Source organism: Primulina huaijiensis, chromosome 17, assembly GCF_012295235.1.
Source record: "Primulina huaijiensis isolate GDHJ02 chromosome 17, ASM1229523v2, whole genome shotgun sequence".
Classification (NCBI taxonomy): domain Eukaryota; kingdom Viridiplantae; phylum Streptophyta; class Magnoliopsida; order Lamiales; family Gesneriaceae; genus Primulina; species Primulina huaijiensis.
In genome coordinates this window covers 13405352-13477440 of record NC_133322.1, presented here as the reverse complement: position 1 = coordinate 13477440, position 72089 = coordinate 13405352, and positions in this window count along the sequence as shown.

The window sequence follows — 72089 nt, the reverse complement described above, 5'->3', positions numbered from 1 at the left end:
CCCCTAGAAACCCAAAATGACCGTTTTACCCCTGGATCTCTAAATTTCGACTTGAAGCTCATCAAACTCCTTAAAATAATCCAAAAAATATTTAAATGTATTTTTTAGACATAAAATCGAGCCCGTTTTAAATCTTATTCGATTCGTTTTAAAACTTGGACCAGGGTCCCGGTTTTAACCCGAACCGAAACTTAACCAAATTTCACTCAAATTTTTACCACACCTTAAAAACACATTTACAGCCTTAAAACCCTCAAGACCAGACCCCTAAACCCCTCGGCCATAACCCGTATGTTGCTGGAAAAATCCTGCGTATCACAACTTGAAACCCTAGCCGCCCCCTTTCACAAACCATCGATCCTAGCCATTAGCCAATGGGACCAGCCACTAACCAACCTCGCCTAGACCACCCTAGGATCCCTCTGGACCTGCTGAACCCACGGCCACATCCACATGCAAGCCGTGACTCGCCTACATTCGCTAGTCACCAAGGAAAGCACACTCGTGGCCAACCTCCCTACTCCACGATTGATCGGCTTCAGGGGTGGCTCCAGCAGCATTTGAGCCATCCTAAGCCATGTCTCAGACCCACCAGGATCTGGTCCAAGCCTTGGATCGGCCCTTGCACCGCCATCTTGAACCCCTACACGCGATCTCCCCAAAACCGAACCAAACTTGGCCCTACGACTCACAGCCTCTAGCGTACAGCACCAGATCTTGACTCTAGCCTAGTGACAGCATACTCCTCGACATAATCAGCCCCTAAATACCCTTGCTCGGCAGCCCCTTGCACCATGGTAAACAAGAAATGTGAGTTGCTAAAGATTTATGCGTGAATCATGGAAAAACTGAAACCACAAACAATTGTTCATGCAAAAACCGATCAATACATATACATATCACACATGAAAGCTTAATATCGACGTGAATGATGCGTAAAAGAAAATACATGGCATGCCTTGATAATTTAAGATAAAAAAACTTGTAGAATTTCACGTCGGGGAGGCACAGGAGAGGCGGGAAATGATCTTTTCTTGAAAGAAAAAGTGGAGGAGATGTTTTGCTGCTGAAAACCAAAGGTAGAGGCTGCTGATGGAGAGGGGTGGGCGGCCAAGGGGAATATTTAGGTTTAGGGTTTGATTAGGTTAGGTTTTAAGTAAATAAGACATGCACTAATGGGCTCTAAACAAAATTAAATGGTTTAAAAGGGTTTTTTGAGCCCATTGATCTCTAAAACAAACCCATCAAGCCCAAAACATTCCTGAAAAATATTCCGTTAAGGTACGTTTTTGAAAATATTGCCCGAACCCTCAAAAAGTTCCCTGATTCGATAAAATTTGAGTACCGATTAAAAATATGCTCTGGCGGGTAAAAATATCCAACAAAGCCCATTACTAAAAAAATACAATTTAAAACACCTTATATTAATTGATAAAAATTAATCATGTACTAAAAATAATTTTCCTGATAATTCTCCGTTCCTCGATCGAGCGGAAATGTATCTAGAAACTCTAATGCGTGAACCTTTAAAATAATCGTGAAATGAATCCTGTCATGCAATAATTATTCATAAAATGCATAAAGATAAATAAACACACAATTTAAATAATACCCTAGATTGCATACATTCAGGTTACGAAAATTAAATTTCCTGGACCTTACAACTATCCCCCCCTTTAATATAAAATTTCGTCCTCGAAATTTCGAACATACCATATAAATCCAGGTAGTGAATCTTCATCTCGGCCTCAGTCTCCCAAGTAGATTCCTCCTCGGAATGCTTCAGCCACTTGACTTTGACCATGTGGATTACCTTGTTCCGGAGCCTCTTCTCCTGTCTGTCCAGTATCTGTGTGGGTTTCTCCTTGAATGACAGGTGCGGTGTCAGCTGAAGTGGCGCATAGTTCAGAACATGCAAAGGATTCAACATGTACTTCCGCAGCATAGAGACGTGAAACACATTATGAACTCCCTCCAGATTCGGCATTAAAGCAACTCTGTATGCCAGGGTCCCAACTCTCTCTAAGATCTCGATTGGTCCGATGAATCTAGGGCTAAGCTTGCCCATCTTCCCGAACCTCATTACACCCTTCATCGGCGCGACCTTCACAAAAACATGATCCCCTACTGCGAACTCGAGATCTCTACGCCTTTGATCTGCATAACATTTCTGACGGCTTTGAGCGGTCCTCATCCTGTCTCGAATCCTGACCACTAACTCTGATGTCTTCCTGACGATATCCGAACCCAAATCTTCTCTCTCTCCTACCTCATCCCAATCCACGGGGACCTACACTTCCTCCAGTACAGTGCCTCGTATGGAGCCATACCGATCGATGCCTGATAACTGTTGTTGTATTTTAACTCCACAAGAGGTAACTTCGGCTCCCAGCTGCCCTGGAAGTCGATCATGCAAGCTCGGAGTAGGTCCTCTAGAATCTGGATCACCCTTACCGACCGTCTGTTTGTCTGAGGATGGAAAGCAGTACTGAACTGTAACTTAGTACCCAACGCCTGATGCAGACTCTTCCAGAATGCAGACGTGAACCTCGGATCCTTGTCTGACACAATGGACACTGGAATCCTGTGAAGTCTGACTATCTCTCTGATGTACAGCTCTGCGTACTGAGTTATGGTGAAAGTCTTTGTAACGTACCATACTTTTAACTATTTTAAAATTTGCGGAAAATAAAAAAATTTCTTAAATACAAAACAAACTTCAAATTTGCATTAAAATAACTTGCTCATCTAGAAACATTTGCAATAAAAACAACCACAACCAAGTTTGCCAAAAATAATAATCGTTTAAACATCATAAACCACTTCATGAAAATCAGAGTATTTGAAACAACATGCATAAAAGTATTCATAAAACATGGGCGGTCCTCGGGTTTAGTCTCATGCACAGTCCAAGCCATCTCATTGGTCCCCACCCCTCGTCTTCTCAAAGTGATCCTCACCTGCATCGATCAAGTCTAGTGAGTCTAAAGACTCAACATTTATAAACTGGAAATAACAAGTAATACGTAATAAAACCACATGCATATTTAAAATAGAGCGTACATACTTGAAACTTGAACGTAATAGCATAAACTTACTTGAAACTTGAACGTAGTAGCATAAACGTAGATGTGCCATCATCTTAAAACTTTCCTTAAACATCCTTCCATCATACATACTTCAGCATACATAACATCATTTTACGTAGAGATATGTTTCAAAGCATGTGACCCATACATAAATGTGTCTGATCAGACTAAACCACAGTACTGGACTGGCAGGTAAAATCCACTACCACATACATGAGATCTCCGGTCATGCTTTACCAGGTGGATTGGTCCTTTGTCATGCTTTACCGCTTTCCAATCCTGATCTAAACCCGGTCATGGTTTACCGGGGTGGAGAGGTCCTCGGTCACGTTTACTGACTTCCAAACCCGTTCATAATTTGGTCACAAGACATTTAGCATACCTCAAAAACATAAACATATTTTCTTTTGCACGTCGAACATACTTACTTGGCGTTGAGGGATTCGTTGGATCTCACTTGGGGCCACTGCTGCACATACTATCTTGAGTTCAAATACTTATCTTTCATAGCTTAGATGTATAGTCATGCTCACACCCAAAAATGACAAATTTACTTATGACGTTCTAAATCTATCGGGACTCGACCTCGTTTAATTATCGTACTAAATCATGACATCAAACCCCAAAACAATCACTAAAATTTAATTTAATTTTTTTTAAAAGGAGTACACGGACCCCGTGTAAGGGTCCGGGTAGGGGCCCAGGTAGCTGCTGAAAATTCACATTTCAAAGGGAAAAGGGCACGGACCCCGTGTAAGGGTCCGGCTTCGGGTCCGTGTAGGTGCTGGAATTGTGAACAAGCGGAATTCCCTATACTTGTGACTTAATCCTACTCACTCAATCATAAGGACCGTGAACCAACACCTCAAGACCCATCCTAGGATGCTAAGACACTGATTCAACTCAAACAAACACCCTGAAACAACCACGCATCACAAACAACGCAACCCAATCCGTGAACTCGACATTTGACACCAAAACGCATCCTATGACTTTTAATGCAGACAAGTGCCTATCGATGCGAACCGACACACCAAAAAGCATCCCAACATCATACTCAACATACTTAAACGCAGCAGCGAACACCCGTCGATCCCCAACGAAGCCTGCAACAATAAAACTTCAAGAACACATCAAGAATGCATTTTTCAGGAAAACATAGTTTGAGCAGTCCCACGAAAACGATCATAACTCACTCATTTCTTATCCAAATATTTTGAATTTACTGTCAAATTGAAGGTGTCAAAAAATTCTACGTTTTATATGTCGAAAGTTTTTCCAAAAAATTGATCAAAAAGTCGCAGTAATTAAAATGACAGCAAATTTTGAGTTTTAGATCCAAAAACGTTTCAAAAATCGATCCAACAAATTTCTGCTCTAACTTTGTTCATCATACATGGATTTTTATGCAAAATAAACATCACAACACTTAATATGACATGATCGATGTAGAAATAATAGAATATACATGCCTTTTGATATTTAAAATTACCGAACCGACGATACCAAAGCGGGAAAGATGCGAGGTTGATCCGGAACGATTTGTTGCTCGATTTCTTGAAGAAAACTCACAAAAAAAATTGCTGGAAAATATGAAGGGGAGTGGCTGCGGATGTTTTCTCTATGAACCCTAAGTTTTCTTTTAAGAGATTAAAATGAAATGGGAAGGAAATGAAGTGTGTGTGTATAGGCGTGAGTGAGTGTGTGAGATAGTGTGTGTGCGTGAGTTGTGTAGTTAATTTAGGGAAAATTATTGCTTAATTACACAATTTAGAATGCTAATTAAAATAATAATTGAAATATTAATCCACCTTTAACTTTACTAACAAACCCCAAATTAAAGTTTAAAATACAAACTTGATAAACTTTAAAGGTTTTAAATTCCTAAAATCACCAAATGAATAAGTTTGGATTTAAAATGCTAAAAAACAAAATAAATCCTTTAAAATGTCCTTTCTAACTTAAAATAAAATACCGCATTTTAAAATTGCCAAAATCGTCGTCGGTCTCTATTCCTCGATCCCGCATCGATTAATCGCCTGAAACATGAAGCTCGAGAAACATTTTAACGTGCATCATATAAATATAAATAATTTAAAATAATGAAATTCCATAAATCATGCGTCGCTAAACTCATTTTAAAATTAAATAAATGATTTAACAATTTAATTAAATGCATAGGTTTTACGTGTACTGAATTTGGGCTCTACAGTCTTCCTGATCGGTAGGAAATGAGCTGATTTAGTGAGCCGATCAACAATCACCCAGATGACATTAAACCTCCAATAGTCCTCGGAAGTCCTGTCACAAAATCCATGGTGATGTTCTCCTATTTCCACTCGGGAATAGGGAGGGGTCTCAGCTTCCCTGCAGGTCTCTGATGCTCGGCCTTGACCTGCTGACATGTCAAACACTCGGATACGAAACGCAAGATATATTGCTTCATGCCCGGCCACCAATAAAGAATCTGAACGTCTTTATACATTTTAGTACTCCCTGGATGGATGGGGTACGGGGTGCTGTGGGCCTCGCTCAAGATATCCGCTCTCAGGGAATCACTGTCAGGAACCCATAGACAGTCCCTATATCTGACAATGTCGTCCACAACTGTATACAGTCTCTGGCCCTTAGCCGTGTCCCTTTGTCTCCACTTCTAGAACGACTCGTCTGAATTCTGCCCTGCCCGAATTCTATCCCTCAATGTCGGCCGTACTGTCAGAGTAGTAAGATTTGGGGCATCGCCCCTGGCATAAAATGCAAGCTCAAATCTCTAAATCTCCGCCTGTAGCAATCTCTGTACAGACAAATGAGCAATCACTACGTGCTTCCTGCTCAGAGCATCTGCAACCACATTAGTCTTACCCGAATGGTAGCTAATGTCACAGTCATAATCTTTCACTAGCTCTAGCCATCTCCTCTGCCTCATGTTCAGTTCTTTCTGTGTGAAGAAGTACTTCAGGCTTTTGTGATCAGTGAAAATCCTGCACTTCTCCCATACAGATAGTGTCTCCAAATCTTCAGGGCAAATACCACGGCTGCTAACTCGAGGTCATGAGTCGGATAATTCTTCTCATGAACCTTCAGCTGTCTGGGCGCGTAGACTATAACTCTGTCATGCTGTATGAAAACCGCTCCCAAACCGAGCTTCGAAGCATCTGTATAAACCACAAACTCTCCCTACCATGATGGCATAGCTAGAACTGGTGCTGTGGTCAATGCTAGCTTCAGTCTATAAAAACTCTCCTGGCACTTAGATCCCCAGATAAATTTGGCATTTTTGTTCGGCAAGGCGGTCATAGGCACTGCGATAGAAAAGAAGCTCTGAATGAATTTTCCGTAGTACCCAGTCAATCCCAAGAAGCTACGGATTTCTGTCACTCTCTTAGGCACTGGCCAATCTCTGACTGCTTAGACTTTACAGAGGTCAACGTCAATACCATCCCGAGATACAATGTGGCCCAAGAATGCCACTCTGTCAAGCCAAAACTCGCACTTACTGAACTTGGCATACAACCATCTATCCTGTAGAGTCTGCAGTACAGTCCTCAGATGCCGACTGTGCTCCTCCCTGCTATTCGAATAGATCAGGATATCGCAATGAAAACTATGATGAACTGATCCAAGTATGGCTGAAACACGTGATTCATGAGATCCATGAAGATCGCTGGCGCGTTCGTCAAACCGAAGGGCATCACCAAAAACTCATATTGCCCATAACGCGTCTGGAAGGATGTCTTATGCACATCAGACTCTCTCACCTTCAGCTGATGGTATCCAGATCGGAGGTCTATCTTCGAGAACACTGATGCTCCCTGAAGTTGATCAAACAAATCCTCGATCCTCGACAACGGATACTTGTTCTTAACTGTGACCCTGTTTAGCTCTCGGTAGTCAATGCAAACCGCATGTTGCCATCTTTCTTCTTGACAAACAGTACCAGTGTGCCCCATAAAGAAAATCTAGGACGAATGAAACCCTTATCTAGCAAATCATGTATTTGGTCTCTCGGTTCTTTCATCTCTGCAGGTACTAGACGGTAGCGTGCCTTAGAGATCGCAACTGTACCTGGCATGAGCTCAATAGAGAAGTCCGTCTCTTTGTCTGGTGGGATGCCTGAAACATCGTCAGGGAAAACACTGGAGAACTCACTGAGCACATCCATGTCCTCGAGCCTCTGACTGAATGGCTCTGACACTGATACAATGCTGGCCAAAAATTCCTGCAGCCTCTCTTCATAAGCTTCCTCGCACACATACAGGAAATGACGTGCGGCAACTGCTGGTGTCTGGCTGCCTCAAAAATAAACGGCTTACCACTAGGCTGTCGAACAGACACTGACCTCTGTCAAAAGTCTAGGACAACTCCATTCAATGAAAGTCAATCCATACCCAGAATAATGTCGAACTCTGGCAACGGTAGCACTATCAAATCTACATGCACCATATATTTCTATAACCGAAGCTCCAATCTCTTCACTATCTAAGAAGTGCATCTGATCTCCGGATGGGATCGATACTCTGAACCCTGAATCCATCGCCACTGGTATGATTCTTAGTCGCTGGACGAAAGATTAGGATATAAACGAATGTGTATTCCTTAAATCTGGCAATGCATGCATGGCTACACCTGAAATATATATCCTTCCTGCGATAAAATATACTATCAAATCTAATTATGTTGAAGCTTAAGAAATTTCTTATTGGAAATTATCCCAAAATTCTCGAAAAATTAATGAATTAACACAAAAATTGCTCCAAAAATTTCAAAATTAACCCTTAGAAAATCAAAAATTGCCAATTAGCCCCCTAAAGTTTCAAAAATTACACTTTGGTCCTTCAAACATTTCGAAATTTTCAACATGGCTGCATAAAAATTTTGGATCATGACCTCATAAATTTCAAAATTCACGAAAACCTAATATTGAATCCCCCAAATTTCAAAAAATTCGAAAATCTCCCCTTAAATTATTGAGTTTTTCAATATGGTACTCAAAATAATGGTTACTACAATTAGGTCCCTAAAATTCTCATATTAGGCAATTAAACCCTTAATCTCAACTAGGTAGAGCACGCAGCCTAATTTGTTCTAAGTTATCAATCCCATAAATTAATTCTTATCACAAGCATAAAAATCCATGCAATCAAGCGATAAATCAAAATCTTAAACATAAGGCTTACCAGTAATCAATGTCGAATCTGGCTCTGCCTCGGCCTTCTCGGCATGCATCACATAAGCTCGGCCAGTAGCGGGGCCCGTGTTCTTAAGGCAGTCCGCTACTTTATGACCCTCCTACCCGCAAACGAAGCATCGGAAGTCCCCCATAAACACTTGCCGAGATGGAACTTGTTGCACTACGTGCATGGCTGTCTGTCCTCTGGCTTAGGCACCCCTGGCGCATTAGGAGGTCTATGCTTCTGGGCCTCCTAACCTGTCTCTGGTGCTTCTGCTGCCCTTTGTGACTCGGTGGCCCTGTATAATGTTTCTTCTGTGGTTGGGAGCTGGACTGAGTCTGATGCCGCTTCCTCCGCATCTCAAAGTCTATATCCCGCAGAGCCTGCTCCGCCTGAAAAGCGCAGGCGGTGGCCTCATCATAACATGCCGGCCTCATCAGCATAACGTCCCGACGAAGGGTGGGTCTCAATCCGTCCATGAAATGCCTCAGCTTCTGAGTGGCATCTCTAGCAATCATGGGCACAAAATGACAGCCCCTGTCGAACCTACGGATAAACTCCGCCACAGATGAGTCCCGCTGGAAGAGACTCATAAACTCCATCATCCGGCGGCCCCTGACGTCAGTTGGAAAATACTTTCCGTAGAACATCTCCTTGAATCTGTCCCAAGTGAGGGTAGCCAAGTCCACTGCATGAGCGGCTCCCTCCCACCATAGGGATGCATCGTCCCTCAGCATATAAACGGTGCACCTGACCCGGTCGCCATCTCTCATCTGTAGATACTCATAGTGAAGCTCCAGCGATCGAATCCATCCCTCTGCCAAGAATGGATCTGTGGTACCCCCGAACTCTTTCGGGTTGACCCGTCTAAACTACTCATAAATATCGGTCTGCGGACGGGGAGCCTGCTGAACTTGCTCCATGAGCCTAGCCATACCCTCCAGTACACGAGTAGCTGCATCCGTAGGCGGTGGTGGTGGAGGGCCTCTGCCTCCTCCAGGAATCTCATCCTGACGATCTGCACTAGGAGCTCGTATAAGAGGCATGATATCTGAATACAGTCCAATTTATAAACGTAACCCATCATGTAATTTAATCTAGTTTTTTCAAAATAGAAAGTCCTTAAATCATAAAAGCAGTTAAACATGCATTGTAATACGCATATCATACAATCATGCAGGAGATAGCAGTAAATCATTTAAAACATAAAAGCTTACAAACTTGAGGCTTGAAGATTGAGCTGCAGAAACTGGCGATAACACGACCCTATACAGGACCCTTGCTCTGATACCAACTGTAACATCTACTAATTTAAAATGCGGAAATATAATATATTTTTTAAAAAAGCTCACATTTTCAAAAATAAACATCTAAATGTTTTACATGCATGCAACCCTATTGAAAATATCCCACTTAAGAATAATTGTAAATAATTAACAACTTAAAATTGTGCAGTTTAAAATGGCCAAACTTGACCAACAGAAAGTGCGTAAACAAAACGAGTAAAAATCATAGTAATCATCATCGTATCAAAAACAATGTATAAAAATGTTCATGTCCCCTCAAATCTTGAGAATCATAATGTGCGGAAGAAATGTGGTCCTTGGGTCATGCGCGCACATCCAGACCTGCCTACTCAGAGTTCGGCACCTCCAGTCCCTTCATAAACATGCTCACCTGCATCACACAAGCCTAGTGAGTCTAAAGACTCAACACACATGTACTGGAATAACAAGTATATTTATACAGCACAGAGCAGTGAAAAATATACTGTAATCAACATACCTTTCACGAACTTAAAAAGAGTAAATTTAAACGAGCTATATGATATCATAACATGTCAAAACAGCTCATCATATCATCATATATTTATACCTTTACTTTAATTGAATTCATTTCATTAGTTGTGACCTTTGTATCATCTTTCATCATTATTCTATGGATCCATCTACATAAAACAGTGGTACCCGGCGGCTGTCGGACATCAGCGACAGTATTACACATCCACTGTACCTAGACCTCATTATCAGCATTTACATATACATCATAAGAATTTACACATACATCTTTAGTCACAACTAATTTTCATCCTTCAAAACATCATCATTTTCATCACTTATCAAAATCATTCACGTACGTAAATTTTTCTTAAAATCAAGCATGCAACGTATTTTTCATAATTTCATAAAAATTATGTACTAAATGCATAAACATTTAAAAACATGAAAAATATGCGCTCAAGTCGCTGCCAGGACTAAAATCTCACCTCGAGTGAAAAATGACCATTTTGCCTCTAGAAACCCAAAATGACCGTTTTACCCCTGGACCTCTAAATTTTGACCCGAAACTTATCAAACTCCTTAAAATAACCCAAAACATATTTAAATGTTTTTCTTAGACGTAACTCGAGTCCGTTTCAAAACTTATTCGATTCGTTTTAAAACTTATTCGATTCGTTTTAAAACTTGGACCGGGGTCCCGGTTTTAACCCGAACCGAACCGAAACTTAACCAAATTTCTCCCAAATTTTTATCACACCTTAAAAACACATTTACAGCATTAAAACCCTCAAGACAAGACCCCTAAACCCCTCGGCCATAACCCGTATGTTGTTGGAAAAATCCTGCGTATCATAACTCGAAACCCTAGCCGCCCCCTTTCACAAACCATCGATCCTATCCTTCAGCCAATGGGACAAGCCACTAACCAACCTCGCCTAGACCACCCTAGGATCCCTCTGGACCTGTTGAACCCACGGACACATCCCCATGCAAGACGTAACTCTCCTACATTCGCTAGTCACCAAGGAAAGCACACCCGTGGCCAACCTCCCTACTCCACGATCGATCGGCTTCAGGGGTGGCTCCAACAGCATTTGAACTATCCTAAGCCATGTATCAGACCCACCAGGGTCTGGTACAAGCCTTGGATCGGCCTTTTCACCGCCAGCCCGAACCCCTTTCACGCGATCTCCCCAAAATCGAACCAAACTTGGCCCTACAACTCACGGCCTCTAGTGTACAACACCAGATCATGACTCCAGCCTAGTGACAGCATACTCCTCGACATAATAGGCCCCTAAAGACCCTTGCTCGGTGGCCTCTTGCACCATGGTAAACAAGAAACGTGAGTTGCTAAAAGATTTATGCGTGAATAATGGAAAAACCGAAACCACAAACAAACCGATCAATACATATACATTTAACACATAACAACTTAATATCAATGTGAATGATGCATAAAAGAAAATACATGGCGTGCCTTGATGATTTAAGATCAAAAACTCGAAGAATTTCACATCGGGGAGGGACCGGAGAGGCGGGAAATGATCTTTTCTTGAAAGAAAAAGTGGAGGAGGTGTTTTGCTGCTGAAAACCGAATGTGGAGGCTGCTGATGGAGAGGGGTGGGCGGCCAAAGGGAATATTTAGGTTAGGGTTTGATTAGGTTAGGTTTTAAGTAAATAAGACATGAACTAATGGGCCCTAAACATAATTAAATGGTTTAAAAGAGTTTTTCAGCCCATTAATTTCTAAAACAAACCCATCAAGCCCAAAAATATTTCGTTTAGGTATGTTTTTGAAAATATTGCTCGAACCCTCAAAAAGTCTCCTGATTCGATAAAATTTAGATACCGATTAAAAATATGCTCTGGCGGGAAAAAATACCCAACCAAGACCATTTCTAGAAAAATACACTTAAAGCACCTTATATTAATTGATAAAAATTAATCATTTACTAAAAATAATTTTTCTGATAATTCTCCGGTCTCCGTTCTTCGATCGAGCGCGAAATGTATCTAGAAAGCCTAGTGCGTGAACTTTTAAAATAATCGCGAAATGAATCCTGTCATGCAATAATTATGTATTAAATGTAGAAAAATAAATAAACACATAATTTAAATAATACACTAGATTGCATGCATTCATGTTACGTAAATTAAATTTCCTGGACCTTATAGGTGACGTAGAAGCAGTTGAAGTCTACGAACATCCATAAACATATCTTGTATGTTTAACTGTTTAACTATCGTTTTCAAACTGATTTGATCAGTTAGAGCTGTTATCAATTCAGTTCTCACCATAACTGAATTGATATATGCTAGAACATGATCCCCCTTATTTCAGTTGTTCAGTTTACACAAGTTAAAAGGCTTTCAAATTAAACACCTTTCTTAACGAAGGATTACTTCGATTATTTTCTACTTGGTTTAAAACCAAACTCGATTTAATTCAGCGATGTTTACATTCTTAGAACACGAGCTATTGTAGTTCATGGAAAATATTGTGTTTGAAGTACCTTCGCAGGTGTGAGAACAGATCCATCATGCCGTAATCGAACTTTGATGGACATGATTCGATCTATTATTGGACTCACTGAATTGCCTACATCGTTTTGGGGCTTTGCGCTTGAAACTGCGACAATGTTGTTGAATAATTTCCATACGAAAGCAGTGGATAAAACACCATATGAGATATGGATGGGAAAAACTCCCAAATATTCTTACTTAAGAATATGGGATGTCTTGCTTACGTGAAGCAGGCAGTGGGAGACAAATTGGATAGTCGAACCATTTTGTGCTAATTTAGTAATTTGTAGGATATCAAAATAATTCTGTTGGATATTATTTCTATCATGCCAATGAAGCAAAAATGTTTGTTTCAAGAAATGCCACCTTCTTAAAGAAAGAGTTTCTATTAGATAGAAAATGTGTGATGATAGAACTTAAAGAAATTCAAGATACTCCCTCAACTGTAGAAGTTGAACCTAATCCACAACAGCCAGTAGTTGAAGTACACGCACCTAGAAGGTCTGATAGGATTGTTAGACCACCTGCTAGATATATGCTTCTTCATGAACAAGACCATGATGAGCCTTGTGTTGGATGTGATCCAATGAACTTTAAAGAAACAATATCCAATACTGATTCATCCAAATGGCTTGAAGCCATGCAGTATGAGATGGACTCTATTTATTCAAACCAAGTCTGGATATTAGTGGATCCACCTTAGGGAATCGTTACCATGTGCAAATGCATCTACAAAAGAAGGCTTGGGGCGGATAGGAAGGTATTGACCTTCAAAGCAAGACTTGTAGCAAAGAGTTATACTCAAAGTCAAGGAATTGACTATGAGAAAAATTTTTCACTAGTAGCTATGTTTAAGTCCATTAGAATACTACTAGCCATAACAATATGGTATGACTATGAGATATGGATGTAAAGACGACATTCCTCAATGGAGACATTAAAGAAGATATTTATATGTCTCAACCTGAGGGATACACATCAGTAGGAAGTGAAGATAAGGTATGCAAACTTCCGAGATCAATATATGGTCTCAAACAGGCGTCCAGAAGTTGGAACCTCATATTCGACAATACTATCAAGGAATTTGGTTTTGCCAAGAATCATGAGGAACCATGTGTGAACAAGAAAGTTAGTGGGATTGCAGTGATATTCCTAATACTTTATATTGATGATATCCTGCTCATTGGGAATGATGTAGGATTACTGCAATCAAATAAAGTATGGTTAGCAAGTAAATTTTCCATGAAAGACATGGGTGAATTATCCTATGTATTGGGAATACAAATCTATAGAAATAGATCAAAGAAGATGTTGGGGCTCACCCAAGAGACTTATATTGATACCATTCTGAAGATATTCTCTATGGAAGAGTCTAAAAGAGGATACTTACCAATGTGTCATGGTGTTACTCTATCTAAAGCAATGTGCCCCAAAATTGATAGAGAGATAGAGATGATGACACGTATTTCATATGCATCAGTCATTGGTAGTTTCATGTATGGTATGATATTAACATGCCCTGATGTTGCTTACGCTCTTAGTGTTACAAGCATATATCAGGCGAACCCTGGTCCAATGCATTGGAAAGCCGTGAAAGATATTTTTAAGTACCTAAGGAAGACTAAGATTTTTTCATGGTCAATGGGGGTGGAGAATTAAAATTGGAAGGCTACACTAATTCTAGCTTCCAAAGTGACGTAGATGATTCGAAATCGACCTCTGGTTTTGTAATCATGCTCAATGGTACGGCTCAAGAGTTCCAAGAAAGACACAATTGCGGATTCCACCACTTAAGCTGAAAGTATTGTTGCATCTACTGTAGCCAAAGAAGCAGTTTGGATGAGGAATTTCGTCCAAGAATTTGGTGTTATTCCTAATGGAATTGATCCAGTCCCGGTATACTGCGACAACATTGATGCCATTGGACAAGCAAAGAACCAAGGTCTCATCAGTGATCCAAACATATACTGAAAAATTCGACATCATCCGAGAGATTGTGGGAAGAGGAGATATATCAGTCGAAAGAGTCGTCTTTGCAGATAAATTTTTATGGTTTCATTTTAATTTATTTGTATACACATGCAATCAGCATAGATAAAGTCCTTTATTATACTTTAATACAAATAAATCGTAATTCGATTTTGAAATTAATTTGTAAACACTGTATATTCTAAATTTGTTCCTAATCGATTCAGCCGCCTAAAATAAGGATAAAGGCCGCTTGAGCTTGAGACTATCATATGTGATGTTGTGTACCGTGTTTCATGGTAAGGACATAGATATGTCCAATCATGCAAATGGGTAATCATACAATGATTGTACCGAACAGCCCTCTCTCAGACTTTCCAAGTGGTTATCATTTATCGAGAGAAAAATTCTTTGATTGTGATTGTACATGATCAGTTCTTACGACCCGGGATAACACTGAGGCTTTTCATACTAGGATTGTGCTTTGACTCGTTTACCGAATCCGAGAGGGTCACAAGATGGTGAGGTTGGGTGCAATTGCAAAATGTGTAGGAGCTAGTGCATTGTAGTCGAGGATTCACCGCTCACCTAGGGTGTGGATGTCTTATGTGATCTAACGAAATAAGAGTGCATGAAATCTCTGGTCAGAGTGTGAGATTTATATTAGGGAAAGAGTTCTCTAGTTGTACATACGATGAAACTATGAATATTTCATGATTGTATCACATAACTATCGAATTTAATATGCAACCTTCGATGAACAAATGGTTGTAGATTCGATCGGGATATATGAGTTGAAGGGACCGTACTATACGTTAATCATAACCGACTTGTACTTGCAGGCACTATTAGTGATACTTAGGGTATCATGGGACGAAGCTACTAGACGCTCTTACCATGATTCGATGGGTTTAATCCGAAAATGATTTCTGATATTCTCATGATCAAATGTTGGTGCAAGGAATGAGGCAAATTAGGATAATCCCGAATAAAGGAAAATTATCATGAATCACAATGAGTTGTGAACCCACAGCTAGCTGTATCTTTGAACCATTGTGGATCATACAAGCACTGGATCATTTGTTCTCGTTGTGAGAATAAATTCAAGGAGTTAAATTTATATAAAATAATGATATAGCAAATTCAAGGAGTTGAAATTATGAGATTGTAAATTCGAGAAATTGAATTTATGATATTTAAAATTTGGAGAGAATAAATTCAAGGAGTTGAATTAATAAAATTTGGGGATTTAAATTATTAAGCTTAAAAGTTGGGTTTATTAAATATTAAATTAAATATAGTGGGAAGTATGTTTAATGAGCTTGTAGGAGTACAAGTCCAACATACTAAATAATTAAAGTTCTTAATAGAATTTAATAAAATTAATTAAACTAGTTGGACTAGTCTAATTAATTAACAAAGTTCATTTAGTTTAGTTAAGAAAACTAAATCCAAAATTATAGAAACAAGGTTAAGGGTTTTGTATTAAGGTAATAAGATCATAACCCTAGCCTCCAAGCCACAAGAATTTTCGAAAATCACCTCTCCTCCTCTCTCAAATTTTCGGCCACCTTGAATAATTTCAAGGTTTTGAACCACTTCTCAATTTTTGCTCTCCAAATAGAGGCCAACGATAGACAATAACCCCCCCGGAACACAGCTTACAACTTTCATTGTAATGTGCTCCCCAAAGAACAACTCTTCTTAAAATCTCACTCAAAAGGTGCTGACTTGGAATCCCATTCTAACTAAGGAAAATATCTTCTATATTTTTTAGTGCAAGTTAGAAGAGGAACAAGTAATTCAGTCTTGGACCGGATTAGGAGATTGAAGAAAGAAGATTTTGAAAAAAGTTCGTATGGAATTTAACAAGAGTTACATTCGCTAATACCAGAGTAGTTGATGCCAGGTGATTTAGTCACTAAAGGTAAATTATAAACTCCCTGTGTATGTTCTTTTAATTTAAACCATACGAGTGTCCAAGATAATATTTTGAATGTCAAAATAAAATTTTTATATTTTCACTGCGTTTTGGACACGAGAAAAACGATTATCCAACATCTTAAATATAAACTTCTTTTAATTATTTTTATCTCCAAATACAAGTTACATTTGTTTTCTTATTTTTACTAATATACTTATGTTAAATAAGTTTTAGAATAAACTAAATAAAAATATACTTTTATTAATTAAATTTTGAAAAACGTAAAATTATTTTTTAATTAAATAAATAAAAGTAAAATGAAAATTTTTTTAATAACCTTTTTTTCTTCAATGATGATGAAAAATAAACAAATCTATATATTTGGGACTAAAAAAGTATGTTATACTTCATTAATGAAGTTTGTTGAATGAAACCCTAGTTATGTTCGAAAATGTTTTGAGAGAGATGAATAAAGATTTTAAAATATTCAGACAGGTTTTTCAAACTTAATTCGTATGCAACTCAAGTGTATTTTCCAATCAAACTGAGTATATAGAACAACGAACACAGTGCAAAAAAAAATTCAATATACAAAGCGAATATAAGACATACACATTTACGGCCAGATCATATGAATAAGTGACTGAAAATAAGTATATATGAGAATTTGTTTATGAAAGTTCAAACAATAAGTTTCTATGTCTCATCCTCTTCCGTTTCCATAAAGATTTCACTATAAGATTTGATTGGTATAATTTTTTTATAAACTTACTTAAGCTCAGTTCATCAATCTTGTTGAGCTGAAACTCTTATTAACTATTCAAACCGTTTAGTCTTTTATAAGTATAAATATAATGATTCTCACACTACATTAAAGTTTGCATAATCAGAAGATAAATGAAAACAGAAGTGCACGAAATAATGATGCTTAAATGCAAATTAACTTGAGATAAGATTTGAGTGATGGTAGCTGTTAGAACAAATATAATCATATCCATCGGTGAATGAATAATAATATTTGAAACACATATTATGATATTTATTGCTCTGATTTCCTTGTCTGTTTTCTTATTTTTTTAAATAACATAAATAAATTAAATAAAAGTAACAAATCCGATCGAGAGTTGCAGCCTTTCAGTACTTTTTTCGTACGGCCTACTTATTTTTATAAGACTTAACTTCATTGTATTTAATTTCCATTGACTACACCTTTTTATTTTCCACAGAAAATTAAACTCGATAAAATATTTTTATATCAACCTAGTAATTTTTTCCCCTCAAAAATTAATTTTTACGCTTTTCCATATTAAAATAAAACCCATAAAAAGGCATTATTTTTCCCCAAATTTCCCTTTGTCAACTTCATTTAAAATGAATTAAGATTTGAAATATTAATTAATTAACAAGTATATGTTTCGAATGTTTAGATGTATAAGTGATCTTCATAAAATTGTTGTACATAAATTACACTAATTTCATATGTTAAAGTGAAAATAATGAATCTAAAAATTTAATGTTAGTTATTCTATTAAAAATTAAACAAAATAAAGTTAATGTACGTAAGACCGATTGCCGTTTTACCTAAAGCTATAGTTGATAGTAATTATATAACTCAAATTTTTTAAATTGTACAAAAGCTTAAACACCACATTTTGATTATTATACTCATAGGGACAATTACTGCACCCTATAATTTTCCCCCCAATGATGACATTTTTTGCGATCAACGAGAATCGAACTCATGGCAGTGACTCTGATATAAATTTTAGGCTCGAGCACTTGTCATTTTACCAAAGTTATAGCTGTTGATAATTGTACAACTCAAATCTTTTACATCGTACAGAAATTCAAACTCCATGTTTCGATTGCTCAATCTGACTAAGAGAATTATCGAACGCAACAATTAAAATACGTTAACACAACAAACCCTGGTAATTATGCCAGGTGGGTTTTGATTAATTTTTTTTTTTTAAGATTGTTCTCATATTCAAAAATAATTATTTATAATATCGGATTTTGTTGAAGAAGCTATTATATTTTTATGATAATTTCAGTTTTCTGAATTTTGTAGTATCACATTTTATATGACTTCAATAAATATTAAAATATATATCTATATTCTTACAAATTTACAGTAAATACTGTGCAATACAATAAAAATAGGAACCCTACTAATTACTTGTTAATGTTCGTTGGGGTAGGCTAAAAAACGAGCATTACATTCAAAATAAGAATGTTTAAGTAAATATTAAAAACTACATAAATTTGACGCTATGTAAGGCGAAAAAAATTATTATAAATAATATCATTTGAAGAAATTGTCCAATTATATATATGGCAGAAATTGAAATCTATTAAAATTTTCTTGTATAAAATTATTGGTCGATCATCTCACTTAAAAACAAATTTTTTTTTAAATATGTTTTTATTTTATAATAAAATAATCAATCAATCATCTTATAAAAACACATAGAAAATAAAACTCTCAATGAAACATTCAAATATCACCCATTAACAAATCATATCGAGTTGCAGTCTTTTCCGTGCTTTGCATGGAAATAGTATACATCCGCAGTGCCTTAAATTTAAAGCATATGGTGAGATTCCTTGTTTTTTTTTTCTTTATTTTTTAAGAATAATAATAATATGTCACTCTTAAATATACAAACTTTTTTTTCGTTATCTCCAAATACAAGTTTCATTTGTTTTCTTATTTTTACTAATATAGTTGTGTTAATTAGTTTTAGAAAAACTATATTTAAAATAAACTAAATAAAAATATATTCTTATTAATTAAATCTTAAAAAAATATAAAACTATTTTTGAATAAACTAAATAAAAGTAAAATGAGAAGTTTGTTTATAAACTTTTTTTCTCAAATGATTGTGAGAAAAAAAAAAACAAGTCTATATATTTGTGACTAAGAAAGTATGTTCTAGTTCAATGATGATGTTTGTAGAATGAAACCTTAGTTAAGATCGAAAATGTGAGGGGTGGATAAACACTTCAAAATATTCAGAAAGTTTTTTCAAACTTAAGTCGTGTGAAAAGCTCAATTGAATTTTTCCAATCAAACTGACTATGTAGAACAACTCATAGATAATTACGAAAAAAACTTAATATACAAAGTGAATAAGATATATGCATATATAGTTAGATAGATAAGTAAGTGACTGAAGGTAACTACATATGGGAATTTGTTTATAGAAGTTTAAACATTAAGCTTCTACGTCTCTCCTTCTTTTATTTCTAAAAGAATTTCACTAGAAGATTCAATTGATCCAACATTAGTACAATCTGATTTTGGCTCGGTTCACCAACTCTATTGAACGGAAACTCTTAGTAACTTTTCAATTAGCTTAATCTGTTGAGAAATATTTTTCTAATGATTACAATGATTTTCACAATACAATAAATCTCGTGTAATCAAAAGACAAATGAGAACAAAAGTTCATGAAGTGATCATTAAATGATATGATAGAACTTTTCAGCACATGCAATTTTGAGCTTCAGATAACATTTTGATTGATGCTCATTATTAATAATACGATGGATTCAGAGTAGTAGTTGTTGATAATGCTTCTAATTCATTCCATCTTTACATGTGTTGATCCAACATTAATAAATATGGTAGGTACTCACAGTCGTACTTGATGCATAAAAATCATGAAATGACACAAGTCCTTATCGTTTTACCAAATATAGCACTAGACTATTTAAATTTCATTGGACACTAGCTGAATGTGGCAACCAACAAATGCTTTATTCTGTTTTCAGTCGTTGTTGATAAAATGAGAAAAAGATAAAAGCCAACTGGTTGTTGCACTCAGAGAATGTCTTCAGCTCAGTAGATGATCAGCTTAGAGTACGTCGGCTCTATTCAGATTACTATTATTCTGTTGTATAATCATCATATCAGTTCTTGATACTAATCAGCGAAGTTCAGTTGTAAGCTTCCAGATCGAACAAATTCCTTGAGTGATATCCATTATCAATTCAATTGAGTCTGATCAGTCTAGTTTATAATCACCAAAGCTTTAAGTTCAAAGTATATTTTTTGGTGATGTCAAAACTGAGTATACATGCAATTATTTAAAGAAAACTGAACTTTTATAGATGAAATAAAATATCAATATACACATAAGTGCTAACTACAGTTCAATGTTAAAATAAATTTTATCTCCTGAACGATTGATTAGATGAAGAACTTGATCTGTATCCGCTGCTTGAATTGCTATGACCACCATTTAAGAAGAGGAAGGAATATCAAATTACTTTGGTTTTTTTGGGTCTTTGGGCTTTTTCCCTCTTCTGGCATCACAATGAACATGCTGAAGAAAATTAACCATGGGTTCCAACAACTTCAACTTGGGTGTACAGGGCAGCTTGAGCTTGGTCAATTACACATGTAAGTTCAGAAGCATAACACATCTGAGTCATCTTAAGATCTGCCACATGTCTGAAATGTTCATTAAAAACTCTAAGAACTCCATTGATCTGTGAGTTGATTTTTGTTTTAAACATCTCAAGATCCACAATTGAGGCCATCTGATCTATACTCAGACCAGCTATATCATTTTGAAGATTTGACAGAGTTTGAGACACTTAGTTCTGATTGTCAATTAAAGTAGCACCATGTCTTGAATCCTCGATATGTGGTGGTGAAGGAATTGGAGAATTTGGTAGGAGTTTAATTTCTTATAAATTTTGTTTGTACTGTGACCGACGATTTCGGTTGAGAATAAATCTAGCAAGCGGATTAGGTCAAATTATAGTAAATGGATGATGAGTCCAAGTATCGATCCCACATAGACTAATATTTAATTACTAAAATTTATATCACTTAACTTAAGCTAGACAACATAAATAAAAAGATGATATGTGGGTTATTAATCTAAAATATTAAATAAAATATTTGCAATTAAAAACGAGGGAGTCAAATGTCAATGATGGATTCAAATTCAAATAAATAACTAAGACACACATCGGTACCAAACTCTACTATGTTGACACGTGTTAAAATTCAATTAATTATTTAATTCTTGACAATTACGATGAAATCCCCAAAATTATTTATTAAACGATTCTTCGAGATAATAAACCTATTTAAATCTAACAGTCCAATTATTTCTAATTGAATTTGATTAGATCTAAATGCATTAAATCTTCGTGGAATTTCAGTTTTCACCTAAAATCGCACACTGAAGCCGAATACTATTTCTAGTCAGTTTAACCATGTGTTGATGACGTCTTTGTTGCTATATTTAACCAATTATCTTCCGATTCGTGATTAAACAACAAACATGTAAATATTTGATCAAGCTATTAACAAGAAATATTAAACTAACATCAATCAATAATTAAAATCAAGAAAATAATATATTGAAAATAAAACAAATATCAACTAAAGTATTGTTTGGTCTTATTATGGTCTTAGCCTAAAGAAAATTATTCCATGAATTCAAAACAGAAGTGAAAGCACATATTTAAGTTCATAGAAGAAAACAAAATTAAGAATAAGTGAAAGGAATTCTCAGTGATTTGTGGCGTGTGATGAGGAATTCCTCCAGTTTTTGCCTCTGTCTTCCTCTCTATTTCTTTTATCTTCTTCCTCCCTGGTGTTGTCTTCCGTGTAGTCTTCTGTTCTGCATTTCCCTCTTCTCTCCTCTGCCTCTCTCCTCTGCTGTTACGGATTTCCTCCCTTCTGTTCACTTCCGTTCTCTTTCCTTTCTTCTCTCTCCTCTACCTCTCTCTTCTTTTCTCTCACTGTTCACGTCTCTGTACACTTCTGCCTCTATCTTCCGCGATGATTTTTTCTCTTTTTGCGCCTTTTCTTTCACGTCTCTGCCTCTTTTCCTTTTATCCCTACTCCATAGGCTTAATCCTCCAATTCCTTGAAGCCCATGTCAAGTTCAAAAATTGTAGATATTATTGTAGAGATTTTATTTTTCAAGATCTGCAAAGATTTTCTTCCAAAACTTCAATATTATCAAGGAATAAAATATAAAATATTTTATTTTCTTTTTTTTGGTATTTTGTTTCTTGGAAATTTTGTAAAATCATCTTATCTCCCAATTTAGGCATTTTTTCCTCTTCTATTCAAATCTACAATCATTATGAAAATAATTAAGATAAGTACAAAATTAGGGATAATAATTCTAGATAAGCACAAATATTATAAAATAAAATCCCTAAAATCTCTATAAGATTTGGGCTTATCAATCCCCCCACACTTAGTTTTTGTTCGTCCTTGAACAAATAAAAGAATAAAAATATAACCGAGGAATATTCAATGATTCACCACAAAATTGACACAATCAACACTTTTCAACCTACTAAATTCCGTCATTAGGTCACGGCTCACGGCTACAATAAAAGTTGGGAGATTCAAAATGAGAGAAAATAAACAATTATTCCTTCATCGCATTCCTTCATCTCTTATCTTCCTCCCTTATGATTTTTATCATCCTCCATCTAATTTTTTCATCTTCCTTGTACTTTCATTTATATTCATCCATATTTTTTTCTTCTTCCAGCTTTTTCAATCTTCAACATTTTTTTTCTCAATCAACATATCATACAACATTCATTCCTCATTTCTTCTTTCATAATATATATATTTATATATTCATCAATCGGCTTCTCTTTCTTCATGTTTTTTTTTTCAAACTCCTCCATCATTCTTATCAAGTATCAACACATGGGAGTTATTGAAAATTTTAAAGCACTAAAGGGGTTTATTTCTCTCAAATTAAAGTAGAAGAATAGTGTATGAGCTAAAATTGGGTTGTTGATGTGGGATTTTGAAGGAATACGAATGGGGGCTAACTGTATGTCTTTGACACACTCCATTCGATTTTTTATAGGCTCAAAAGATATACTAGGGGTATGAATGATGCATTGGGTAGGCTCGAAAGGCTCAAACGGTCCAAAGATCGCCTAAGTCATTCTCCTCCGTATTTTCGCCTCGAAGGATAATCAGACAAGTTCTAGATTGTTTATTCTCTTCTTTTTTTTTTCTTTTCATGAGCACACCTCTTGCCAATTCACAATTAATTCATATAAGTATGACCTAAAGTGCATAGATTATGTCTCAAAATATGATACAAAACTAGTTTGTGCTCAAATCCTTCGGCTACAACTACAGTTCATTTCAATCAGTTCTAAGTGTGATTCAATCTCTCGAGTGATAAAAAATCTAGAAAATCAATTAGTGTGTCATGTAATCATAAGTGCAGTTTCTCAAAGAATAACCAGAGAAAAATTTTCATGTTCAAGGATTAAACATTGAAGAACATGCTAAGTGTGGTGACGTGAAACAAAACACAAATCCCCCCACACTTTAGATTTACATTGTCCTCAGTGTCATGTCATTTAAAAAGAATATAAAATTTGGATATAGAACAGTAAGAGAATACTTCCCTGACAGTGTTGCTTTAAGTTCCATGGACTGGTACATGGGGATGGTAGAATTCCTCACTGATGGAAATCTTTTATTTCAACAGTTTAGCTTTTCCAGAATCTAAATCATCTTACTTCATTCCAATATTCCTTACACACAAAAAAATCACAGAGGATTAGACTAACAAAATGAAAAAGTAAAAATAAAAAATTAAAACAAAATAAAATAAATCACTGGTTTGCCTCCCAGCAAGCACTAAATTCATTGTCTATAGCTTGACTATGGAGAAGCAGCCTTCAAATAGCGGCTTCCGCCCATAGTAAGTATCATACGATATTACATATGGGTCTTGATTATGTGTGCCCTCAATTTGGCATGATATTGACATTGTAAGCTCGTCGCTCCAGCAACACTCGGCAAAAACTGATTATTAGGGGAAGAACAATCTAATCCATGATGAAGCTCGTAGAAAATGTAATATTCTTTAGTTTGCGTTGATGGAAATAAAGGATCCCCTGGTAGAATATAGGTTAAGACAATATATGAGTTCAAATCCTTCACCTTCTGTTCCTCAACATCCTCCAACTTCTCTTCTGCCTCATCTTTGCATAGGGATTGCTCATAGAATTCTTCTTCCTTCAGCTCAAATACTTGTGGAAGATCAGATTCAGATGAATTTTCTGCATGATTTGAATCACTCTCCAAACTTTTATTGTTTGAGTTGTCATCATTCACCCATACCTGATTGGTCATTAATTGATCGACAAAAATCGCTTCGTCCTCTTGGTGGATTTCGGACACTAGTTGCATTAGAAGCTCAATTTGTTCATCGATGAAACACAAAAAGTTGACCATCTTCTCCCATTGGGCCATGATTTCATCTAAATGTGCACTACGCTCTTCTTGTTGGTCAAATGGTTGGTTTACAAAATTGGGGAAAAATTGTGGAGGATATTGGTGACTCCAACCCCGCAGTGAAAGATCACAATGCTAGTGGTAGTCGAAATCACAAGTGCATCGCACTGTTGTAATCTCTATTAAACAAGTGACTACCAGTTGCCAAAGCTCCATGATTTACCCAACTTCTTGTTGCCTCATCCAAACCAATATAGAAAATTCGAGTAAGAGTGTAGTTTGACAAATCATGATACCGAAATTTGTTTGCCAAATCATTGAATCTCCCCCAAGCAACATAGAATGGTTCCGAGTATTGTTGGGCAAAATTCGTGAACACTCCCCAATGATCTATCTTGAAGTACCTCGAAAAAAAAATTAGCAAAAAAAAACAGATGATTTTTTATCTTTTTTTTTGGGAAAAAATGTCGAGTCTCAATAAAGCAATTTATTCCAATATTAAATAAATTAGTCCCCGGTAACGGCGCCAAAAACTTGACCGACGATTTCGGTTGAGAATAAATCTAGCAAGCGGACTAGGTCAAGTTATAGTAAATGGATGATGAGTCCAAGTATCGATCTCGAAGAGACTAATATGTAATTACTAGAATTTATATCACTTAACTTAAGCTAAACAACATAAATAAAAAGTTGATATGTGGATTGTTAATCTAAAATATTAAATAAAATATTTACAATTAAAAACGATGGATTCAAATGTCAATGATGGATTCATCTTGTGCAGCTTTTAGTCGCTCTTTGATCATAGCAACTTTACCCACTGTTTCTTCGATCAGTTCAAGTCCAACGATGGCTTTTTCCCCTACTTCATCTCAATATAGTGGTGATCGACACTTTCGTCCATGCAGAGCTTCGTATGGTGCCATCCCAATACTGCTGTGGTAACTATTATTGTATGTGAACTCGATTAAAGGTAGGTGATCACTCCAATTACCACTGAAGTCTAGATCACATGCTCTCAGCATATCTTCTAGAGTTTGAATTGTCCTCTCTGTTTAGCCATCGGTCTGAGGATGATAGGCTGTACTGAGAGCGACCATAGTTTTCATAGCTTGTTGAAAACTCTTCCAGAAACGAGATGTAAACCTCGGATCTCTGTCTGACATTATGCTAGCTGAAACTCCATGTAATCGTACGATGTCATTCATGTACAATGTTGCTAGCTTGTCCAAATTATAGTTCATGCGGACAGGTAAGAAATGCGCAGATTTTGTGAGTCTATCTACGATTACCCAGTTGCCATCATGACTTTGTCTAGATTTTGGTAACCCGATAACAAAGTCCATAGAGATGTGTTCCCATTTTCATTCTGGAATCTCTAGAGGTTGAAGAAGTCCTCCAAATCTTTGGTGTTCTGCCTTGACTTGCTGACACACGTAACCCTTAGAAACAAACATTGCCACATCTTTCTTCATTCCACTCCACCAGAAATTTTTCTTCAAATCTCTGTACATCTTGGTACTGCAAGGATGGACTGAGAATCTTGATTTATGTGCCTCGGACATTACTTCTTGTCGAAGGTTATCGATGTCTGGGACGCATAATCGTCCTTTCATCCACAAGATTCCTTTGTTATCTGTCTCGAAATCTGGTGATTTCCCTTCTTTGGTTTGCTCTTTCAGTTTCACCAAAGTGGAATCTGTGTCTTGAATTATCTTGATTGTCTCTCGAAGACATGGTTATGCTGGAAGTGAGGCCAGGATCACCTTACTCGTATTCTTTCGACTTAAAGCATCTGCTACCTTGTTGGCTTTGCCTGGGTGGTAGCTTATCATCATGTAGTAATCTTTCATGAGTTCAATTCACCGTCTTTGTCTTAGATTTAGTTCCTTTTGAGTGAACAAATATTTGAGACTTTGGTGATCAGTGAAAATCTCGCACTTGGCTCCATAAAGATAATGTCTCCAAATTTTTAGTGCGAACACCACTGCAGCTAGTTCGAGGTCGTGCGTTGGGTAATCCTGTTCATACGGCTTCAACTGCCTTGACGCGTATGCAATCACCATTCCCTCTTGCATGAGTACACATCCTAGACCTCCTTTAGATGCATCACTGTAGACGGTAAAATCTTTGACTTCCATAGGTAATACCAGGACTGGTATGGATGTAAGCTTCTTCTTCAAAGTGTCAAAGCTTTGCTCACATTCTTCACAACATTGAAACTTAGAGTTTTTCTGTGTGAGTTTGGTGAGGGGTATGGCTATTGAAGAGAATCCTTAAACAAATTTTCGATAATATCTTGCTAGTCCCAAGAAGCTTCGAATTTCTGTCACATTCTTTGGTCTAGGGCAATCTGAGATTGCCTCTACTTTCTTAGGGTCCACAGATACTCATGCTGCTGATATTATGTGTCCCAAGAATGTGACGCTCTCTTGCCAAAATTCGCATTTCTTGAACTTGGCGTACAATTCCTTTTCTCTCAGCGTATGGAGGGTGAGACGAAGATGTTCTTTGTGGTCTTCTTCACTTGACGAATATACCAGAATGTCATCGATGAATACCACAACAAACTTGTCAATAACGGCTTGAACACTCTGTTCATGAGATCCATGAATACTGCCGGAGCATTTGTTAATCCGAACGGCATCACCATGAACTCATAGTGTCCATACCTTGTTCGGAAGACTGTCTTCGGAATATCGTCTGTCTTGACCTTGAGTTGGTGGTAGCCTGACCTTAAGTCGAGCTTGGAAAAGACTGTAGCTCCCTTGAGTTGGTCAAATAGGTCATCTATCCTTGGAAGTGGGTACTTATTCTTGATTGTGATCTTATTCAGTTCTCTGTAATCGATACACAATCTCATGCTTCCGTCTTTCTTCTTTACGAACAGGACAGGAGCTCCCCACGGTGATGCGCTTGGTCGAATCTGCTTCTTATCCAACAATTCTTGAAGTTGCTCTTTGAGTTCTTTCAACTCTGCTGGAGCCATTCGGTACGGAGCTTTTGAGATTGGTGTAGCATTCTAAATTAATCTCAAATTCCACTTCGCGATCGGGAAGTTTGCAAGGGAGTTCTTCATGAAAGACATCTGAAAACTCTTGTACTACAGGAATCTCTTCTAGTGTGTGGTTCCTTCCTTTACCTCGCTTAACATGGCTAGGTAAACTTCTTCTCCACTTTTCATGGCTTTCCAAGTTTGAGTTTATTAGAACTTATATTCAAAAGTCTATCAGAACTTATTAGTTCTAGTTCTTCCTCCCCAGATTATGAAGCCTGGTTTCGCTCTGATACCACTTCAATGTCATGCCCCCGGGACGGGGTTGGTTGACACCGGCGTTGCTCTCAAATTTACATTCGAAAACAACAAGCCTTAGAAGTACAAAATTTAGAAACCAGTCTTTTTATTCATAATTACTAAATATTTCAATGTCTGATACAAACTCAATGACAAATGTTTTACAGCGGAAATGTAAAACCAGACATAACACTGTCTTAACAGATGCAGCGGAATATAAATACATAAATCAGAAATGAGAAAAATAACAATCTTCTTCAGCAGCCCCAGAACTGATGTTGTTGTTCTTCTTCTAATAATTCTTCCTCGTTCTTATCTGAGGTGGATTTGTTGGGTGAGTGATATGGTTGTCACTCAGTAAGCGGGGGCGGGAATAACTTCCAGTTTTCCAAGCCATTTTTAACAGAAACAGTAATACAAATAATATACAGAAATTCTTATTTTCAGAACAGAAATCAGTATTCAGTAATCAGAAATCAGTAATCAGAAATTTAGCAAGTAAGCACTAAGCACGTTCGTGAATTTCATGGCTAAACTAATATCAGTCCCCTATATGTTCTCTCCTCTAAAGGGTGAGGTCAGTAATCAGTAATCAGTAGTCAGTAATGTTCAGAATATATATTCCTACCATTAGTTTACTAGGTTTCAGTGCTTCAAAAATCAGAGATCAGAAATCAGAAATACATATACTTCGCTTCAAAACGGGATTTATCAAATTGATTTAGAGATATTTATACATAATCCCACTTACAGTAATTTGCTAGAGATTTTCGGTTGAAGTCTGAAATCTTCTTGTTCTTGCTACTGGTTTCTACTGCTCGAAAATAAGCATTATCTTAGCTCGGAAATTCAAGTGATAACTTAAGATTAGTGTAACACCATTTCAGAGATATGAGGGTGCTATATATAGGCAAAATTCTAACTGTTAACCTCCCCATTAATGGACATAATCTGCCATGATGTGCCTTTAACAGCCTTTATTCCATGTTAAATACTTCAGTTACAAGTCTAAGCTGAATCAGGAGTTCTCGCTACTGAACTCTTCTGCTGCTGAACTCTGTCTGCTGGATTCTATCTGCTGGAAAATACTATCTGCTGAAATATTAGCTTCTGCTGGAAATTTTGGCATGGCTGCTGAATATTTCTAGCTGCCGCAAAATACTAACTACTGCTGGAAATTCGGGTGCTCACACCGAGGGCTGAAAAAGAGAAATTTTTTTATTAAATAATTGTTTTTAATTATTTAAAATATGGTTCATGCTATATGATATTTTTGAAAATGAGGTGTTTTGAGGTGATTTTATATGTCGAGTCGTAATTTTAACGTTATTCGATTTTTCAATAAAAATATAAACTTTTTGAGAACTCGGCTAATATTTTCACAACCTTTTCTAAACAAATTGTTTTAAATATTTATTAATGGGCTTAAGGGGCCTAATATATCATGTTAATGGTCCTAAGCTTGTATTAGGTGTTTTAATTAAATTAAAAGGCTAGCAAACCCTCACCAAAACCCTTATACCACACGCCCCATACTTCATAATCACACAAGGACTTTCTCTCCCCCTCACCAGACACATACACAAGATTTTGAAGAAGGCAAGCCACGGTTTTTTAAGGGAATTCAGCCTAGGGTTTCTACGTTGTCTTTCTTCGCATCGCCAACTTTTTTTCGTGTGTAATATACGCAAAAGCATGCCTTAATCTCTTTTTTCTCATCTATCACACCATAATATTGATTTGAAGCGTGTTTGCATGAAAAATTATGTTCACCATGTATTTAATTCGTTTTTTGACATGCCATGATCAAGAACTTGTGTTTGTGTGATTTAAAACTCATGTATATGTTGCATAAAGGGCCTGTCATCCTAGGACAATAATAAGGGACAAGTTTAAGAGGGTTTGAGGGCCTAGAAAAGCTAATGCAAGGGCTGGAGACGAAGGAGGAAGGGTTGATCGAAAAATTCACATGTTTATTTACTAAGGGTTCGGCTAGGAAGAAGCAGCACGTGCGGCTCAACCAAGGCTTCACCAGGGCTCGGGCTGGACGTGGTTGAGTGTGAGGAAGAGTCCTAGCATGGCTAGGACTCACATACAATGGCTAAGGAAGAGTCCTTGCGAGTTAGGACTCTTCCCATGCGATCCAATGACAACAGCAGTGCGAAGCGTCACGGCTTGGCCAGGGGTGTCCAGGCTAGGTCTGACAGGGTCCAGTGAGGATCAGGAGGGTGAGGGCTTGGTGGTGGCTCAGGTAGAAGGGTCCTCGTCGAGTTGGAGTGGTATTATTGCATTATCAGTCGCGGCTCACGTGCAGATCTGTGGCGTGGGCTATGGGCTAGTTCAAGGGGTCAGGGATGGTCAATAGGGTCCCTAGGGGGTCTGGTCAGGGGTTGGCTCGAGGTGGCTTGGGGTGGCTCGAAGAAAATACGAAATGGCTTGAAGGGATATAAGCTAGGGTTCGGTTTTTGTTAGTTAAATGTTTCAGGGGTCGAACCATGGTCCACGGGGGTCGATTCATGGTTCACGAGGGCAATTTAGGTATGAAAAGTTCATGATAAAAGTTTGGGATTAAAATATTTTAATTTGAATTAATTCGAGAATTAAACGCTTTACGAATTAAGAAATATGAAATTAAATCGAAAGACTCGAATTTAAGCTAAATAAAAATATTAGAAATTTAATATAAGCTTAAATAATTATTTGGGATGGTCTAGAGCAAAAGAAAGTACGAAAAAGTCAAAATCGAGAAATTATATGTCCAAGGGTAAAACAATCATTTTACACGTGAAAGATAATAGACGTCCTGACACTGCTTTGAATGCTGTAAAATATGTTAATATGTTTATTTTAAATATTTATAAAATTTAATGATGAAATGTTGATGCTAAAAGATATGTTGCATGCTTGGTTTAAAAGAAAAATGATTTATATGTGCATGGTTTTTTATAAGTGATGGAAGTATGAAAAATTGAAGGAGGTGAATTGATTTTGACTGATACGATGTTATGTAAGGCCAAGGTTCAGTTGACGGGTGAGAGTGTCGCTGATTTCCCCGTCGCTCAGTATTGTGGTAATATGTAGATGGATCCATCGACCTTCAGTTAATACGAAAGTCACAATTGAGGATCTAAATTCAATAAAAGGAAAACATATACGTATATGATAAAGGGAATTATGATATGATATGAAAATGTTTAAGTTTATGCATGTTCATGAAAAGTTATATTAAGTAAAAGTATTTTCACTTTTGCTTTTGAATGTATATTTATTACTTGTTATCATGATTAAGGTTTGCTTAGTCAATAGACTCACTAGGTGTGATCGATGTAGGTGAGCATGAGATTGATGTTAATGGAGGTCTTGATGGTTGATCTTGCTGGACTGAAGGTGCACACAACCCGAGGACCAGTGCTAGTTTTCCGCATTTAAATTAAGTTTATGATTTAAGTTTACGTTAAAGATTTTATGAATTTTATGGCGCTTTTGAGAGGTTTTGAGAGGATGTTAGAGTTAGATTTATTTTGAAATATTGCTGAGTTTATGTTTGGTAAACGATTGATGATTTATGTTTGAATTATTTTCCTCTGGATTTTCAAATATAGTTGGTTGTTTTATTTTTAAAATGGTGTAAAGTTATTTTTAAATACATGTCTTCATGTATGTGTGTATTCAACTGAAGCTTTTAAAAGAAAAAAAAATTCTAGTACTTTTTAAGAAAAACGAGTAGGGGACATTTCAGTTGGTATCAGAGCAATGTTCCTGCAAAGGATTGTGCCACCGTTAGTTCCGAAAGCTCAGTCATCAAGCCTCAAATATGTAAGTTTAAATGCTTTACATGATTTTTATGATGATACATGCATGATTACATGGTTTATACGTTTACATTACATGTTTAATAGCTTTTTGAGGTTAAATGTTATATATGCTTAAAGTTACTCAAAAAGGGATTAGTATATACTGCATGATTAGAAAATTAGATTTAAAATGCATGTTGGTTACGTTTATGTAACGCTCCAAAAATTTGAAGGTCCACGCGAACCACATGCATTTGAGTTATTAAATTCCTTGTGTATTTCAATTAATTGTTTTAATTGCATTAATTAATTATGTTGTGCATATTGACATGTTTAAAATATATATTTCTACATGGTTACATTAAAATGTATTTTTAAAAGTTATTCGAGTTACGATCGAGGAACGGAGACTGATGGCTAAAAATAGAAAATGTTTTTATTAAATAATCAATTTTAATTATTTAAAATATGAGTGATGTTTTTTCATATTTTTGGAAATAAGAGATTTTGAGGTGATTTTATACGCCGAGACATAAATTTTATCGGTGTTGGATTTTCAACAAACATACGAACGTATTGGCAACCCTGCTAATAAATTCACAAACTTATTTAAGCAAAATTATTTTTAAATCTTTTAAATATTTTAATTATGCATTAATGGGCCTAATTAATCTCTTAATGGGCAAAGGCTTGATTAGTTTTTAATTAAACTATATAATATACAATTTACACCCCAAACCAAATCACAAAACCTTTCCCCACACCTTCAATTGTCACGCCACTTTCCCCATCGTTTTCAAACTCTCCCAATCAGCAAGTTTATACATGACACACACAATATTTTGAAGTGAAACTTTCGAAAGTTCAAGGGAAAAAACAAGCTTTCGTCTCGTCGTCGCCGTTCTTCAATCTCCAACATTTTCGTGCGTTTAAAACGCAAAGGCACGCCATATTATTTCCTTCAAACATCTATCACACTATAGTATTTATTTAATTGTGTTTTGCAGGAAAAACAAGTTGCATCATGTTATATTTTCGGATTTGCATCTTAGGTGATTATTAAAGCTTGTATTTTCCTTCAAAAATCATGTTTAATTTGTGTTAAGGGGCTGCCATGAATTAAGATATGAAAAAGCATGTATTTCCACAAGTTTAAAGGCCTAGGACAATCGTAGCAGGCAAAAAACTTACAAGCTGGAAAAAACTTTCTGTCATGTGATCAAAGTGGGGGCTCTGCTCATGGTTTCGCTCCTGGGCTTGGCTTTGGTTGGGACCAGGACTTGTCTAGGGTCCATGAGGGGTCAAGGGGAAGAGTCCTAGCCACGCTAGGACTCGAGACCAAGGGCTGGGGAGGAGTACTAGCAAGCTAGGACTCCACTCGAGAGAGGTATCAAGGAAGGGCGCATGTTGCAGTAGGTTGTGCAGGGTGTGATGGCTCGGACAGGGGCTTTGGGCTGGGCTAGGTTAGGTCCTTAGGGTTCTAGAAGGGTGATAGAGGGGATGGTTAGGGTATGGTTGGGTTGGCTAGGTCTTAGCAATAGAAAACAAGAGTCTTAGCATGAGTGAAGTTCTCGGCCATGACAGGTGCTACTGGTGTAGCTTCGGTTTCAGGGGCTGGGGGGTCGAGTCTTAAGGGTTCTAAGGGTGTAGGATTTGTCCCTAGAGGGGCTTGTCTTGAGTGGGTGCAGGGTGGCTCGACGTGGCTCGAGCCAAACATAGAAAACGTGATAGAGGCACTTGGGAGGCAGCATGTGTGCAGGTTATGCTTCTGAATTCAGGTGGCTTTGCTGTTGGGTTCTAGGGGTTGGGCTGGTCTAGGCTAGGTCTAGGCGTTGTCCAAGGTTGGTTAGGGTCAGTTTTGGTCGATGGTTAACTAGCTGGAAGGGTCTTAGTTGGCTTAGGAGTCCTAAAAGTGCATGGAGGCTCACACACAAACATACAGAACTTGGGACAAGTTTCAGCAGGGTTTGAGCGAGTTAGGGTCATGTTCTATGGGTCAGGGTTGGTCAAGAGGGTGCCTAGGTGGGTTGGCTCGAGTTTGGCTTGGGCGTGGCTCGAGTATTTTGGAGGTTGGCTCAGGTGGTTTGATTATGTGTCAAAAACGAGATTTTAATAACAAAAAATGATTCCATGGGTCCACGGGTGTGGATCATGACTTGGAAGGGTAGAATAAATAATAAAAATGCTATGTTTAAAATTTGGGATAAAAATATGGAGTTTCGGATTTATCCGATATTTGATCGTCGCACGAAACATTAATTAAAGAATTAATTAAAAGCCTAGTTTTAAACTTTATAAAATTATGAAAAATTATATTTAAGCTCAAATAATTATTAAATGTCTAAGTTTTTAATTTGAGAATTTTATATTAAGGTTTGGTTTAATTCAAGATTAAAACACATTAATACGTTATATTTAAAGAATAATTGAAATGTCATCTATTTAAGCCAAATAAAAATATGAGAAAATTAATGTAAGCTTAAATAATTATTTGGGATATGTTAGAGTCAATGAAATGAAGGCAAAGTCAAAAACGTGAAATTTTACGTCTAGGGGTAAAACGGTCTTTTTACATCTAAAAATAGTAAACGTCATGGCAATGCTCTGAATGCTGTTTTATATGTTATTATGATTGTTTCAAATGTTTATGAATTTTTACACGTTGAATTATGATTTTTAAATGTCTATGGATTTTGATGATTTAAGAATGACATTTAAAAGATATATTGCATGCTTGGTTTCAAAAACAAAAACGATATGTTATGCATGATTTTTATAAAGTGATGAAAATGTAAAACGTTGAAGGAAGTGAAGTAATTGTGATTATTGATGATATGAGGATAAGAATGGGGATATCGTGAGAGAAAAGGCCCCAGAGGGAGCCCATTTATGGGAGAAGGCACTAGAGGGAGCCAGATGATCGTATTTTCATTCGATGAGGATAGGCCAAGGCCCAGTTGACCGGTGAGAGTGTTGCTGGTGACCCCGCCGCCCAGTACTGTGGTTTCATGTAAATGGATCCATCGACCTTTTTAGGATTGAGGAAAATCACAATTAACGATCTGAATTCAATAAAAAAAGAAAAAAAATATTTATGATCATTATGAAAAGATACATGTTATGAAATGAGGAAAAGGAAAATGTTGATGTTTATGTTATGCATGTTCATATGAATATGTTGATGATGATATAAAAAGGTTTACGAAAATGTTTATGAAAAGTTTATTAATATGTTTATGTTTAAAGTTGATGCATCATTATGAAAATGTTTTTGTTTAAAATTTATGCATCATGAAAATGTTTATGAAAATTGTTATGTTTAAAGTTTATGCATGTTCATGAAAACAATATTTTAAGTACAAGTATTTTTCACAGTTGTATGTGATCTGTATATGTATTACTTGTTATCAATATTATGGTGTGTCGAGTCTTTAGACTCACTAGGTGTGATGGATGCAGGTTATTATGATAATGGAGGTCTTGATGGTTGACTTTGCTGGACTGAATGTGCACATAACCCGAGGACTGACGCTAGTTTTCCGCACTAGTTATGATTTATGATTTTAAGTGATGTTAAAGATATTTTTACTATGATTTATTTATGAGAGATTTTTGAGAGGTTATAGTATGAGCTATACTTTTCAAATAAGGTTTTTATGTTTGGTAAAATGTTAGAAGATTTTATGATTCAAACTATTTTCCTTTGATTTTAAATGGTAGTTGGGTATTTTATTTTAAAAATGGTGTCAAAGTATTTTAAAGTATATATATGTATATTTGGAATTATGGAGATTAAGGAGAAAAAAATTCCTAGCACGTTTTAAGCAATAAGAATGACAGACGTTTCAGTTTAGAATTTGGAAAACGTTCAAATATAATGCCTCCTAGAAGTACACCTAGTACTGATATCCAAGTTGAGAATACTGAGGGTCGTCAAGGGAATGCACCCCCACATCCTAATGGGGATACTGCTATATGTGCACTTGAGGGCATGGCACGCTTCTTTTAGTAGCAGTTTCATCAGGCTCCAAGGCCATAGCACGATGTTTATGATCAGTTCTAGAGGCTAGGTCCGAAGGAATTTTCTGGCACCACTGACACGTTTGCTGCTGAAGGTTGGATTCGAGCACTTGAGGTGCACTTTCGTTATCTTAATATGGGAGACGCTGACCGAGTTAGGTGTGCTACTTATATGCTTCGAGATGATGCTTCTCTTTGGTGGGAAGTTGCTGAACATGGTGTCAATCTTGCCACACTCACTTGGGTGCAATTTAAGAACATTTTCTATGAGAAGTATTTTATTGCTGATGTCCGATGACGCTTGAGGAGGGAATTTATGACTCTCCGTCATGGTGACACTGTGGCTGAGTTTGTTATGAGATTTGATAGGCGTTGTCACTTTGTACCCCTTATTTCTAGAGATCCTTCTGAGAAACTTAGGCACTTTCTGGATGAATTACGACCTACTATATGCTGTGACGTGATGTTGATGCGACCGACGGATTATGTAGTTGCCACTGCCTGTGCATTTCAAGCTGAGTAAGCCTTGAGGGATATTGATTTAGAGATGCAGCGCAAGAGGCAACAACACCAGCAGAGTTCTCAGCCGAATAAGAGGCCATTTGTAGGACCTCTGAAAGCTTAAGGGCAACAAAATCCCCAAGGACAATGGAAGAAGAGGAACAACAAAAGCCAGCAACACCTGGAGCACAAAAACCTGAAGAGAGGCCGTTATGCAAAGAATGCAATCGTTTACATTATGGCAAGTGCATGTGAGGATCTTATAGGTGCTTCATATGCAAGGAAGAGGGACATAAAGCTGCTGTTTGCCCGAAGAAAATAGGACTCACTGTGGGTAGAGCTTATGTGATGTATGCTGAAGAAGTTGAGAAGGAGCCAGACACAACTCTAATCACTGGTAACCTAGTTATTTAACGTTTTTATACTGCTTTTATTGCATGAAATGTTAAATTGGTTATGAAAAATTGATTTGGAATGATAAAGAACCTAGAAGCAAATAGGTTGCATGCTCTACTATAGTTGGACTTAAAAGGTGACAATAGAAATATATAAATCGATCATGAATTATGAGCCTTAATAATGCAAATGAGGTAATTAAATCCAAATGAGAAATTTAAGGCTTGAAATTGATGAAATTCAAAGTTATGAGGTAGGATGCAAATTTTCGAAAATTTAGGGACCAAAACACAATTTATAAAAATTTTAGGGCTAAATGCAAATTTCAAAAATATAGGGACCAAGTTGCAATTTTTGAAATTTGAGGGGCCGAAAATGCCATTTTCGAAATATAAGGAGCCCAAAACGAAATTTTTGAAACATTTGGGGACTAAATTGAAAATTTCAAAAATTTAAAGGGTTAAAATGCAATTTTTCCAGAAAACTAGGGTCCAAGCGTGTAATTTTTTAAAATTTGGGAAAAGAATGACAGAAATTCCTTAACATGAATAGATTTAAAGGCGTTTTCGTCGCAGGAAGGATATTCATTCTGGGTGTAGCTATCTATGCATTGCTGGATTCGGGAGCTACACACTCATTCATATCTGAGACATCCGTCAAGCGACTAAATATTATACCTGAGGATATGGGATTGGGCTTCAAAGTTTCTATTCCTTCCGGTGATCAAATGATCACTTCAAGCATTGTGAAGAATCTGGAGCTTCGTTTGCAAAAAGATATGGTTCGGGCAGATCTAATTGTACTCCCAATGCCTGAATTCGACATCATACTTGACATGAATTGACTATCATTGAATGGAGCTTCGATAGATTTTTGGCAGAGGTCAGTGTTTATTCGACAACCCAGCGGGAAATCTTTTGTCTTTGAGACAGTGAGGAACAAGCAAATGCCACACATTATCTCTTATATGTGTGCAAGGAAGCTTATGAGACGAGGATGCCAAGCTTTTCTAGCACGTGTTACCACAGCACATGCCCCTGTCAGTCAGAAGCTAGAGGATGTTAAGGTCGTCAGAAACTTTCCTAGTGCCTTTCCTGAGGGCGTTTCTTGAATTCCACCGGAACGAGAGGTAGAATTTGCTATTGAGTTGATGTCGGGCACTGTGCCAATTTCTAAGGCACCCTATCATCTAGCACCCTCCGAGATAAAATAGATAAAAGATAAAATCAAGAATTGCTAGACAAGAGTTTTATTTGCCCTAGTTGTTCTCCGTGGGGCTCACTAGTATTATTCGTGAAGAAAAAAAATGGCAGTATGCGACTCTGTATTTATTATCGAGAGCTGAATAGAGTCACTACAAAAAATAACTATTCCTTACCAATAATTTAAGACTTATTTGATCAATTGCAAGGAGCATCGATTTCTCGAAGATAGATCTTCGTTCGAGATACCATCAGTTGAAAATGAAAGAGTCTGATGTTCATAAGACGGCTTTTAAGACTCAATATGGGCACTACGAGTTCAGGGCCATGTAATTTGGGTTGACCAATGTGCCAGAGATCTTCATGGATCTCATGAATCTCGTATTTCAACCGTATCTGGAACAATTCGTCATAGTTTTCATTGATGACATTCTGATTTACTCAAAGAGCCAAGAGGAGCATAGTCAGCACTTGAGAACGACTCTAAAATTGTTGCAAGATAGGAAATTATATGCAAAGTTCACCAAGTGCGAGTTTTGGCTTGAGAGAGTGGCGTTCTTAGGCCACATTATTTCTAGAGATGGACTTGAAGTTGATCCAAGCAAAGTCTAGGCAGTCAAAGAATGGCCAGTACGGAAGAGCGTAACTGAGATCCGTATTTTCTTGGATCTAGCTGGTTATTACCGAAAGTTCATACAAGGATTCTCTTCTATTGTGGTACCCATGACCACCTTGAAAAAAAAGAATGCAAAGTTTATATGGGGACCCGAATGCCAAGAAAGTTTTGAGAAGTTGAAGCGAGCTTTGACTTCAGCGCCAGTTTATCGATGCCATCGGGGCAAGGAGAGTATATTCTTTATACGGACGCTTCGAAACTTTGTTTGGGCGTAGTCTTGATGCAAAATGACCGAGTTATAGCCTATGCGTCTAGACAGTTAAAGGTTCATGAGAAAAATTACCCCACACATGATCTTGAGCTTGTAGCAGTAGTTTCTGTATTGAAGATTTGGAGACATTACTTACATAGGGAGAAGTGCAAGAATTTCATCGACCATAAAAGTTTGAAGTACTTCTTCACACCAAAAGAGTTTAATATGAGGCAACGAAGATGGCTAGAATCGATAAAGGACTACGATTGTGATATTAGCTACCATCCGGGGAAAGCTAATGTGGTAGCGAACACATTGAGTCGAAAGACAGGAGTCATTACTCAATTATCACTTCAGAGACCATTACAGTCCGAGATACAGCGATTCGAGCTTATAGTATATGCTAAGGGCGAGGCCCCTAATCTTGCCACCATAACAGTACAGTTGACTTTGAGATATAGAATCCGTGAGGGACAGTCTACTGATGAGAAATTGCAAAAGTGGAGATTGAGAAATGAAGCTAAGGGTCGGAAGCTATATTCTGAGGTGGATGGTATAGTTCGTTACGGAGATAGACTATGAATTCCTAGTGGCGATTCACTACGAGAGGTAATTATGAAGGAAGCTCATGATACTCCGTATTCCATTCATCCTGGAAGCACGAAGATGTACAAGGATCTTCAGTTATTGTATTGGTAGTCGGGCATGAAGCAAGACATCCTACGATTTGTATCGTAATGTTTGACATGTTAACAAGTTAAAGTCGAGCATCAGAGGCCAGCGGAAAAACTTAAGCAACTTCCTTTTCTCGAGTGGAAATGTGAAAAGATTACCATGGATTTCGTTGTGGGATTACCGAGGACTATCAAGGGGTTCAACTGTAGAGCTCAAATTCAGTACACGCAAAATATATGCTTTTATTTAAATTGTTAAACTATTTATTTAAGTTTAAAACGATTGTTTTAGCCATGCATGATTTATGAATTTGCATTAGTTTAAATTATTTATGTTTATGTGATTCACGTTAAAATGTTTTCTTGAGTTTCATGTTTCAGGCGATTATTCGATGCGAGATCGAGGAAATGAGACCGGCGACGATTTGTGCGATTTGTAAAACATGGTATTTTATTTCAAGTCAAGAAAGTGTCATTTTAAATGATTTATTAAGTTTTTAGCATTTTTAAAGCCTAATTTAATTTATTAGGTGATTTTAAATTGTTTTAAACATTTAAAGTTTTTCAATTGTGTATTTTATTTTTATTAGTTGATTATTTGGTAAATTAGTGTGGATTAACATTTAATTAACTTGTTAATTATTAATTAAGCAGATTTTATTCTCCTTAATTATTAAAACACACGCACACACACTTACACGTTCTTTTTTTGGAGGGTAGGGTTCTTCAGTTCTCATTTCAGTAGCCTCTATATCACCTTTCCCCTACATTTTTCTGAGATTCATGCTGGTTTTGTTGGAAGAAATCGTGCCACAATTCGTCCCAGATCAACCCTCGCATCCTTTCCGCTTCGGTATCATCGTATCGTGAGTTTTAAAGATCAAGGCATGTATATTCTTTCATTTTTACATCGATATCGTCATAGTAGATGTTTTGATGTTTATTATGTAAAAAAATTCATGTATGATGTGCAAGAGTTTGAGCAAAAATTGGTTGAATTGAATTTGAAACGATTTTTAGATCTCAAAACAAGATATTGCTGTCATTTTGTGTATTGTTCATTTTGGTTGATTTTCTGGAAAAGTTTTCAACATATAAAACATAGTATTTTTGATACATTCGATTTGACAGTAAATTTGTAATTTTTGGACAAGAAGTGAGTGATATATGATCGTTTTCGTGGGATTGCTAAAACTGCGATTTTATGAAAATGAGTTCTTGACGCGTTCTTGAGAATTGTTTGTTGCAGACTTCATTGGAAACCATCGGGTGATCGCTGCTGCTTTTAGGTATATTGAGAATGATGTTGAGATGATTTTTGGTGCTTCATTTCGTGTCATTAGGCATTTGGTTGCATTAGAAGTCGTAGGAAGCGTTTTGGTGTCAAATGTTCGTGTTCACGGGTTGTGTTGCATTGTATGATTGGAATCATTGTTTGGGGCGTCGTGTGAGTTTGAATCATTGACATAGCGTCCTAGGATGAGTCTCGTTGCATCGGTTCGATTCGGTTGGGCATGGCATAGAAATTTCATCAAAAATGCGTTCATTGTGTGGGGTGTGCCTAGGGTTAGCGCCGCAGCGCTCTGAAAGAGCGCCACAGCGCCCGTCGTGCGCAGCACTAGCGCCGCGGCGCTACCCTTGTGGCGCCGCATCGCTAGATCTTTGACTCTGCTAGCGCCTAGGCACTAGGCAGCGCTGCAGTTCAGCAGTGTCCAGTGCCTAGGTGCTTCTCCATGACTTTTAAACCACTATTCAAGTACATGTCTTTCATGTTTAGGGAAATGTTCACACTTCATATAGAGATTTGTTTCGGGGCTCGATGTCATGGTTTAGTACGATGATTAAACAAGGTCAAGTCCCGAGTGAGTTAGAACGTCATAAGTAGATTCTTACTTCAGGTGGTGAGCACGACTATTACATCTAAGTTATGGAAATTAAGTGCATGTAATTGTGTTGGTATGTGCAGCAGTAGCCCCAAGCGAGATCCAACGAATCTCTCAATGCCATGTAAGTATGTTCGATGTGCAAAAGAAAATGTTTTATTTTTTCAGGTATGTTAAATGTCTTGTGACAAATTATGAGCAGGTTTGGAAGTCGGTGAACAAGGCCGGTGACCTCTCCTCCTCGGTAAAGCATGACCGGGTTTAGATCATGATTGGAAATCGGTAAAGCATGACCAGGAACCAATCCTCCCGGTAAACCATGATCGGGGAACTCATGTATGCGGTAGTGGACATCTCTACCAGCCAGTACTGTGGTTTAGTCTGATCAGGCGCATTTATGTATGGGTCACTTGCTTTGAAACACATCTCTACACAAAATGATGTTATGTGTGTCCAAGTATGTATGATGCAAGTATATTCATAAAAGTTTTAAGATTTGATGGCACGTCTGTGTTTATGCAAGTACGTTCAAGTTTCAAGTATGTACGCTCTACTTTAAAATGCATGTGGTTTTCTTACGTATTATTTGTTATCTCTAGTTTTTACATGTTGATTCTTTAGACTCACTAGACTTGATCGATGCAGGTGAGGACGAGTATGAGGAGAAGAGGGGTGGGGACCAATGAGCCGGCTCGGTCTGCGCAAGAGGCTAAACCCGAGGACCGCCTACGTTTTTAAGAATTTATGCATGTTGATTCAAATACTCTGATTTCACGAGATTGCTTTACGTTGTTTGAACACGTCATTTTGCAAACTATATTTGTAATCTTTTTATTGCAAATATTTTGGACGAGCAGTTTATCTTTATCGCAATTTGAAGGATTATTATTTATTTAGGAAAATTTTTTATTTATCCGCATATTTTAAAATAGTTTAAAAGTACAGTACGTCACAGTTGGTATCAGAGCGGTGTTCTTGTAAAGGGTTATGCCTACTGCCAATTTCTAGAAGCTCACGAAGGCACACCTCAAGTCTGTAAGTTTTAAAGTTTTAAATTTTTTTATGTAGTAAGCATCAAGTCATGATTTCAGCATGTGCATGTTTTAAGTTCAAATTACGTGCATCTTATGATATTAATATTATGTTCATGCATGTTGGGTTTACGTGTTAGGTAAATATATGAACAGTATGCCTCCCAGATGTAGGATTGTGCGTGGAGCATGCGATGAGGATAGAGAGCCTCAGGATGGGAAGAGGGACACTCCTCCTCGTCCACCCGAAGATAAGCAGGCTCAGATGCTTACAGGGATGACTCAATTCTTTGCACAGTTTGCGGAGAACCAGACTGCAGTAGACAGAGGGGTGAGGCCCAGACCAAAAGCAATTTATGAGAGGTTTAGAAGGATGGATCCGAAGGAGTCCTCGGGGACTACTGATCTGATGATAGCTGAGGGATGGATTAAGTCCATCGAGATAATATTTGCTTTCATGGAGCCGCAGGATGCAGACAGGGTCAGAATTGCCAGTTTCCTACTGACAGGAGACGCCATACTGTGGTGGGAGAGTGCATCAGTGTCGGTGAACTTGCAAACACTGACTTGGACTGGTTTCAAGGAGGTCTTCTACTCCAAGTACTTCAATGAGGAATTACGCTCCCGCATGACCATGGAGTTCATGATGCTGCGACAGGGAGACAACAGTATGGCAAAGTTTGTCAGGAAGTTTAAGAGGGTGTGTCACTTGGTGCCCCTGATTGCGAATGATGCCCGGGAGAAGCTGAGGTATTTTATTGATGAGTTGCGGTCGATCTTGCACCGTGATGTTCGAGTGGCTGGTCCTACTACCTATGTCTTTGTTGTATCTAGAGCCTTGGCGGTAGAGTAGGACCAGAGAGACATCGAGAATGACAGACAGGACAAGGGGCCCTATCGGGCACCTCAGCAGCAGCGGCCTCGGTTTAAGAGGCCTTTCCAGGGACAACAGGGGAAGAATCCATTTCAAGGACCGCTGAAAGGCAAGGGTCCTATTCCTCAGTAGAAGGATCCACAGAGGCATGGTGAGTACCCAGTGTGCCCGAAGTGCCACCGCCAGCATCCGGGACAATGTTTATGGGGATCGGGCAAATGCTTCAAGTGTGGAGCCAGCGATCATGTGCTAAAGGAATGCCCGCCGTGGAGGCAGCCGACCTAGGGGAGGTGTTCGCCATGTAGACAGAGAAAGCGAACCCAGGGGATTATTAGTGTGCTGTTTCGTATTTTTGGTGACTTGGGATAGAAATTTCCAACTATGATTGAGGTTAAGATTAGTATTTTGGGGTGTAAGTTTTTGTGTTTTGCTAACGTCTCTCAGGAAATATTTTCATAAAGAGGGTAGCCACGAAAACCTTGATAGATTCCAGGGCCACTCACTCTTTTATATCGAAGAAGCTCGCTAATAATCTGGACATCAAGTCTATTGGACTCGACGTGAACTACTCGGTGATAGTCCCGTCAGGGGAAGAGTTATCAGCTACTAGCATGGTCAGAGACATTGATCTTGAACTGCAAGGCCACCTAGTGTATGCCGATCTGATTGAGTTGCCGTTGCCAGAATTTGATATCATCTTGGGAATGGACTGGCTAACAAATAACAGATTTCTGATTGACTTTCAGAAAATGTCAGTGCTGGTAAGACCTTTGGGCATTGAGAAGTTTCTCTTTGAGCTAGATAGATGGAGGAGTTTCCCTCACATTATCTCTTGCATGCATGCACGGAGACTTTATTCATAGGTGGTGTCAGGCTTTCTTCGCCAGTATTATTTCCGCATCTGTTGTACCCACTCCGTCGTTATCTGAGGTACCAGTAGTCAGAGATTTTCCTGACGTTTTTCCTGATGACGTTATAGGCCTTCCACCAGAGAGAGAGGTGGAGTTTGCCATTGACCTTGTGCCAGGCACCGTGTCAATCTCTAAGGCACCTTACTGTTTGGCATAGCTGAGATTTTAGAGCTCAAACAGCAAATTCAGGAGCTCATAGATAAAGAATTCATCCGCCATAGTTTTTCACCATGGGACGCACCAGTGCTCTTCGTAAAGAAGAAAGATGGGAGTATAAGGCTGTGTATCGATTACCGAGAGTTGAACAAGGTAACGATCAAGAATAAATACTCACTACCAAGGATCGAGGACTTGTTCGATCAGTTGTAGGGAGCTACAATGTTCTCTAAGATAGATCTACGATCTGGGTATCATCAGCTGAATGTAAATGATGCAGATGTTCATAAGACAGCCTTCAGAACCAAGTATGGGCATTACGAGTTTTTAGTGATGCCGTTTGGACTGACGAATGCTCCAACGATTTTTATGGATATTATGAATCGAGTATTTCATCCCTACTTAGATTAGTTCGTCATAGTGTTCACTGACGACATCCTTACCTACTCGAAGAGTCTTGACGAGCACAGTCAGCATTTGGGTATAGTTTTGCAAGTCTTGCAGGCAAGTTGTTTGCAAAATTCAGTAAGTGTAAATTCTAGTTGGAGAAAGTAGCATTTTTGGGTCATATAATATCTAGCAGTGGCATTGAGATGGATCCAGCTAAGGTTGCAGCAATTAAGGAATGGGTTGAGCCGAAGAATGCGTCAGAGATTCGCAGCTTCCTATGCTTGGCAGGCTACTACATGAAATTCATTCAGAAGTTTTCCTCGATTGCAGTGCCACTCACTTTTTTGACTAAGAAGAATGCTAAATTCGTTTGGAGTGATGAGTGTCAGAAGATCTTCGATACTCTGAAGCAAGCTCTTATCACAGCGCCAATTTTATTCATGTCATCAGGACAAGGCGATTTTGTGTTGTACACCGATGCTTCTAAGCTCGGTTTAGGCGCAGTATTGATGCAGCATGATCGGGTTATAGCTTATGCTTCCAGAAAGTTGAAAGTACATGAGAAGAACTACCCGACTCATGATCTCGAGTTAGCTGCCGTTGTCTTTACGTTGAAGATATGGAGACATTATTTGTACAACGAGAAATGCCAGATATTTACTTATCACAATTGTTTCGAGTATTTCTTCACGTAGAAAGAGCTGAATATGAGGCAAAGACGATGGATGGAGTTAGTGAAAGACTACAATAGTGAAATTAGCTACCATCCGGGAAAACTAATGTTGTGGCATATGCTTTGAGCAGAAAAGTCACAGTCATAGCAAAGTCGCAGTCATAGCACAGCTGTCAGTGCAGAGATCTCTTCAGTCAGAGATTCAAAGGTTTGGTTTAGAGGTTTATCCTAACGGCAGAGCTCCTATGCTTTCTAATATGATAATCCAGTCTTCTTTGTTAGACCTAATCCGTAAAGGTCAGTCTTCGGATGAGCAGTTACAGAAATGGAGATTGAAGGATGAAGCCAAGGGCAGTATACTCTACACAATGTCTAATGGTATTGTGAGATACAGAGGAAGGATATGGGTGTCTAGTGTTGATTTGATCATAGAGGATATTCTGACAGAGGCACATGCATCTCCGTATTCCATCCATCCAGGAGGTACCAAGATTTACAAGGATTTGCAATTACTGTATTGGTGGCCAGGTATAAAGCGAGACATCCGTCGATCTGTGTCTGAATGACTCACTTGTCAGCAAGTTAAAGCAGGGCATCAGAGGCCAGGAGGAATGCTTAAGCCGCTCCCTATCTCCGAGTGAAAATGGGAGAACATCACTATGGATTTCGTTGGTTTGCCGAGGTCAGTCAGAGGATCCAATTCCATTTGGATTATAGTGGATCGACTTACTAAGTCATCGCATTTCTTACCAGTAAAGACGACTTTCTACATGACTCATTATGTAGAGCTCTATATCAGGGAGATAGTCTGATTGCACGGGACTCTAGTTTCGATTGTGTCCGACAGGGACCCGAGATTCACATCATCTTTCTGGAAGAGTTTACATGCAGCCATGGGGACGAAGTTGCTATTCAGTACGGCATTCCACCCTCCGACAGTTGGTCAGTCTGAGCGAGTGATTCAGATTTTGGAGGATTTTTTGCAAGCTTGTGCAATCGATTTCCATGGGAATTGGGAATCAAAGCTACCTCTAGTGGAGTTTACCTACAACAACAGTTTTCAATCATCTATAAGTATGGCTCCCTACGAAGCACTGTATAGAAGGAAGTGCAAATCGCCAATTCATTGGGATTAAGTCGGTGAGAGATCAGAACTTGGCCCAGAGATTTTTCAGCAAACAGCAGACGTGGTGGTCAAGATCCGAGATAGGATGAAGACAGCCCAGAATCGCCAAAAGAGCTATGCTGACAAGAGAAGGAGGGATCTTAAGTTTGCCGTAGGATACCACGTATTCGTAAAGATAGCACCTATGAAGGGTGTTATGAGATTTGGAAAGAGAGGCAAGCTGAGTCCGAGGTTCATTGGACCGTTCGAAATACCTGACAGGGTTGGGACACTTGCTTATTATGTAGCCTTACCGTCGAATCTAGCCGGATTACACTATGTATTCCACGTTTCGATGCTAAGGAAGTACATAGAAAATCATTCGCATGTTTTGAGCTATGAGCCGTTGCAGCTTGCTCTAGATCTGTCATATAAGGAAAGACATGTCCAAATCTTAGACAGACAGGAGCGGAGACTTCGGAACAAAGTGACCAAGTTGGTCAAAGTCCAGTGGCTGAATCAATCAGTGGACGAGGCCACTTGGGAGACCGAGGCAGATATGAGAAATCGCTACCCGGAACTGTTTGGTAAGAATTAATTTCGAGGACGAAATTTATTTAAGTGGGGGAGGAATTGTAGAGCTCAAATTCAGTACACGTAAAACTCATATATTTATTTAAATTGTTAAACTATTTATATAAGTTTAAAACGATTTTTTTGGCGATGAATGATTTATGAATTTACATTAGTTTAAATTATTTATGTTTATGTGATGCACGTTAAAATATTTTCTTGATTTTCATGTTTCAGGCGATTATTCGATGCGGGATCGAGGAAATGAGACAGGCGACGATTTATGCGATTTGTAAAACATGGTATTTTATTTCAAGTCAAGAAAGTGGCATTTTAAATGATTTATTAAGTTTTTAGCATTTTTAAAGCCTAATTTAATCTATTAGGTATTTTAAGTTTTTTTAAACTTTTAAAATTTTCAATTGTGTATTTTATTTTAATTAGGGGATTGTTTGGTAAATTAATGTGGATTAACATTTAATTAGCTTGTTAATTATTAATTAAGTAAATTTTATTATCCCTAATTATTAAAACACACGACATCTTTTCGATATGATATGCTAACTTCCTTGATTCACAGCTAGTTTCAAACAAAAAAACTATAGGACACACACACACTTACACGTTCTTTTGTTGGAGGGTAGGGTTCTTGACTTCTTATCTCAGCAGCCTGCATATCACCCTTCCTATACATTTTTCTGAGATTCACGCTGGTTTTGTTGGAAGAAATCGTGCCACAATTCGTCCCGGATCAACCCTCGCATCCTCTCCGCTTCGGTATCGTCGTTTCGTGAGTTTTAAATATCAAGGCATTTATATTCTTTCGTTTTTGCATTGATCTCGTCATAGTATATGTTTTGATGTTTATTATGTGCAAAAATTCATGTATGATGTGCAAGAGTTTGAGCAAAAATTGGTTGGATTGAATTTGAAACGATTTTTAGTTCTCAAACCGGATGTTGCTGTCATTTTGTGTAATGTTCATTTTGGTTGATTTTCTGGAACATTTTTCAACATATAAAACTAGTATTTTTTGATACCTTCAATTTGACAGTAAATTCGTAATTTTTGGAGAAAAAACGAGTGAGTTATGATCATTTTTGTGGGACTGCTCAAACTACGATTTTATGAAAATGCGTTCTTGACGCGTTCTTGAGAATTGTTTGTTGCAGGCATCGTTGGGAACCGTCGGATGATCACTGTTGATTATAGGTATATTGAGTATGATGTTGGGACGATTTTTGGTGATTCTTTTCTTGTCATTAGGCAATTGGTTGCACTTGAAGTCTTAGGAAGCGTTTTGGTGTCAAAAGTTCGTGTTCACGGGTTGTGTTGCGTTGTATAATTGGCGTCGTTGTTTTGGGGCGTCATGTGAGTTTGAATCATTTCCATAACATCCTAGGATGAGTCTCGTTGCATCGGTTCGAGTCGGTTGGGTGTGGCATAAAAAATTTCATCAAAAATGCGTTCATTGTGTGGGGTGTGCACAGGGTTAGCGCCGCCGCGCCCGTCCTACACAGCACTAGCACCGCGGCGCCGCCCTTGTGGCACTGCAGCGCTAGAGCTTCGACTGCAATGCAGCAGTGTCCAGCGCCTAGGCGCTTGTCCATGACTTTTAAACCACTATTCAGATACATGTCTTCCATGTTTGGGGAAATGTTCACACTTCATATAGAGATTTGTTTCGGGGTTCGATGTCATGGTTTAGTACAATGATTAAACGAGGTCAAGTCCCGAGTGAGTTAGAACGTCATAAGTAGATTGTTACTTCGGGTGGTGAGCACGACTATTACGTCTAAGTTATGGAAATTAAATGCATGTAATTGTGTTAGTATGTGCAGCAGTAGCCCCAAGCGAGATCCAACGAATCCCTCAACGTCATGTAAGTATGTTCAACGTGCAAAAGAAAATGTTTTATTTTTGAGGTATGCTAAATGTCTTGTGACCAATTATGAATGGGTTTGGAAGTCGGTGAACGTGGTCGGTGACCTATCCACACTGGTAAAGCATGACCGGGTTTAGATCAGGATTGGAAAGCAGTAAAGCATGACCAGGGACCAATTCACCCGATAAAGCATGACCGGGGATCTCATGTATGCGGTAATGGACATATCTACCAGCCCAGTACCGTGGTTTAGTCTGATCAGGAGCATTTATGTATGAGTTACTTGCTTTGAAACATATCTCTATGCAAAATGATGTTATGTATATCCAAGTATGTATGATGCAAGTATGTTCATGAAAAGTTTTAAGATTTGATGGCACGTCTATGTTTATGCAAGTACGTTCAAGTTTCAAGTATGTACGCTCTACTTTAAAATGCATGTGGTTTTTTTACGTATTATTTGTTATCTCCAGTTTATACATGTTGAGTCTTTAGACTTACTAGACTTGATCGATGCAGGTGAGGACGAGTATGAGGAGACGGGGGGTGGGGACAAATGAGCCAGCTCGATCTGCACAGGAAGCTAAACCTGAAGACCGCTTACGTTTTAAGAACTTCATGCATGTTTCAATACTCTGATTTTCATGAGATTGTTTACGATGTTAAACGATTACTTTTCGCAAACTTGGTTTGTAATTGTTTTATTTCAAATATTTTTTTAGAAGAGCATATTATTTTAACGTAATTTTGAAAGTTTATTATTTATTTAAGAAAATTTTTATTTTTTCGCAAAATTTCAATTAGTTTAAAAAACACGATATATTACACCCCTACTCTTAACATCATCAAGAAAGACACTATTGTCAACTTGAGATTAAGCTTGGAACTAAGATGATATAACTATTATATCACGGAAATGCCTGGGTTGATACTGATCCAATTGACATCACTTCGGATTCTAACCCTCATGTGACTTGACTCATTTAATCGGAATCTCTTTCGTGACTAGACTAACCTTAACCTACTTGACTCAGCATTTCAATTCAAAATAAAAGAGTAATACATTCCTTGAAGTAACGTTTAAGGCATTACCCACATGGTAGTGTGAACGAATCCATGTAATCGACCCTTGATCTTTTGTATATAAAATTAAAATTGCATTCTCATATTTATTTGTATTGCATAAAAGGAACGATGACATGAAGCACTGAATTTCATTTTCTTAAAAGGAACGATGAAATGAAGCAATGAATTTCATTTTCTTAAAAGAAAGATGAAAATTAAGCTTACTATTCCATCTATCTCTTAATCACTAATATAATTTTGATAATATATTTTGCTACATTTTGGCTTCATTTTAAATCTTAAGAACATTTTATTTCGTAATTCGAGTAGTAACATTACCAAAAAGTATTTGTTGTTATTTTGTTAAAAAAAGAAAAACTATAAAAGAATGATAAATCATCCCGGAATCGGGATCGATCAAAAGTTCGATTCGTAGAATATTATTCAAGTCAGATTTAAACTCAAATAAAAAAGCAAATGTTCGAACAATTTTCTTATTATATGTTAGCGTCAAGCAATTCTTTACGCGTTTATCGTATGGGGCCATCCATAGCGGTTCGATTCCCAAGAAATTCTTCTCCACCTCAGCAGCAGCACGACCAACAAGTATTATTAATTATGGCCTACTTCGTGCTTGGTCTCTTAGGATTGATCTGATCTAGCTAGAAAATAGTATTATTTACTCATCTTCCCCGCCTAAACCCAACTTCACCCCGCCTATCACAGCAAGCCAACGGCCCGAGAAGCCAGAAAACAGCAGAACTAAGTGAGCAAGACAAGTCCGGTCTGCTTCATATATGACTCCAGAAGAATCCAAATGAGAAAAATGAAAACTTGAAGAATATATAAGTGCCAAAAACTTAACCATATATATTACACGTGAATTTGACAAGAAGAATCATAAAATAAGAGCGTCATCATGGCCGAATTATAGAATTACAGAAACAGAAATGTAAAGTAAAGCTTGATGAGCCAAGCAAGAAGTTGTTAATTCCTCTAGCTAGCTCTTCGGCTGCCTCATCTATTATTGAACTCAACACACTCATACGAGAATGAAAATACCAAAACACATTTAAACACGAACATACGATCCACAAAAACAGAACAAGAATGTGGCAATCTACCCTTTTTTTCCGAAAACGCCACAGATTCTGGGGGGAACTTCTTTGTCAGTCCCATTTCAAGAAGCGAACGCATCGCCCAAAAGAGTAGTTCAGCAACCGAAGGATCCTCGCAAAGATTTGTCGCTTCACTTTGCCTCGGATCGGAACTGGAGCAACGAATGCCCGCTTTGATTTAGAGGTGCTGGGCTTGGCTGGAAACAATGACGCCATGATCTTCAAAGAGTCTGAACTGAAACTATCGTTGAATCTGGCCATTTTAAATATGAATTGCTGGTTCTTGAGTTCGATCTTCGACGAGCGTATCTCGTATCTATGCGCGTGAGGTTATGGTCGCGATGCCCAGCATTTGCAAACAAGCGGACTTCTTATAGGAGTAATCGGTAATCCCGAGAACAATCGATTATTCGCTTAACCAGAAGATATATCTTATCGTCCGTTGGATCAATAAATATATGGGGTGGGGATTTAACCAATCATGCGGTGACAATTGGTGGAGAAAGGTTAGGCATACTTTCAAAATCACCTCACTCAAATGTCAATTTTGGCAAATTTTTATAATAAGCTTGGGGAAAATTTTGATATATTTTTTGGTTTTATTTTCAAAAACATAATTAATTTTTATTTTATATTTCTCCTTGAAAAAATATTTTAATTAATGTAATTTTTAATCATAACATATATAAATAATATTGTCATTTGCAGGTTAGTTAAATTTAATATTCAAGTAAGATATCGCTAAGCATAATGGATGTTTTCACGTCCAAGTTTCATCAAATACACATAAGATTTTATTATTATTATTATTATTATTATTATTATTATTATTATTATTATTATTCTGCAACATGAATCAGAGTTGACATGATTTTAAAATTTTGGTATCTAAATCATTCAGGGTCAGATTCTATAAGTTATTTTATTCAGAGTAATTCTTTCATAAGACGGTCTCACGGATCTTTATTTGTGAGACGGATCAATATTGTTCATTTTTACAATAAAAATTAATATATTTGACATAAAAATTAATACTTTTTTGTAGGTGACTCATATAGAATATCTGTTTCACAAAATTGACCCGTGAGACCATCTCACAAGAGTTTTTGTATTTCATTTAATATTAGTTCAACAAAATTATATATTTATATCATTTTAATATAAAAAAACAGTCATCCTATATAATTTAAAAAGTTTTTATTTAATAATTAGTTTTATGATATAAGGAAACACAACATTTTCTTTCATTGAGTACTATTAAATTTTAAAAAAAAATTAAAATTTATTTCGATCACTAACTAAGCCCATCCGTAAAAGTAACCAAATAATATTTATTGAGCAATTCCTAGAATTTATTTATTTAAACATATATTTCCAAGAAGATTCACCAAACCTATTCCGTGCAAAAAGGAATAATAATGTTAGAAAGTGGACCTCTACCATATTTTATCCCATACAAATGGGCCCCACTTAATCAATAAATATCCGAAATATTAATACAGTTATCTACCAAATTTTTCTCGAATTATTGAATTTGAAAAAAATTATTATTTTGTTTTACAACAATCATTGTGGTTCATTAGATGTTATCTTGAATATATTTATTTTATTAAGAAAAAAATAATTTTTGTTATGTACATATATTTGTCATTTTAATATTTTTTTATTATCAAATTTCAGTCATAATAATTATAATTATATATTTATTGAAATTTGATATTTTTTCTGATGTGGCGTTGAAGTATACAATGTTAAGTCAATGTTGGATCAATTTTATTTTTATGGGCTTATATGTGAATAACTATGTGTGTGGGTTGTCTATTAAGTTAAGCCCAAAAATAAAGTGATCAATTAATGTTTCGGTTAATTGGGCTTTAATGTATCTAATGGGTTGTGAGCCTTTAATGTGTAGAGACATAAGTGTATTTTTTGTTTTTATGATGGGCTAAAACAGAAATATCAGAAGATAAAGATAATCATTATCTGTATATATGGGTCATGATCCCCAAATCTCGCGTTAGCACTTTCATTATTCTCTCCCCTATTAAGAATATAGTTCTGAAGAGAAAATTAAAGGATTCTCTCAAGGAAAGAGCGCGTAGATCTGGAAGATCGAGGCACGTCCTAAAGAATTCAGGATTATGGCTTCAGGTACGCTTCCGCTTTAGTTTTTCAATCAAATTCTTAATGATTTAGCATGATGGATTCCGTGGTTTATGGGCTTTTTCCCAACAAGTGGTATCAGAGCAACTCATGCTTGAATCATTAAGATTTGTTTATAGTTTTTTGGATATTATTTGGATCCAGATCTGGAAAAGAAAATTTTGTTTAAAACTTTTATGTTATGTCTTCAGATCTGAAATTTGTTTTTTGATATGGTTTCAGATCTGGAAAATATTTTGGTTGAAAACCAAATCTTTTGAAGTTTCAGTTTTGGTAAAATGATTTGGTTGTAAATTTTAAGGATTTTGTATAAGATTTCGATTTTCCTTCAAGTTTTGTTAAATAAATATTTTAGAGGAAAATCAAAAATTTGGAATAAAATTTTTTTTTCAAATTTTTTTTTTCGGTTCAGATTTATTCGGTTAAGGTTAAATATTCAATTATTCAAATAATGATAAGATTATATGTATTTTTAAAATTGATTAATTGAAATAAAATGTCGCCAAAGTGACCTCATTTATGGAAATTAATTTTATTTTGAAATACAAAAGGATTTTGGTATATGTGATTTATATGAATATTAATCGGCCCAAAGGAAGATTAATATTTAATATAATTACATATGCACTTGTGGTGGTAAACATGTGATATTTGTTCGATTTTTTCATGTGAATAATAAATCGGCCCAAAGGAAGGTTGTTATTTGACATGATAGTTACTATCAGTATTTGACTGCTGCGCCAGAATATCATTTACAAGTTAATCTTTTGTCCAAAGATGAAACATTAATGGAGTGCTCAATATTTTGTTTATGGGGGTTTACTTTATTTGAATTTATTGATTATTTTATTTGGATATTTGGTTGAGCATGTATATTTGATTTTTTGTTCTCTGTTCAGATTTGACTTCTGCAAATATTCATTCCAACATAAATTCTATTCTTATATTCAATGGCTCTAATTTTAAATCATGACAAGAGAATTTATTGATAGTTCTCCGAGTCATGGTTTTGGACCTTGCGATAAGGGTTGACTCTCAAACCGCCGTTACAAATAAGAGCACATCTGATGAAAAGAGAGAGTTTGAAAGGTGGGAGAGATCGAATCGCATGTGTACGATGATCATGAAGACGGCCATTCCAGAAACATTCAGTGGCACAATGTCTAGCGACTTTGCTACGGCTAAGGCTATCCTTCAAGACCTCGAAAAGAGGTTTGCTAAAAGTGAAAAGTCTGAAATTTGTACACTTTTGGCAAGCCTAGTTTCAATGAGGTACAGAGGTAAGGGCAACATCAGGGAGTACATTATGGAATGTCTCATCTTGCTTCAAGGTTAAAATCACTGAAGCTTGACCTCTCTGAGGACTTGCTAGTGCATCTGGTTTTGATATCTCTTCCTCTTCGGTTTAACCAGTTCAAGGTTAGCTATAACTGTCAGAAAGAGACTTGGTCTCTGAATGAGCTCATCTCGCACTGTGTCTAGGAAGAGGAAAGGTTGAAGCAAGATAAGACAGAAAGTGCTCATTATGCCTCTACCTCGAAGGTTAAAGGAAAGAAAAGGAAGGATAAATAAGCTGCGGATACACAGCTTCCGAAGAAACAACAGAAGAATCTTAGTGATTCTCAAAGTTTTGGTTGTTTTTTCTATGACATTGATGTGCATATGAAGAAGCAGTGCAATAATTATCACGTTTGGCGTGCTAAGAAAGGTATGCTTCTGAATATGGTTTGTTTTGAGGTTAATTTAACTTCAGTGCCTAGACACACGTGGTGGATAGATTCTGGTGCAACAACTCACATCAGTGTGTCTATGCAGGGTTGCCTGGATTGCCGAAAACCAAGTGATGTTGAAAGATTCATCTATGTTGGTGACGGCAACAAAGTTGAAGTTGAGGCAATAGGGAAATTTAGATTATTGTTAAAGACTGGAATATATTTGGATCTTTATGAAACATTTGTCGTATCGTCTTTTAGACGGAATTTGATTGTCATTTCTGCATTGGAAAAATTTGGTTATTCTTGTTCTTTTGGAAATGGAATATTCAGTTTTTTTTTTCGATTCAAAATTGGTTAGTTCTGGTTCTTTATGTAATGAACCGAATTCTTATTCTGAATGAAGTATTAATTAAGAAATAATTAAAGAGTTGTTAATTAAGTATTATTAACGAATTGATAATTTGGGATTAATATGTTGGATCTACCGAATTTTAAATGGATAATCCGATCTACTTCCGATTATGTTATCTCGAGAAATCCAACCAGACGAATGAGATTCTGACACGTGGCAGATAAGATTGATTCGGATTTTCGAACTAGTCCGGATGCAGCCTATAAATGGAAGTCGAATTCTTTTGTTTCCTACACCGCTTCCTTCAGAGAGAGAGTTCTAGTCTTTTACCTTAGGTTTTCTATCCAGTTTCTAGGGCACTTTGGTGTCGGAAAGTTTCGGAGCTAGTGTCGACTCAAGGGGGGGTCAGTGAACTGAGATCGAGACATCATCAGCGGGCTGACGATGGACGCAGGTATAATCCTAAAGCCTTTAGGAAGAACATTATAGCATGTTTGGTAATTCAGAATCTCGTTTGATATTGATTTCATATTGTTGGTATTGTCTAGGTTAAGGGCTTTCTGTCAGATTGTTTTAGTGAGTTACGTGATGTACTGACTGATATATCCAAACGTAGTATACACACTTATATGCTGCATATTTATCTGTTGCATGATACATGTTTTACAGCTTTGGCATATTATGCATGACATATCATGTTGAGCCTGATATCTATTGAGATATACCTCGTTTGTTGGGGCCACTCAGCCCTATTCTGTATTGTGGACGATGAGGCATCGAGAGCTACAGTGTCCGACGGAACCCGCGGGCTCTGATGACTTGGACATTGTAGTTCCACGTCTTGATGATGAGTGTGGGAGCTAAAACATGCCTAGGGAAGATCAGAGACTACACACTCATGCGCCTCTAGACTGAGCATGAGATTCTTGACTTGATCTTTGATATCCGAGCATATTGCATTTTCGCATGCATCATATCAGTTTGTATACTCGTATATTCTCGTATTGGGCGATTGTTGCTCACTTCCTTGTTTACATATTGGGCACCCCATTCCACGGGCCAGGTCTTAGGTTGGACGGTTCGGAAGACCAGGGCAGTGGCTAGAGCAGTTGGGTTTTCGGTGGTGATCCAGTGGAGGTTTTGTGTGGTTTATCGTTTTCTCATTCAGAATTATGTTTTCGATATGATTGTATTAATGTTTAAGATTGTTGTTGTTGTTCTATTTCGTTTGGGTTGTAAGATGATTAAGTTATTTGGTTTCCGTCGTTTAATTGTTGTTATTAAGTTTAATGTTGCATGTTTATTAGTCTGTTTAGTAGTGTCTCTGGTAAGGGCGCTACATTTGATGGTATCAGAGCATGCAAAGATTTTTGGGACATTAGTAATTCTGTTTTGAGGATTTAGAGGTTGATTTCGGATTCTTTCAGATGTCAGGAGATGGATATAGTCACGGAAGTGTGGGACATGGTCGTTATGGCGACGATGAGGCTGGCCGAGAACATCTTCGTATAGATCGTGACGGAAAACCGTGTCAACATTATGGATTTCATGAAGATTGGACCTCCACCGTTGACCGGAGATAAGAATGCTGATGTTGCTAAAGCTTAGGTCGATATCATGGAGCAGTGTTTTCGATTGCTGCACTATGACGAGGACGAGAAGATGGAAGTAGCTGATTTCAGGAAAAGCTCGGAAATGGTGGAAACCTGTTTCTGCCATACTAGTTCAGCAGCATGGGCGGATTCGTTGGGAATATTTCCGTCAGGCCTTCATCAATCATCACTTTCTGCCAGCTCTTCATCAGGCGAAGGAGATGGAATTGTTGACCATTAAGCAAGGAGATTCGAGCATTGAGGATTACCAAAAACATTTTACGGATCTGTTGCCGTACGCTCTTCACATCAGTGAGAATTCTCCAGCCAAATATTCTCACTTTTTGAATGGTTTGAACCAGGAGATTTTTGATCGGGTTTCAGTCTGTGACGATCCTACTTCGTACGAAGGATTAGTGAATCGTTGTCGTCAAGCAGAGATCAGTATTGCTAGGAGGAAGGATATGCAAGCTAGCAAAAGTTCTAGTTCGTTTGGACCGAAGGGTCAGTCTTTCAAGAAATCTGCTTCTTCTTCTTCTTCTGGTTCTGGAGGGGTGTACAACTTTGGTAGGAAAAAGCTGCAATGTGGCCACTGCTGAGGAAATCACCAGACGGAAATTTGTCGAAAAGTAACAGGTGCTTGTTTCAACTGCGGTGGTTTTGGTCACATGAAGAGGGATTGCCCTAATTTGGAGAATCAGAGTGTAGGCGGAGGTTCTATGGCAGGGTCTTACAGTGGAAAACAGTCTAAGGCCACTGTGCAAAAGAAAGGTTTTCCTGCTCAAGGTTCTCATCGTGGTGGAATATCACAAGGATCTCAGCAACGTCCACGAGTTCAAGGGCAAGTGTTTGCCCTAAACCAAGAACAAGCTGAGGAGCCAAACGAGAGAGTCATTGCAGGTAATTTTATCTTATGTGGTATTTTTGCATATGTATTAATTGACACTGGGGTATCACATTCATTCATAGCATCAATGTTTGTTAAGAATCATAAACTACTCTACGTGTCATTAGATGTTTTGATGTCGGTGTCTACCCTGATGGGACAAGAGGTTTTATCTAAGCGACTTGAAGTATACTGTTTGTTAGAGTTTGAGGGAAAATACTTGTCTGCCAATTTGATGATATTGGCTATGGAAGATTTCGATTGTATTATGGGAGTCCTGAAACGTCTGCTTATTCGTTTCCTTAAAACGTGCTAGAATTTTTTTTTTTTGAACCTCACATAGCATTCGGCCGAACCCTTAATAATACATAAAAATATTTTTATAAAATATTTTGCTTCATTTTAAAATAAAACATCAACTATATATTTGAGAACTACAGCCCATACTATAATCTCTCAAAAACCTCTCAAAACATAAATAAAAGTCGTAAAAATATTCTTAACATAACTTAAAATCATAAATAATAACTAGTGCGGAAAACTAGCGTCGGTCCTCGGGTTATGTGCACCTTCAGTCCAGTCAGATCAACCATCAAGACCTCCATAAACATCATTATCATAATCACCTGCATCAATCACACCTAGTGAGTCTAAAGACTCAACACGTCATATTCTTGATAACAAGTAGTACGTAATACAATTCACATACAACAGTGAAAAATACTTGTACTTAAATATCGTTTTCATGAAGATGCATAAACTTTAAACATGAACATTTTCGTAAACCTTTTCATGATGCATAAACTTTAAAAACATTTTCATGATCCTTTTGCATAAAATTTTCATAAACATATTCATGTCATCCTCAACATATTCATATACATATTATCATCAACATATACGTATTTCATTTTCTTTTCGTTGAATTCAGATCGTTAATTGTGACTTTCGTGTTCATCTACGTCTACGTCTACGTGTTGGGCGATGGATCCATCTACATGTAACCACAGTACTGGGCGGCGGGGACACCAGCAACACTCTCACCGGTCAACTGGGCCTTGGCCTTACGTATTAACATATTATCGTATACATATACATATCCGTATCCAAGGAAACACGATCGTCGGGCTCCCACTGGGACCATAACCCTCACGACATTTCCAACATATCATCGTATTAGTCACAATTACTTCACTTCCTTCAACGTTTCATATTATCATCACTTTATAAAAACCATGCATTTAATATCCTTTTCTTTTCAAAAACAAGCATGCAACATATCCTTTAACATTATCGTTTCCTCATAAAAATCCATAAATATTTTAAAAGAAACCTTTCAACATATAAAAATCCATAAATCCTTTAAATAAACATTTCAACATCATAAACATTTAAAATATGCACTTAAATCTCAAACATTTAAAATAAACATTTTAACATATTAAATCATAACCTTATAAAATAACATTTGACATAATAAATCGTAAACATTTAAAATCAATGTCATAAAAATTCATAAACATTTGAAATAATCATATTAGCACATAAAACAGCATTCAGGGTACTGCCATGACGTTTACTAATTTCTAGGTGTAAAATGACCGTTTTGCCCCTAGACGTAAAATTTCACGTTTTTGACTTTTTCTTAATTTCATTGACTCTAACATGTCCCAAATAATTATTTAAGCTTATATGAATTTTTCTCATATTTTTATTTAGCTTAATTCGACGACTTTTAAATTAATCTTTAAATATGACGTATTAATGCGTTTAAATCCCGAATTAAACCAAACCTTAATATAAAATTCCCAAATTAAAAACTTAGACTTTTAATAATTATTTAAGCTTAAATATAATTTTTATAATTTTATAAAGCTTAAAACTAGGCGTTTCAATTAACTCGTTAATTAGCGTTTCGTGCGGCGATTAAATCCCGGAAAATTTCAAAACTCATTATTTTGATCTCAAATTCTCAACATAACAATTTTAGAATTTATTCTACCCTTCCAAGTCATGAGCCACCCCCGTGGACCCTTGGATCTATTTTTCCTTCTTTAATTTTCGTTTTTTACACCCTAATGTTCACACCGAGCCATCTCCTAATTTACTCGAGCCACGCCCGAGCCACCTTGAACCAAAACCTAGCAAACTCACCTAGGGACCCTACTGTGCAAGCCCAGCCCGTAAAACAACCCCTGGCCCGCTCAAAACCTTCCTGAAACTTGACCCAAAATCTGTACATGTGTGTGTGAGTTTCATAGTTGCTCTAGGACTCCTAGTTATCCTAGGACTCTACCAGCTGAGCCACTACCGAACCCATCACACCCTAACCTTCCCTAGACCACGCCCAGACCATACCCAGACCAACCCCAAGCTCCAACACCCAGCAGCGAAGCCCTGAACCAGAACAGCTCACGCGCGTACTCCTTTGCTCTCTCACGGTTCCCTTCTTTTCCTCAAGCCAGCCGCGACCCAGCCGCACCAGCCCATAGCCCGACCCCTACCCATGACCCTTGGACCCTGATGAACCACCCAGCTCGCCCCCAGACCGAGCCGCGAGCCCCTCTTCTTCCCCAAGTATTTTCTGCACGTGAGTGTGGGAGGAGTCCCACTTCGGGTGGACTCCTTCCACAGCCTAGAACTCGAACCCTAGCCACCCTAGGACCCAACCCAGCCCTAGACCGAGACCACCCCTAACCCTGGACGAGCCCTGGTCGCGCCCCACCAGCCCATGCAAAGAAACGAGCCAAATCATCTTGCACAAGCCAACCCCACTCACTGTTCCTTCTTCTGATTTTATTCCTACGGTTTCAGTTTATTTCTCTTTCATTTGCAGCATGTCTCGTGTGTTCTAAGACCCCTAAATTGGGTAAAAACATCCCCTCCAAGTTACCCACCATGGCAGCCCCCTCTTGCAAGGATAACACAAGTTTTGGGACACAAAAACATGCTTTAAATCCATGTGTATGTATAAAAACGAAATTAAAAAAAAGAGATACTTGTTTTTCATGCCAATCATAATTAAATGCATATTAGGGTGTGATTGAAGAGAAAAAGAAGAATTGTGGCGTGCCTTTGCGTGATTTACGTACGAAAACTTTTGACGTCGAAGAACGGAGGAACACTTCGGCTTGCTCTTGCAAGCACCTTCGAAATTCTCTTCCTATCTTGCTAGTGTGTGTGCCGTGAGTTTTAAGAGAGGGGTGGGGAGAGTTTCAGATTTTTAAAAGAGGTGGGTGGCCGATTGTTTTCATGCTAGGGTAGGGTCTTTAACATATTAAATACATAAAATATACTAATTGGTTTACTAACTAGGCCTTAAGCCTATTAAACCATTAAATTAGGCTCATTAGTCTAATTAAGATTTAAATAAAATATTAGTAAAATTTTGGTAAAAATAGTTTGTGAATTAAATTGCCGGGTTGTCAAAAAGTTCGTATTTTTGTTGAAAAACCAACACCGATAAAATTTACGTCCCGGCGTATTAAATCACCTCAAAACCCTTTATTTTCAAAAAATACTAAAATGCATCAACCATATTTTAAATAATTAAAAATAATTATTTAATAAAAACATTTTCTATTTTTCTCAGCCCTCGGTCTCCGTTCATCGATCGCAACTCGAATATCTTTTAAAAATACATTTTAATGCAATCATGTAGAAAAATATATTTTAAACATGCAAGTAAGCACAACAAAATTAATTCATGCAATTAAAATATTTAATTAAATTACACGAGAATTTACTAATTGCATGCATGTGGTTCGCGTGGACTTTTAAATTTTCGGGGCGTTACACGACCTAATGACTAAGTATAGAGCGACGGTAGATTGTTATCAACGTCTCGTTCAATTTCGTCCAGAAGGAGACGAGAATTGGTTTTTCTTCGGTGAGGGAGCTCGACCTCCAATGCCAGTAGTGTCTGCTGTAAAGGCACAATGGGCTTTAGCAAAAGGAGGAGAGGATACCTCATTTATGCTGTTGACATATCGAAGGATGTGATCGACGTGAAGAACATTCCAGTTGTCGATGAATTTCCTGATGTTTTCCCTGATGAGATTCCTAGATTTCCTCCGGAGAGGGAAGTGGAAGCGGAGATAGAGTTGGTACCAAGAACCGCACCTATCTCCAAAGCGCCTTATAGATTGGCACCAACGGAGATGAAAGAGTTGAAGCAACAGTTACAAGATCTGCTTGACAAAGGGCACATTAGACCCAGTGTGTCTCCTTGGGGAGCACCAGTGTTGTTCGTTAAAAAGAAGGATGGGTCTATGCGGCTTTGCATAGATTATCGACAGTTGAACCGAGTAACAGTCAAGAATAAATATCCGTTACCACAGATTGATGACTTGTTTGATCAACTACAAGGAACTTCAGTGTATTCGAACATCGATTTACGGTCTGGGTATCATCAACTTCGAGGTCATCAACGTGATATCCCTAAGACTGCATTTCGAACAAGGTATGGGCATTACGAGTTTCTAGTGATGCCCTTTTGTTTGACGAATGCTCCAGCAGTATTTATGGATTTGATGAACCGAGTATTCCATGAGTATCTTGACTAGTTTGTCATTGTCTTTATTGATGACATATTGGTATACTCTCGTAGCCTTGAAGAGCATGCACAACATTTAAGGATTGTTTTGCTAACCTTAAGGAATCACCAACTGTATGCTAAGTTGAACAAGTGCGAGTTTTGGCTCGACAGAGTTGTCTTCTTGGGAAATGTTATGTCCAAAGATGGGATATCAGTGGATCCTAGCAAGATCGAAGCAGTGTTGAGTTGGGCACGACCGGAATCAGCTCAAGAGATAAGAAGTTTTCTAGGTTTGGCAGGATATTACCGGATATTCATCTCAGGATTTTCTCAGAATTCCAAACCATTGACACAGCTGACGTGTAAGAATGTGCAGTTCCAATGGACACATGATTGTGAAAATAGTTTCAATGAATTGCGTCAACGTTTGACAACCGCACCAGTTTTAGCTCTTCCATCTGGATCAGGAGGGTACATTGTGTACACTGATGCATCACTTCAAGGACTTGGGTGTGTTTTAACTCATAATGGTCATGTGATTGCATATGCATCCAGACAGTTGAAGAAGCATGAAGAGAATTATCCAGTTCATGATCTGAAATTAGCAGCGGTTGTGTTTGCTTTGAAGATCTGGCGACATTATATCTACGGAGAGAGATTTGAGATTTTTATAGATCACAAGAGTTTGAAGTATATCTTCACTCAAGCAGAGTTGAATATGCGCCAAAGAAGATGGATGGATTTGTTAAAGGATTATAATAGCGAAATCAAGTATCATCCAGGATCAGCGAATCTTACAGCTGATGCTCTTAGTCGCAAGGTGAGATTATCTTCACTTCAGACCAGTTTCATATCAAGTGTAATACAAGATTGTTGTTCTCTGGGATTTCACTTCCATCATAAGAAAGGAATGGACACATTCGAGTAACGAGCATTTTATCTGAACCGAAGTTGTATGCCAAAATCATAGAAGCTCCGTTTTCTGACCCGAAAGTGAAAAAGTTAGCAAGGTTTGCTAACGGAGACAACACATCTGGCTTTGCTTTCCAAACAGATGGAACCTTGTGTCTGTCAGGAAGAATTGTAGTTCCAAAAGATTCTGAATTAAAAGACGAGATTTTATCTCAAGCCCACAGGAGTAAGTTGAGTATCCACCCTGGAAGAATGAAAATGTATAAGGATTTGAAGACCAAGTTTTGGTGGAAGGGTATGAACAAAAATGTTTACCAGTTTGTAGCCAAGTGTTTGGTTTGTCAGCAAGTGAAAGCTGAACATCGACGACTAGGAGGATTACTTCAGAATCTTCCTATCCCTGAGTGGAAGTGGGAGCATGTGACAATGGATTTTGTCACCCACTTGCCGTTGTCTTCTAAGAATTGTGATGCAATTTGGGTTATCGTGGACCGACTGACTAAGTCAGCACATTTCATTCCGTAGAGTCGGGAATATAGTTTCGATCGCATGACAAGACTATACATCCAAGAGATTCTTAAATATCATGGTGTGCCAACAAGTATAGTCAATGACAGAGATCCATGCTTTACTTCAAGGTTCTGAGAAAGTTTTCAAAAAGGGTTGGGAACGACATTGAGTCTGAGTACTGCCTATCATCCAGAGACCGATGGTCAGTCTGAGAGGACTATTCAGACACTCGAGGACATGTTGCGTGCTTGTGCTTTGGATTTTAGACCAGCATGGCATGATCATCTGCCGCTTGTGGAGTTTGCATATAACAATAGCTACCACAGCAGCATTGGTATGGCTCCATTCGAAGCATCATATGGTAGACTTTGTCGTACTCCATTGTTTTGGGACGAAGTAGGAGAACGACAAGTGCAAGGACCAGAATTAGTGCAAAAAGCGATTGACGTAGTGGAATTGATTAAGAAGAGAATTAAAACTGCACAAGATAGTCAATCGAGTTATGCAAATACCAAGCGTAGACCTCTACAGTTTCAGTCAGGGGAAAAAGTTTTCCTTAAAGTTTCACCATTTCGTAGGGTGATGAGATTTGGACTCAAGGGAAAATTAGCACCAAGATTCATCGGACCTTTTGAGATCTTGGAATGTGTTGGAAATTTGGCATATCGATTGGCTTTGCCGCCGTATCTGTCCATCATTCATAATGTCTTTCATGTATCTTTGCTACGACGGTATGTAGCAGATGAATCGCACGTTCTTGGTTCGACAGATGTTCAACTTGAAGAAGACTTGACTTATGTCGAGCAGCCACTTTTAATCCTGGGTAGGAAAGAGACAAAGCTCAGAAACAAGACCATTCCACTTGTTCTAGTGCAATGGCAAAGCCGAGGTACTGCAGAGGCGACTTGGAAGTTAGAGAGTCGTATGCGCTCAGAGTATCCGCATTTGTTTTGAGTTGTATCTTTGTAATCATGAGCTGTATTTTATTCAGTTGTTTTGTATTTCAGTTCTGATTTCGAGAACGAAATCTTTTTAAGGAGGGGAGGATGTAATGACCCGAATTCTTATTTTGAATGAAGTATTAATCAAGAGATAATTAAAGAGTTGTTAATTAAGTATTATTAAAAAATTGATAATTTGGGATTAATCTGTGGGATCCACCGAATTTTAAATGGATAACCCGATCTACTTCCGATTATGTTATCTCGAGAAATCAAACAAGACGAATGAGATTCTGACACGTGGCAGATAAGATTGATTTGGCTTTCCGAACTAGTCCGGATGAATCCTATAAATAGAAGCCGAATTCTTTTGTTTCCTACACCGCATCCTTCAGAGAGAGAGTTTTAGTCTTTTACCTTAGGTTTTCTAACCAGTTTCTAGGGCACTTTGGTGTCGGGAAGTTTCGGAGCTAATGTCGACTCGAGGGGGGGGGTCAGTGAACTGAGATCGAGACATCATCAGCGGACTGGCGACGGACACAAGTATAATCCTAAAGCCTTTAAGAAAAGCTTTATAGCATGTTTGGTAATTTAGAATCTGGTTTGATAGTGATTTCATATTGTTGGTATTGTCTAGGTTAAGAGCTTTCTGTCAAATTGTTTTAGTGAGGCACGTGATGTACTGATTGAGATATCCAAGCATAGTATACACACTTATATACTGCATATTTATCTGTTGCATGATACATGTTTTACTGTGTTGGCATATTATGCATGACATATCATGTTGAGCCTGATATTTTTTGAGATATACCTCGTTTGTTTGGGCCGCTCAGCCCTATTCTGTATTGTGGACGATGGGGCATCGAGATCCATAGTGTCTGACGGGATCCGCGGGCTCTGATGGCCTGGACATTGTAGGTTCACGTCTTGATGATGAGTGTGGGAGCCAAAACATGCCTAGGGCAGATCAGAGACTACACACTTAGGCGCCTCTAGACTGAGCATGAGATTATTGACTTGATCTTTGATATTCGAGCATATTGCATTTTCGCATGCATCATATCAGTTTGTATACTCGTACATTCTCATATTGGGCGATTGTCCCTCACGTCCTTGTTTTCATATTGGGCACCCCATTCCACGGGCCAGGTCTTAGGTTGGACGGTTCGGAAGACCAGGGCAGTGGCTAGAGCAGTTGGGTTTTCGGTGGTGATCCAGTGGAGGTTTTGTGTGGTTTATCGTTTTCTCGTTCAGAATTATGTTTTCGATAAGGTTGTATTAATGTTTAAGATTGTTGTTGTTGTTTTGTTTCGTTTGGGTTGTAAGATGATTAAGTTATTTGGTTTCCGTCGTTTAATTGTTGTTATTAAGTTTAATGTTGCATGTTTATTAGTCTGTTTAGTAGTGTCTCGGGTAAGGGCGCTACACTTTATCAGGATACGATAATCTTTATTCTTTGGATGTTATTGCTTCATTTAATGAATCTCGGAAAACAAGTAAAGGCACTAAAAGAAAATTAACAGTGAGAATTCAGCTGCGTTATGGCACAAAAGACTGGGTCATATCTCTGAAAAGAGAATAAGGAGACTTGTGTCAGACAAAATTCTCGAACATTTAGATTACACAGATTATAATAATTGTGTTAATTGTATAAAGGGAAAACAAACCAACAAAAGGAGATTTGAAGCCAACAGGTGTTCAGGCGTCTTAGAACTTATACATACTGATATTTGTGGACCATTCCCTTTGGCTTCTTGGAATGGTCAACAGTGTTTTATAACGTTCACAGTTTTCAAGATATGGCTTCATTTATCTCATTCATGAAAAGACAGTCATTGGATGTGTTCAAACACTATAAAGCTGAAGTTGAAAATCAACTTGGCTTAAAGATTAAAAGCATTAGATTTGACCGTGGTGGTGAATACTATGGTAGATATGACGGTTTAGGTGAACAATGTCCAGGACTTTTTGCAAGATTCCTAGAGGAATGCGGTATCGTCCCACAGTACACTATGCCGGGTTCGCCCACTATGAATGGTGTTGCTGAAAGACAAAACAGAATGCTTAAAGACATGGTGAGGAGTATGATTAGTCATTCTACCTTACAAGAATCACTCTGTGGAGAAGCACTAAAGACCGCAGCATATATCCTTAATAGGGTTCCAACTAAGGCAGCGACCAAAACCCCTTATGAACTTTGGACGGGTAAAAAGCCTAGTCTTCAGCATCTGCACATTTGGGGATGTCCAGCTGAGGCAAGGCCTTACAAGCCTAATGAAAAAAAACTGGACTCAAGGACGGTTAGTTGTTATTTTATTGGATACTCTGAAAGATCCATGGGGTACAAGCTTTATGATCCCACCAGTAAGTTGATTTTTGAGTCAGGAAATGCCCGGTTCTTTGAGGATGTTGAGTTTGCGGGGGGAGATAAAGTAAGAGATATTGTCTTTGAAGAGGAATATGTAAATATTCCCAAAGATGTCTTGGACATTGATCAGGATTATATTCCTCACTTTGACAGTGACACAATACAGGAAGACAATGTTAGAGATCCTCACATTCCAGATGAACAAACTCAAGTACCTCCAGAACCTATGCCATTAAGGAGATCCACTAGAGAGCGGAAAAATGCAGTGCCAGATGATTACATTGTATTTCTTCAAGAACATGAGGCAGACATTGGATTGATGGAGGATGATCCTATTAACTTCCATCAAGCCATGGAAAGTTCTAACTCTCAAAAGTGGAACGATGCCATGAATGAGGAGATAAAGTCCATGATAGACAATGACGTATGGGATCTTGTCCCATTGCCTAAAGATACGAAGCCTATTGGTTGTAAATGGATATTTAAAACCAAGAGGGATTCGAAAGGCAATGTGGAAAGATATAAGGCTCGTCTTGTCGTTAAAGGCTTCACACAGAAAGAAGCCATTGATTATAAACAGACTTTCTCTCCGGTTTCTTCGAAAGACTCTTTAAGGATTATAATGGCTTTGGTCGCGCATTTCGATCTTGAGCTTCATTAGATGGATGTAAAGACTGCGTTTCTAAATGGTGACATTGATGAAACGATTTATATGGTACAGTCAGAAAATTTTGTGTCCAAAGACACAAATAATATGGTTTGCAAATTACAGAAATCCATTAATGGGCTCAAGCAGGCATCTCGACAATGGTATTTCAAATTTCATCAAGTGATCATCTCGTTTGGTTTTGAGATGAATTTGGTAGATGATTGTGTGTACCATAAGTTCAGTGGGAGTAAGTATATTTTTCTGGTTTTATATGTTGATAACATCCTGCTCGCTAGCAACGATATAGGGTTATTGCATGACACCAAGAGATTTCTAGATAAGAATTTTGAGATGAAAGATCTTGGTTATGCATCTTTTGTACTGGGTATTCAGATACATCGGGATCGTTCTCGAGGTATTCTTAGATTATCTCAGAAAGGCTATATCGAGAAAGTTCTCAAGCGATATGGGATGCAAGATTGTAAACCAATGGATACCCCTGTGGCTAAGGGAGACAAATTTAGTCTTAAACAATGTCCAAAAAATGATCTTGAGGAAAATTAAATGTAGAAGATTCCATATGCATCTGCAGTGGATAGTCTGATGTATGCTCAGGTTTGTACACGTCCAGATATTGCGTACGTGACAGGAATGTTGGGACGATATTTAAGTAATCCAAGAGTGGAACATTGGAAAGCAGTCAAAAGGGTCTTACGGTACCTACAGAGAACAATAGATCACATGCTCATATATCGGAGGTTGGATCAGCTGAGATCATTGGGTATACTGACTCCGATTTTGCTGGGTGCCAAGATAGTATGAAATCTACGTCGGGCTATATCTATCTCCTTGCTGGAGGTGCCATTTCCTGGAAGAGTGCTAAACAGTCACTTATAACCTCTTCCACCATGGCAGCTGACTTTGTAGCGTGTTATAAGGCATCCAATCATGGAATATGACTGCAAAATTTTGTCACGGGACTGCGCATTGTTGATGGCATTGAAAGGCCACTAAGATAATAAATCAGCAGTTATGTATTCCAATAACAACAGGAGCTCGACGAAGTCAAAACACATGCATTGACATCAAGTTTCTGGTTGTTAAAGAAAGAATTAATAGTGGAAAGTTGTCTATTGAGCATATCGATACAAACTCCATGGTTGCGGATCCACTTACTAAGGGACTACCACCCAAAAAGTTTCATGAGCACACTGCTAGTATGAGTGTTATGTCAATCGAGGAAATTCAGTTTTAGTGGGAGTTTGTTATTTTAAATGCTTTTCAGTTGTATACATTTTCAGTTACAATTATGTAAATTTATTTTCTGCAGAAATAAATTTCAAGTTAAGTCACACTCTGATTATGGTTTAAAGTTTGATCTCAATAAGGTTAAGGGAGGACCAGTTGGAAATAGGCATGTTACGGTCACATTACATTAAATTTACATGCTACACATCCACTTCATGATCCATGTCATTCAGTTGTGTTGGCATAAGTGACCATTGATGGGTCTAATTCCCTTGAGTGTAGCGAAGACTGCTTTGATCCTATGTTGATGTGATTGATGGACCGTATTGATTATAGATATATTTCGGAATGACAACAATTTTGAGCTCATAGGGTTATTTTCACAAACATAATTATAAGGTTACACATATAGCCAAAGTGGGAGATTGTTGGATCAATTTTATTTTTATGGGCTTATATGTGAATAATTATGTGTGTGGGTTGTCTATTAAGTTAAACCCAAAAATAAAGTGATCAATTAATGTTTCGATTAATTGGGCTTTAATGTATCTAATGGGTTGTGAGCCTTTAATGTGTAGAGATATAAGTGTAATTTTTGTTTTTATGATGGGCTAAAACAGAAATATCAGAAGATAAAGATAATCATTATCTATATATATGGGTCATGGTCTCCAGATCTCGCGTTATCACTTTCACTATTCTCTCTCCCATTAAGAAAATAGTTCTGAAGAGAAAATTAAAGGATTCTCTCAAGGAAAGAGCGCGTAGATCTGGAAGATCAAGGCACGTTCTAAAGAATTCAGGATTATGGCTTCAGGTACGCTCCCGCTTTAGTTTTTCAGTCAAATTCTTAATGATTTAGCTTGATGGATTCTGCGGTTTATGAGTTTTTTCCCAAGAGTCAACACTCTTGATAACTAAGAAATTAAATTGTCACACATTTTGAAACGGAAATTGCATTGTTATATGCATAATCAGAAATATTTTATTGAATATTTGTAATTCAGAAAATATTAAATTAAATATTTCTTATCAAATAATATATATATCCTTGTTTAATCTCACTTTCTGGGAAAGTTCCAAGTTCAAATTAATTAAAATCTTGTATAAAAGCTTTGTGTACGAGTTCATTCTTCTTTAATCTCATTTTCCACGAAGGTTCCGAAGCTTAAACTTTTATGAAATTTAAGGAAATTTATATTATTATTATTTTATTTAAAATTAAAAATAAATAATTGAAACAACCATCAAGTTTTTCCAATAGAGAAATCTAATAAATATCGTATAATTTTATAAGAAAATAAACGCACTTTTTATTCTCCAAAGAGACGCTAAATAATGCATGCATTCAACGAAGTCCGAGCTATTTTGAATTTGTACCAAATCTAATCATCAAGGCATGAAATCCACTGTATAAAACTATTTTTATTTTTAAAATCTCTATTTAAAAACAGAGAGTTGATATTTACATTTCATTTTGTATTATATATATTTCACTTTATGTATAAAATATGTGTCAAATTTATTCATAAATAGAGTGCAAATAACAAAAAATAAACTATAAATAACAATTCTCCTAAAAATATTCTATTATACTATAATATATATTTTAAAATATATTGTACGCCATTAAAAAATTAAGTATAAATAATAAGCAATCACAAAATATTAGATCATATCTCTAGTAAAAATGAATATTCAAAAAATAATTTCAAGCACGCACAAAATGTCCGATGATGAATCCCAAAACAATTTTTTCCGAAAACATTGAAAAAAATATATTAAAAAAAAAGTCTCTTGTCAGATGATTTCTCGTATCTTATTTCGTGAGAAGGGTCAACTCGATACATACTTAAAGTAAAAAAACAATACTTTTATGATAAAAAAAATTAATATTATTTCATGAATTTGATCGAGTTATATATTCATTTCATAAAATTAATATGACTTTCTCACTTAGTTTTTATGATTAAAATATAATTAAAGAGTAAAAGATAGATACATATAATATGATATAAATTGTACAAAGCAGCGTCCCAATATAGTCTAACTTTGTCTCGTACAAAAGTAGACAAAATCAGTTCGTTAAGTTGGTTGGTTGGTTGGGTGACACAAATATTTCACAAATTTTTTTATATAAGATTATCTTACGTATCAATTTTGTAATAAATATTTTTTACTCTTCTCAAATAATTAAAAATATTATTATTTTTATATAAAAAATATTACTTGTCACTACATATATAGAACGAGATGACCTGTCTCATGGATATATATTTATGTATGACAGTATGAGACCGTCTGACTGGAGACCTACTCAAATTATTTTTTGTATGCTTATTAAATAAAATAAATAAATAATAATGTTTAATGGAAAATGTCATTAGTATATTTAAGATTTATAAATATTATTTAGTTTTTTTTTAAAAAAAATACTTAATTTAGATGTTACTTTATTTGCGGAACAATAAAATGAATCAATTAATTGCGATTGAGGAATTCATCTCTAAAGTTTTGTCAATAATAATAAGTCGTTAAAACAAATTTTAGAATTTAGAGAATGAACCGGAGAAGGATAACTTATTTTCCGAATCTATTGTTTTAAAATAATACGTATTTATTTATTTTATTCTCAACAAGTCAATGACTTGCATAAGTCAATCAAATATTATTCTTTTTAAATGGCATGTTGGCATTCCTTTACGTCGAAACAAAGTAATTTTCTCTAGTGTATAATATTAACAAAAACTTGTGTGATACGGTCTCACAGATCGTATTTCATAAGACGAGTCTCTTATTTGAGTTATCCATTAAAAGTATTACTTTTTATGCTAAGAGCAGGGCCGATCCTAACAATATTTGGGCCCGAGTCTAACTTTTAAAAAAAAGACATCTGAATCATAACGTGTGTTCATATTTTTTTTAGTTACAAAGCAATTTTTCAAATTAAATCAATACGTTAAAGACAATATAAAAAAATAAATGAATAAAAATATCAAACATGTCCAAAATGATCACTAAAAAACAACCCGCCTAACAGTTTTAGAGCTAAAAATACTAATTAAGTCTGTATAATCAAGTT